At 44.8% G+C, this 71,612-nt stretch overlaps 2 protein-coding genes across 4 annotated transcripts; one reads left to right on the top strand and one right to left on the bottom strand.

Moving 5' to 3' along the window:
• Positions 1 to 18,115: 18,115 nt before the first annotated feature.
• FABP1 (fatty acid binding protein 1) lies at positions 18,116 to 23,379 on the top strand. The gene is made up of 4 exons (XM_063079027.1): positions 18,116 to 18,182; positions 19,646 to 19,818; positions 21,146 to 21,238; positions 23,329 to 23,379. The coding sequence occupies exons 1-4, from the start codon at positions 18,116 to 18,118 to the stop codon at positions 23,377 to 23,379; spliced, it is 384 nt and encodes a 127-aa protein (XP_062935097.1).
• A 9,024-nt stretch (positions 23,380 to 32,403) lies between these two features.
• Positions 32,404 to 70,334, bottom strand: SMYD1 (SET and MYND domain containing 1). Of its 3 annotated transcripts, none has more exons than XM_063078448.1 (10): positions 70,147 to 70,334; positions 55,224 to 55,400; positions 52,499 to 52,712; positions 50,756 to 50,886; positions 48,718 to 48,756; positions 46,100 to 46,289; positions 39,016 to 39,108; positions 36,743 to 36,906; positions 35,561 to 35,729; positions 32,404 to 35,233 (listed from the first exon to the last, which is right to left on the bottom strand). In XM_063078448.1, exons 1-10 carry the CDS (start codon positions 70,218 to 70,220, stop codon positions 35,075 to 35,077), a joined length of 1,410 nt encoding a protein of 469 aa, XP_062934518.1. In that variant the 5' UTR covers positions 70,221 to 70,334; the 3' UTR covers positions 32,404 to 35,074. The 3 variants fall into 3 exon arrangements, with proteins under 3 accessions (XP_062934518.1, XP_062934516.1, XP_062934517.1); XM_063078446.1 differs by lacking the exon at positions 70,147 to 70,334 and adding an exon at positions 69,852 to 70,129; XM_063078447.1 differs by lacking the exons at positions 48,718 to 48,756; positions 70,147 to 70,334 and adding an exon at positions 69,852 to 70,129.
• Positions 70,335 to 71,612: the final 1,278 nt, after the last annotated feature.

Raw genomic sequence — 71,612 nt, 5'->3', positions numbered from 1 at the left:
TTCAGGAGTAACCACCGCGGCACCTGCATACCTGACTCCGTCAACCATGTAGCTGTTGCCATCTGTGAAAAGAGTTAGCTCTGCCTCCTTGAGAAGAGTATCTTGCAACCTTGGTCGGGTGCCCTGGAAGGCAGCTAAGATTTCAAGGCAATCGTGTGCAACTTTGCAGCGGTCAGGGTCACTGTCAGGGAGCAAGGTGGCTGGATTTAGGGCAACTGGGTTGGAGAATGTAATATGTTCAGGTCCAAGCAGTTGGGTCTGGTAATGAGTTAACCTTGCATCTGAAATCTATTTTCCTGGTGGGGTTTTTAGTATAGTCTCTTCTTTTACTAGGAGTGCAGTTGCAGCTGTAGCTCATAAGCATGTGGGCCAGCCAGTGGCCACTGGGTCCAGCTTGTGTGACAGGTAAGCCACTGGTCATTTCCATGGCCCTAGATCTTGGGTTAGCACCCCCTTTGCAATGCCCTTGTTTTCGGCCACAAATAAGGTAAAAGACTTTTCTAAATTGGGCAGTGCCAGGGCTGGGGCCTGCGTAAGAGCAGCCTTTATGTTGCTGAATGCCAATTGGAGTCTCTCAGTCCAAGTAATTTGATCCCCTGGTCCCTTTGTAGCCTCATAGAGGGGCTGGGCCATTTCAGCAAAGTTGAGAATCCATAAGCGATAGTATCCTGCGGCTCCTAGGAATTCTTGAATTTGCCTTTTAGTCTTTGGCTCTGGTATATTTAGGATGGCTGTTATGCAGTCAGGGGACAATTTCCTTTCCCCTGCGCTTAAGATATATCCCAAATATGTCACCATCAGGGAGCAAAGTTGGGCCTTTTTAGTGGATACCCGGTATCCTAGGTATTGTAAGGTCTTTAATAAATCCCCTGTGGCTTGTTTACAAATCTCCAGGGTGGGTGCAGCCAATAGCAAGTCATCGACATATTATAACAGTGTTATATTTGATCCCCACTTTACCTTGAAATCTTGGGGGTCTCGGCTCAGCGCTTCATCAAACAGCATAGGTGAGTTTTTAAACCCTTGGGGCAGTCTAGTCCACGTTAGTTGACCAGAGTAGCTTCCATCTGGAGCTTCCCATTCGAAGGAAAACAGAGGCCGGCTGATTTTGGCTAGGGGCAGACTGAAGAAGGCATCCTTTAAATCCAACACTGTATAAACCTGATGGAGGGGATTAACCAGGCTCAACAACATATAGGGATTTGGTACAGTTGCATGGATAGTTTCCACACTCTTATTGACTTCCCGGAGGTCCTGGACAGGCCTGCAGTCATTTGTCCCTGGCTTTTGGACCAGTAACAGGGGAGTATTCCAGCTAGACTTGCAAGGCACTAGTATCCCTTATTGTTTTAATTTATTGATGTGAGGTTCTATCCCTTGTCGTGCCTTTAATGGAAGAGAGTATTGTTTCACTCTGATGGAGGTGGCAGTTGCCATGAGCTGGACCACTATTGGAGGTTGGTGCCTTGCTAGCCCAGGGGGATTAGACTCAGCCCACACCTGGGGCACAAGTTTCATGTAATAAGCTAGCAATTCTTGGTGGTTGGAGGTTTTATCCTCCCGCAATTGTTCTGGCAAGAGCTTATATTCCTCGGACAAAGGCAGTGTTACCAAAAGGGTGGCAGGTTGCTCCAAGCTTAGTGGAGTAGCCTGTGACTTAAAAGTGATAGTTGCTCCCAGTTTGTGGAGTAAATCTCTGCCCAATAAAGGCACTGGGCAGCCAGGCATTAAAATGAACAAATGAGTAACTGTGTTCTTGCCTAAGTCGGTGAGTCACCCTTCTGTCCATGAACAAAATTTAGTTTTCCCTGTGGCCCCTTGAATGGCAATGGGGGGCTTATTACTAGGCAATTCTGGTTTTTTGTTTTTTGTTTTTCTCAGTACAGAGTAGGTAGCCTCCGTGTCCACCAGAAATGATACTGGTTTGTCCCCTACTTGAAGAGTTAGCCTGGGTTCCTGGGGGTTAAGGGGCATGGAACCCTGACCCCATCAGTCTTCTATGTCTTCACCCAGATGAAGCACAGTATTAGTCTTTTCAGGCTTTTCCTGTAACCGGGGGCAAGCCTTTTTTCAATGATTACAGTAGGCACATTGGTCTTTATCCAATGGTGGGCGTTTTTTCGCCCCAGTGTTGATTGCTCCTTTAGGGGCCTGAGGTTTCTTGGGTTGGTTCTTGTGGCCAGCAGAACCTTAGTTAGTCTTTTAAGCTTCTTATCTTCAGGTGGGTCACAATTTGTGGAAACCTTTTGGGCTATTTCTACCAACTCTGAAAGAACCTTGCCCTCAAATCCCTCTAATCTCTGCAACTTCTGTTTTATATCGGGTGCAGACTGAGTTACAAAGGCCAAATTAATTGCCCTTTGATTTTCAGGTGCTTCCAGGTCTACAGGTGTATAGATCCGGTACACCTCTAGGAGGCGCTCTAAGAATGCACCTGGAGATTGGGCGGGCTGTTGGGTTACTTCACTAACCTAGATAGGTTTGTGGGTTTTCGGGCTGCAGCTCGAACCCCTCGTAACAGGACCTGGCGAAAATGATCGAGAGCCTCCTTACCTCTATTACTATTTGGGTCCCAATCGGGGCAGCGGGTGGGGAAAACAGCAGCCAATCGCTCAGGGTCATCCGTGGGGAGACCATTGGGGCCCAGGACAGCCCATTGGGCCTCTCGGCAGATTCGTTCACATTCCTCAGAAGTGAACAGAGTCTGTAACAATTGTTGGCGATCATCCCAGGTGGGCTGGTGAGTATAAAAGACAGACTCAAGCAGAGAAATGAAACCGTGTGGATCAGCGGAAAAGGAAGGGTTCTGGTTTTTCCAGTTGTAAAGATCACTGGTGGTAAAGGGAACATATACCATAAAAGGGCCATTTGCCCCTGTGGCCTCACGCAAGGGGAAAAGTCCAGGAGGGGGACCAGTTGAGGAAGGTGAAGAAGGGGAAGCAGAAGAAGGAGGGGACACTGGTGGGGCGGGACTCTGGAAACAATAAGAGGCCCCAGAGCGGGTGTGGGGGAGAGATAAGCGGGTTAGACACTTGGGTGGGGTCCTCTGCATAAGCTGGAGGGCAGCAGGTCAGGTCCTGCTCCTCTGGAGCGGTTGATAAAACTTGCTTAGGGATAGAATCAGGGTGCGGCCTCGTCAGGAGAATGGCGGCAGTCTCTCGGTGGCGAACATTTTTCTTTTAACCCTGGAACACATCTTTTTTTTTTTGTCGTTTTCGTGACCGGCACTCAGCCAGTGAGTGCACCAGTCATTCCCATATAGGATCCGAACCCGCGGCGGGAGCGTCGTCGCGCTCCCAGCGCCGCACTCTACCGAATGCGCCACAGGCTCGGCCCTGGAACACATCTTTTTAACCAAGGAGGAGGGTAAGAGAGAATTTCAATCCAAATGAGAATATAAGGTATCTGATCGGGGTGTCCGGGCTTTCCGAAGATGACCCGTCTGACAGCCTGAGCTAAGGGGAGGCTGAGAGGGCCTTCAATGTCGGCTGGCCAATCAATTTCACAAAGGAATTGCAAGACTTCGGGTCCCCGAGGCCCCAAAGTCTGCAGCCTTCTCTCGGAAGGTGTTAAAATTCATAAGAAAACATTGGAGGACAGTTGGTCTGGAGGATCCTTGTCCCACAATGTCCTGTGGAGCGGAAATGGCCAAGCTACACTTATAACAGACAACACAAAATGACACTTATAACAGACAACACAAAACGAAACTAGACAAACAAAAGGACTTAAACACAGACCAAAACTAACAAACAATATGCATATAATAAAAAATTTTAAAATTAAAATGAAAGTCCCAACGACCTAAAAAAGGTCCCAACAGATCAGAACGACGTCTCGTTTGATCCAGGGAAAGAGGAGTCTCTGGCTGCGTCCAGCCGAGCCTTTTTCCCAACCAAGGAGTCAACTCACCAAATTCGATGGCACCTGCCATGGGTTTGTCTCTCTGGGGCTGAAGAACGTCTTTTCAGGAATTCCCCCCTAGAGATCCAAAAAGTCCCAGGGCCAAAAGGACGGTTCTCGAGAGGCTTAAGGGATCCCGGACGAGCCCCCAAATGTTATGGCCAACGTCTGACAGGTAAAAGAAATTTGCCCACGAGAACCGGGTGATAGGAAAAGGAGAAGAGTTTATTTCTGGCAGCCAGGGCTGCGCAGGCCAATCGAGAAGCGCAGCCTCTAGTTGAACCTCTCGCAGCTTTTATTTTTAGCTAGGCGGGAATTTTTCGCACCTGACACAATCTAGCCAATGCAAGCAAGCCAGCGGTACATAAGCTAATTTTGCGGTTAGCCCTGTAACCCCTCCCCATTTATTTTAGCGAGCGATTTGTACAGAAGCAGAATGCATATGTTAAGGTCAGTAGGGGTTGGGGTGTCCCTTAACAGTAGTTTGACCACAGGGCACACATCAGAGCACTCACCTGTTCAAGGTATTTATTACTTTCATCGGTCTTCTGTTCTCTTCTCATTCCCAGCCTGAAAATCCCACTGTTACATCGTAACATATCAGAATAAGGTTGCCAACTGTTCTCTTAGATTATGCCTTTCCTGCTTTTTTGTTGTTGTTGTTGTTATTTATAGTATGATGTGATCATCAATGGTAGTTGTTATTATTATTATTATATTTTAATATTTTTGCAACCCAAATTCTTTTGAAGATGTTGCTGGTTTATGAAACCCAATACCTGGGGACACCGGGCTATAAAGCAGGATTGCTAAGACACTCCTTTTACTGTGCCCTGCTCAGGTCTTTTTATTTCACTAGGCCTCTTTTATCACTTCATTTGGTTGACACTGAAAACAATGAAACAATGAGGATAGACAACATATACAGGGAGTGATAAGCCCCAGATCTAGATAGAGGTGATTCACAGATCTACTTCTACTCAACTCAGAAAGGAGATGCCCTCCAGGAGGAAAGTGAAAGGGTGGCCTAAAGCTGCCATGACCCAACCTCACTTCGCACCACTCCCATCCTTTCATCAGGCACTCTCTGCTCCAGTCACACTGGCTATTTGCTTTCACACTTCTCTGCTTTGCATGTGCTCTTCCTTCTGCCTACAGTGCCATTCCCTTTTGGTCAGACTCATCCTTCAAGATTAGGCCTAAGTATCACCACCTCTGTGAAGTCCTCCTGGACTTCTCACACCCCCATTCCTTCAGGCGAGTCACATGCCATTTATCTCTGTGCCTATAGCACCCTGGATATATCTCTCATTTAGCACATAACACACTGCATCTGGAAGAGCTGACTTGTTTTTCTGCCTTATCTATGACAACAAAGTTTGGACCACTTGCTCTCTGTGATATATTTAGCCCCTCATTTTACCACTGAAGTAACAGGCTTCCGGAAGGTTGAGTGAGTTGCCCACCCCTCAGCCTCCCTGTTCCTCCTACACCTTCAACTTCTACACAGCAACCCAAGCAAGGAGGCCCCTGCAGCCCCCTGGATCCTCAGTCTTTGTCCTTTAGAAAGATATCCTTGTGGTTGATCTCCATTAATCCTCTCAGCAACGCCAAAGGACAGGCAGAGTTGACTTCTGGGAGGATCTGGGTCTGCAACCCCTTAAGGACAATGGCTGCAACTTAATATCTGGGCCCGAGGTGAGCTGATAGGAAGGGCCAGGTCGTGCTGCTGCAGCCTGGGGCTTCTGAGGCAGTTTGAAAACCTCCTTCATTCATTCATTCGATAAATATTTATTTAGCACCTACAATGTGCCAGACTCTGGTTTTTCTGGCTCTCTGGTCTAGTAGCCAAACTTGCTAGTGATGAACTAAACCAGAAATTTCCAAATCCTGAGTATTTATGCTTCATTAAAATACAAACCTTGCCTCGCATTTAGGATGAAGATGTGAAAGGAAGGTGTCTCTGGCGTAGAGGAGACAGTTATAGGACTGCTCTCAGAAGGCCTGCCTTCTCTGTGGTTTCTGCTGTGTGGCCTCAGTCAAGACACTTTTCCTCTCTGAGCCTCAGTTTGCTTTTTGGTAAAATGGCAATCATCGTACTGGCCGTATTCACCATGTCTGCCTAATGGCTGGTTGGAAATCAGCAAGTCCTGGTGAGCTGTGCTTTGCAGGATAAGGCTTATCATTTCATTCTAGCATTTGGGAATTTGGAGTCTCTCTGAATCAGTCTCTCCAAACGGCAATGAAAAATATGAACTGAAACCGGGGTCAAGAGTTTTTGCACTTTGATCTGTTTGGAAAACGAGTCAGCGAATTGTTTAATACCCCTGACTCACCCCATTTGGACCCACACATCTTTGTAAAGAAAGGTTCAGATCCCTCTTATCACAGCTAATCCTGCCCATTCTCATGACACCAGTGTTTTACTTTGCCCTAATTTTGGTAGACAACTCCCATCAGAGCTACTTTCAGCAAAGACAGCCAAAGAAGGCTGACAGCCTCCAGTCTTCTAAGTTATAAGGGAGTAGTTTAGTCAAATAACATTTAGTTGAAATTTAACAGAATTGTCAAAAGCTTCGGTCAAAGAGGAATTTGGGCCAGAGCTGGACATGTGATTAAAAACATCCCACAAACACACACCTATCGGCAGATGGGGTGATCTGTCTCACTTCTACTCTCAATGGGCAATGAACGTTTTGTGAGGTCTGTCTGCGTTATGGGATTTTGTACTTCACAGGCTATTTCCGTGGGGCCACTTTCCACCAAGGGCAATGGGCTTCAGACTTTCTATGAAATGCTTATGAGGATATTACTAAACAGACTCCAGATCCTTTCCCGCAGATCTCCAATTACTCTCTCATCTTCACTCTGTGCAAGGAAGGCATTTGTTTCCATGAGTAATCAAAGATTCCGCCAGAAGGCACTTGAAGGAGAAATTTGTGGCATTTGTTTTATTCTTAGCCCTTCACTCAGCCATTCAACACGCATGTCCTGAGTCGCTCTACTCTCAGCAACTTTGCTAAGCTCCAGAGATACAAGCACAAACAGTCCCTGCCCTCAAGAAACTTACAAGTAATAAACAAAAGAAAACTTACCAGTTTAAACCCCAAACCTCCATGTTCAATTTTATCATTGTACCCTTGACCTTGACTTCATATTATGATTATTTCCTAAAAGTTGAAATCCTCCCAATTGTAGATCTATAGACTTAAAGTAAGCAGTAGAAATTTTACTTTTGGTGTTTTGTGAGAACTTTACTTCTTAATCAAATCTCCCAATATTTTGAAATTTAATAGCTCAACTGGAGTTTGAGGCACAAAGGGAGAGATAATCAGAGACCCCCAAAATTTTCCTGTGAGCCTCAGAGCGAAGGGAGTCTTTGGTGTCTCTGTCAGCTGTGCTGCGGAAGGGCTCAGAGTTACATTATGAAACCTACCAATCTCTGAGACCTTGGCAGGTTCAAAAACTATAGAGCATTTGGTGAGGTATAATTTATTGTGAGTCAGTCCCAAATGTTTGGAGACCTTGCACATTTATAGGAAGCATCCTGATGAAAGATTTACAGTGGTTCCTCCTAAGTGGAGTCACTCCTAGATCCAGTATTATTAAAGAGAAGATCAGAGTAGTTTTGACATTCATGGCTCCATCTGCCCCAGTTTCCATACAAATTCTTATGAATTTGCTGAGTGTGGATTCCCATGGATCATGACCCACCTGGGAAATCCTGGTGGAGTATGACTTCTCATCGTGCAACAGTGTGACTGGTAAGGATGGGCCTGGGCTCTGGAGCAGGACTCCATGGGTTTGAATTCTGGCTCCTCTGCTTCTCACCTGGGAAACCCCGGGTAAGTTCCCTTACTTCTCTGTGCTCATCTCTAAAATGTGTTATAATGTATGGTAAATGGAATAATTCATACAAGTGTGAGAATTCAGTAAGTATTAGCTGTGTGTGTAGCTGGGACAGCCAAACGCCTGCTGGAGGAACGCGGTGATTCTCCAGCAGTGCAGCTGCGAGTCCTAGTGAGACAACTGGCCTAGATCTGGGAGAACACTGGGCAGCAGATATTCTCATCTCTACAGGTGGGAGCTGGCACACCTCCTTCTCGGGAAGAGGAAACTGGGCTGAATATTTCTCACATGGCAATGACAGCCTCATTGAAAAAATGTAATCATACAAGAAATACATGAATACATGGTGAAAAATCAAATAAATCAAGTAAAAGGTACCTTTCCATTACCCTACCCTTTCCCCTGCTCCCTCTTCAGAGGCAGCCACTATGAACAGTCCAGGATGTGCCCTTCCAGACCGTCTCTGTGGATGTATGTGGATGCATGTGCATGTATAATTTTTGTTGTTGGGCTTTTAAACTCAAATTAAATCATTCCATATATATTTTTTGTAACTACCTTTTATTACCTTAACAGTACATTTTTGGAAATATTTCCAAGTCAGTACAAATAGACTCATTTATTCTCATTAACAGCTACACAGTAATTCAAATCATGGATGGGCCATAATCTATGTAATCAATTTGTGACCAAAATTGATGGATATTTTGGTTATTCTCCACCCCACACCACCCCCACCACCTTTTCTGGTATATTAAACATTACAAAGAGGCTATCGGTGTGGAAGCCATTCCTTCATGAAGCCAAACAAATTCAAACTTCTGGATTAAGGATATTTATTTCAGCCTGCAGACTCTTAAAATGGTTGATTAAATTACAAGGTGCTACATTTTGAAGCAGAACGAGATTCACTCTAGTTTAATAAATATTTATTGAGCCCATACCATATATATATATGTTGTCCTGAGTTTCAGAACTCAGGGAATCCCACCAGGTAAGGGGAGACTGGCACCAGGATTGGCAGCCTGGATGAATTCTGCTTCTATAGAGCTAGGGGATTTTTGGCAGCTGCCCGGCACAGGGATCAGAATCCTTGCCCTTGGTGTTATCAGCACTATGCTCTAATCAACTGAGCTAACCAGCTAGTCCTTCCTTCAGGGTTTTAATGATACCAGGGACATCTGACAATGGACAACCTGCTAGAACTGGAGAGGGGAAGGGAGGAGGGGAGGAGGCAGGGCATGCAAATACCCAAACACTATTACAACCATTGCTGCATTCACCAAATATTTATTGGGCCTGTCTCTGTGCCAGAGACTATGAAAGTCAGGTAGGGGTGACAAAATGAATCTTTGTACCCTGCTACTGAGCACCTCACCATCCAGAGGGAACAGAGGACATGAACCTAGGGGAGGCTGGAAGACAGAGTTGGCCACATAATAAGAGGGGCATAGCTCTAGATCAGGAGAGTTCAGAGTGAGAAAATATTTCCAGCCAGGAGAAGGGAGAAAGAGAAGGGACAAGGGTGACTCTCTCCCCCCTGCCTAGCCCGCTTCAGCAGATGGCATCAGCATCCCCCTGGTAACCCAAGCTGGGCTTCTAGGGGCATCTTCCTTCATGCCCCCCTCTAATGGGTCCCTAAATCCATTCTGTTACAATTACAGAATATCTGTCCAATTCATGCCCTCCTGCCTGCTCCCAAATTCAGGTCTGCACCCTCTCTTGCCAGAATTTCACAAGTTTCCTGACCCATGTCTCTACCTCCAGGTCCCCCCACCCCCTCCATCCCATCTTTCCTGCTTCCTTGAGAGTAATCTTCCAAAATCACAAATCTGATCACGTCACTCCTCTGTTTAGGAACTTTTCCTGACTTTACATCACCTAGAATAGCAAATCTCAAATTGTCACGAGCATATCAGCTTTGCTGCTTTATTTTTTGTCACATCTTCATATGACTTTGTGCCGGTTATTTGCCTGTGTCTCAGCCCATTACCCTCATTTCACCATTCTGCTCTGTATTTCGGGAGCTTGGAGTCTACAAACTATGTTTTCTGACTCTTTTGCCAGCTGTCTTTCTGTTAGGATGTAGAGCATGCCCGTCACGCAACCAGTGGGAATTGGGAGTCAGGAGTCAGAGACGGTCTTCCTTCTACAGCTTTGCTGGAAGTTCCCCGTGTGTGCTGTTGTGGCTGCAGCAGGGCAGTGGTTCTAGCCTCCAGCAGCCTGGATGGAGGTGGCACCTTTTCAGTAATTCAGGCCCTGGTCAAGGTGGCACCATTTTATTGGATCCAGAACAGAAGTCATCAGCAACCTCCAGCACTGGAGAAGCAGGTGTAGACCCCTGGCTTCCAGCCCGGGCATTAACAGCTTCGAATCTCTTCTCTCTTTTGCTCTTCCAGCTCTTTCAACACCTTGGTAACCAATCCCGTGTATTAAATGCCCTCATTTGAAATGCCTAGGTTAATATCTGTTTCCCATTCCAGACTCATGATAGTACTATGTGATGTACTACTTTCCTCTAAGTTACTCCTTGAAAAAATACTTGACCTTATCTTAAGCAATAATATCCATGAGATCATAAGGTGGTATATATCTTTTTAATACACATTAGACTAAATGCATAGTTATTAACATTAAAAATGTTCATACGTGCACCATCTAAAATCATCTCTTGTACTGATACACACCACGCTGGGCAAGTGTGGTCTGGGGAATACAGTCCCCATCTGGAGGCGGCTCCCCTCTCCATCCCCTACTCAGACTCTTCCATCCTCCTCTCTATTCTTCTGCCCCTAACCACGTGCCTTCCTTGTGCAGCAGCCTGTTTTTTCAAGCTTTAGCATGCCTTGTTCTCACTCCACAAAAGTATCTAGACTCCTTCCCTGACCAGAAAATTCCCTCTTACTTTTAATTCAAACATTCCCAGCATTGAAGTTTTATTCAAACTTCATTCTACTCAAAGGGCAGTTTTAACTCCCTTCATGTTTCCTACTAGACAGAGAGTTCCTTTGTAGATTCAAAATGTAACCCCAGCTCAAATTCCACATAATAGGTCAGAATATGCTTGTGGAGTGAATAATCAAGTGGTGGGTCAATCATCTGATGCCTTGTGACTTCTGTGGGATCTGCGGTTGAAGAAGGTAACAGGAGGAGGGAACAGAATGATGCTCGTGATAATGTTGGAGCACAGATGTGTGTTTACCGTGAGACCTAGATGGTATATTCCAGTAAACCCAGCATTGGAAGAATTGCAAACCCTTGCTTTTAAGAATTAGAATTCAGTAAAGCATGCTTTACACTGCACCTCTATTAAACATGAGAAACCCCAGCAGCCACCTCAGGATCTTTAATTCCTTGAGATCTCTCTTTCTGCATGCAGATTGTCAGGTTACTTGGTCTAGAGTAATAGGACATTTGTGAACCAACAGTAGCCCATTAATGAATGACTAACAAGGCCAGTCGCATCTGGACTATTGTCCTATCAACATTTTCTAGACACGTACTCAGTGGAAAGTGTAGTGTTAAGCTCTGATTTAAAAGAATTTTCAGGAGAGTAGTCAACCTATACTTTTAAAAATTATAATAAGGAAATAATAAAAGTCAAAAACATGAACTTTGGAGTCCAACAGGCTGGGTCATGTTCCTATTCGGCAATTTCCCATTTGGGTAACTGGAGGCAGTTACTAACTTCTTCATAGCTTAACTTTCTCATCTAAAAAATGGGGATTCAATGCCTACCTAATTATAGTATTATTTTGAGAAGTCAATCAGATAGTACAGAGAAGCACTTAGTGTTCATTAATGGATTCTGTTATTTTATCACTGTTAATACATTAGAATAGAATAGAAATTGCTGTTGGGATGTTGGCCTAGGGATGCAGAGAGGCAGACTTCAGCAGGGCTTCATGGAGAAGGACCATGGGGCTGAGCCTTGGAAGATGCCAGTGGAGTGGCCACCATGGCTCTGAAGGGTCAATGACTCCCCACTCCAAAGCAGAGAGAACAAAGGATTGCTGGGTGGGGTGGCAAGTTGGGTCAGGATTGCTTGGAAGAGATTTCTCTTTGAAATGTCAGGCTGACTTTGAAGCCCCCTGGACTAGCTTTCAGTCCTCAGGGGGTAAGGGACACAGGGACACGGGGCAAATAAACAGTATTAGCCTTTATTGCCAAAATCGGGCCTTACAAACTAGGCTTGCAGATAAGTACTGAGTTCTTCCTTGATTACTGCAGACTGCACATTACCTCCATTGCCTGCCATGTCATCCACAGGTTTTTCCTCTCTACTGTGTAAAGGAGAACTCAGTGGGGACCCTTAAGTAAATCACAGGAAGGTCTCACTTTATACAACAAGAACAATCCTAAAAAGTTATTTTTTAGTTACATTTTTATTATTTAGGACAATGCTAAAAAGCTATTGTGTAAAGGGGGGTTTTGTTCATTGAGTACGCTTTTGTGTGGTCTGTTCAGTATGATTTCTTTTACAACGTAAACTGCCACCCCAATTAGCATTTAGTATATTTTTACTTTTGCCACTCTCCCCACCCCACCCCATGCTGGTAGGTTTCTAAAAATGCCAAGGATAATGAATGGCTCATTCAGGCAGGTCCCATTCTAGGTACTGTATAATTGTTATGGAGAATTCTTTGAGGAACCTACCATGATTGAAGAGAAAAAAAAAGGCATATGTAAAACAAGGCTTAAAAATATCTTCAAACATTTTTCATTGAAGTACATACATCCTGAAGTCTTACTGAAAGGATTTAAAACAGTGCATAGCAAAAACACAAGACTTCCAGGCTATACAACATGGAAGACTGAGCTGATGCAAACTTGTCCCACAGCATGGGTAAAGTGTGCAGGTTGAAGCACAGAGTTTTTCAGGTACAAAGCTGAGGTCACAAGAAAAAAAAATCCCCAGGTGCCAAGAACACAGAGTGAACTGAAAGAGTAGTAAGCGGTGAGCTGATGCTGGGGCACCTGAAGGGGTTGCCATAGCTGGAAATAGACGTGGATGCCAGGAGCTCAGGTTTTCATGGCCCTCAGGAGCAGGAGATGAGGCCTCATGACTGAAAAACACACGGCTGCACCAGCAGCAAACTGGGGACTGGAGACACTGCCCACTGACCCAGGGAGACAGGAAGAAAGCTTGTCCCCAGGCCAGAAGATAAACATAAAAATTGATACTGAGTCAGTGATACCTCTAGGACACCTGGCAGATGCAAATGCAAAGTGCTCTGATTCCCTGTGATGTGAACTTCGCATTCCTGAAGGACATGACAGTTTACACAGTTCTTTCACAAGGCAAAAAGGTCACGATAAGGAGTGGAGGAAGAGCAAGGCTGCAGATTGCACATGGGGCAGAAAGAGGAGCAGGCCCCAACCCACATCCTTTCCCTCTGCAGCCCTGCAGAAGTGGCCCTTTGGGGCACCTCCTGCATCCCAAACACCCAGGAAATGGGCAAGCTGGCACTGCAGGCATTCTGGGGTCAGACAGAAGTGCAGAGGTGCCTGTCCCAGAATGACTGCCTGTCATGTCCTGGCTGCAAACAGGCGCCTCCCCTCCCCTCCCACACCTCCGCACTGCCCATCTGAGTAGGAAGCTTGAGAAGAGGCGATGGCTAGCAGGAATGGGAGAGGGATTGGGGTCTTTGGGTTGACAGAAATCCAAAGCCAAGCGTGTGGAGTAAGAGTCTTTTTTTTTTTTTTCTTGAAAGCCACTTGAACTTTGTCATTGTAATTAAGCTTATCTCTTCTTGTGTTTGCTGATCTAGTGCACAAAAGATGTCATTAACCTCTCCTGACTTTATTTAATTTTTGAAATGGCTACTAATCTCTGCAACCTCAAGATTCACACACACACACACACACACACACACACACACACACACACACACACACACGCAAAAAGCAACTGGATGAAAGGGGGCAATTGGGAGTTGCCTAAGAATGGCCATGTCTAGGATCTGGGGAAGAGACGGAATCCTCACCTCATGTCCCTCTGAAAGAGTAATGGTTACTCTGTTGATTTGTTGCCTAGATGATCTGTCCAGTGCTGAAAGGTGTGTTCAGGTCCCCCAATATTATCATAGAGCAGATGCTTCTTCTGTCACTCTGGAATGGGCTTTGTGGAAAGAGATATCCAATTCTTTTCTTTGGTCTCTATTGGTGACTCTCCTTTTGTCAATGCACTCCAGTGGCTGGTGGACCATCTGTATGGTGGCTGTGACGTCTAGCAGCTTTCGCAGCAGCCATGGTTACAGTGGTGGCTGGGGTGAGCCACCCACACGGAGGTGATGTTTTTGGCATGAGTTATCAGTGATGGGAGGTGGGAGGGACAGGAGGGTGGGGAGAGATTGGACAAGGGGCATAAAGAATAAGTACAATTTGCAACAATATACCTACTAATAATATTGGAAAAAAAAAAAGAAATTCAGCCCTTCATCATTTTCCACTTGCGCGTATCTTGATTCATGTATTATATGTTACTGAAGCTTTTGAAGTAGCTGGGGAGGGAATTGAAGAAAAATGGATGGAGATTCACTTGGCACTGAGCAAACAGCCTTCCTAAAATCCTTCTTGCCTCACAGCCACTGGGGGTATCTCAGTGACCCATCACCTCACACCCTCTCACTGGCCCCCTCATCTCTGCCTGCTGCATTCCCCTCTCTTCTGCCCCCAGGCTGGGGGAGGGAAGTCACACCAGGCCCCTCCTGATCTCCTGCACAATGGAGCAGCCCTTAAGCTCTTCTTGTTGACACCCAGGTCAGGGATCTCATGCACCCTCTCTCCCAAGCAGCTTATCCAGTCCTTTTACACACACATACATGCGCACGCACACACACACTTTCCTCTCCGAGAGGAATTCTCATGCCAATTTTTAAGATAATGAATTTTTCATTTCCTTACAAAAATATAAGAATCAGTGTCCCACCTGGAGGTCAGGTGGGCCCCTTAAGTACAATGAGACATATTAAGATACACATGATCAAGGCCCAGAACAAGACAAGAGGGGGCCGTGGATGTGCCCATCTGAGCCACTGTGCCCGTTCCTATCCTGGAGCTCGGGCAGTCATGACTATAAATGGCATGAGTTCTGAGCATACAAGCCTGCTCAGATTCCTCCAGGGACAGCCCCGACTCATGGCCAGGAAGCACATTGTGTCCTGACACTGTCAGAGGAGGTTGCAAGATGGCCTCTGCAGCTCCAGCCCTCACATCTTCTATCTCCTAGGAAGGCAAAAGGCATGAGGGGTCCTCACAGCTGAGACATCCTCCCTGGAAGGATTTCAGGATTTTTCCTGGAGATTCAACCCAAGAACTTTTGCCTACAGCATATTGTCTGTAATGCAGTTACGGGGCCAACCTCTCTTTGCAAGAGGTTAGGAAATGGAATTTAGCTGAATGCATTGCCAGCTTGAGCTCCCAAATTAGGGGGCTCTCTAAGAAAAGAAAAGAGGAAAGTAGGTTCTCTTCAGGCAACGCATATCTCCGCTGCAGCAGGCTTGACTCTCAGCTGCACAGCATGTCATGGGTCTGCCCAAACCAGAGGTTACTTGAGGGTGTGGGTGGAGCTGTTGCAAACTGGGTGCGGAGGGCGCTAGAGGCTGGGCAGAGAAGAGCGCCCCTCTGTGCTGGGGGGAGGGTTTGCTGGTGCCAGAAGAATCTGCATGACAACACATTCAACCAGTGCTCTCTGCCCACACCACTCCGAGAGAGAGTGATCTCCCTGTGGGGGCACGCTAACACCACCTGCCAGGGATGCCAGAGAAGGGCCCGGGCACTGGGCATGAGGGTGGATGAGAGGACGCTCAAGCGCTTTGCTGGACTGGCATAACTACATCTGGAGATCGTGGAGGGTGCGCCTGTGGGGCTGGAGGTAACAGCCACACCTCTGCTGTAGGCCAGTATGCCTGAGTTAGTCCTGCACCCCTCGCGCTTGCTTTCCTGCAGCGTCTGTAACCCTGGCATGAGCTCCCATAACTCACACGCCCTGCCTCCTCCCAGCCAGAATCTGAGGGTGGCCAGGCTTCCAGAGCAGACAGCCCACCAGCCCAGCCAGGTTCCCACACAGAGCAGGGGGACCACCAGTTGGGCAGATAAGCAGGATGAGCACTTAGTCATCCTGGTGAGTGTGCTGGACGTGGGGACAGACGGGATCCCAGGCAGGGGAGAGAACTGTCCAGGAACACAGAAAGCTCTGTGGGGAATCTCTCACAGGCTGGAATGACAGAGAGGGGTTGCAGAGGAAGGAAAAGGAAGGTGTAGGGAGAGAAGAGAGGAGCGGCCTCTTGGGTCTGGGGCTGCACGTCACCAGCCCTGTTCACATGGGCTCCCACTGGACTCTCTCTCAGCCAAGCCTCAGCCGCATGAGATAGATACACACGCACACACACAATCATACTCAAACACTCATACACACAGGCTCAAGCATGCATATTCAAACACACACACACACAACTACATACAAAGATACACATACAATCTCTTTCTCACACGCACACCCCAATCTCCTCTCTCCCCACCTTGTGATTCAGTGACATGGGGTTGTGTGCCCACCCGACCGTTCCATGTCTCTGTTTTCCCTTAACCAGAAGAGCCATGGTTTTATTATCTTTTGACAGTTTTTATCTGCTGCCCCATCACTGATAAAGCTCCCACTACGTGCCAGGTATTCAGAACACCAAGGAGGAGGCACAGTGAAAAAGAATGCACAGAGAAGTCATACCAGGAGGAGTTAGACTAAAGGTATTTGCAAAGTGCTCCACGAGCCCACAGGATTCACAGGGGAGGCGAGCAGGTGAAGAAGGGACAGAAGGGCTACGAAAGAGGTGTGGACACAGACACGGAGGCACAGACACCCCTGACGTGTTCAGCTGGCCCTGTGACTGGAACCATGACCTGCAGAGAAGGAAAAGGTGAGGGTGGAATGGTAGAGCTGGGTTTCAAAGGGCTGGCAGCCCTGACAGAAGATTAGGCAATTGGAATCATTTTCCAAGCCAAAAATTAGAGCTCACAATAGAAAGTACAAGTGTTGTTGGGGGTGGTCATTATGACCCGGACATATGACACCAGGGCTTTCCAGACTATACAGGACCTGTTGTCTTCATACCAATGGGCACCTCCGGACACTTGTACCTGGAGGAGTGACAGAACTCAGGCTATGCTTTAGGATGACCTGTCCAACCGGAGAGTAGAGGAGGCCTAGAGGACAAAAGGCTGGAGGCTGCAAGTTAAGAGTACAGACAGAGAAGGGAAAGGGTGGGGCGAGGGCGTGCTTGTCGAGATCTGCCTCAGAGGCAGGAAGTGGAGGGACGCACATCCATTGAGTACCGCGCCTCCTTGTGCTTCATGGCGAACAAGAGCATCCCAAGGTCTCCTCACGGCCACTGCCAGTCAGGGGGCTCCCCAAGGCCAAGTTCCCCACATGTAACCCCAAATCCCTTTTTCCTGCCTTCTAGGCAGGGATGGGGCTAGTCAACACGTGCTACTTTCTTTCTTTCCCCTACCTTGTCTCTGCTAGTAAAATGCATCTCAGTTTCCACACACCTGGGTTAAATGGTTTACAGAGCACCTGCCCATTAGTATGTACTGCTTTCGTGATTCAAAAAGGAAACTGATTTGGACCATGGAGGAAGCCATACTTATGAAGGAAAAAATTCCCAGAATACAAAACACCATGAGGGGCTGATGACGACTGTAAAAATTAAGTTTGTGTAATGATATGGATGGGAAAAGATCATAAGATTAGGGAAATAAAGTGAGGTTTTGAGTTCAAAGGAATTCTTTGGTATTTTTCTGTGTATCTATATATACACACACATATATACATGAATATACACACATATACATATATATGTATACACACATGTATGTGTGCGTTTGACTATATGGGTATACACATGTGTATGTACATATACACACATGAACATATGCATGCTCTGTACCTGCATGCATATACACAAGAATTTATGCACATAATGCATGTACTCATATACGTGTACATGTATACACAGCACATATGCACACACATATATGTATATATGTGCATACATACACACACACACACACATTTCATGGGGACTGGGGAGTGACCTTTAAGGCTGCAGGGCCATCGGGCTTTGTACTTGATGACACTTGTTAATGTTTGCTGAATTAGGGCAAACCTCTGCTGTGCCCATCCTGTTTTTTATGACTGACCATTGCTCTCAGGAGTTAATGTTTGAACCTGGCCATAAAGGAATCGACAGTGGATGACCTCTGGCTAATACTCAAAGGGAAGGAGCCCCCTATAAAACAGCCCACACTGGACAGCCCAGCCAGCACAGCTTTGGTTAAGCCGTGAAGAGGAAACCTCATTGCCACCATGAACTTCTCTGGCAAGTACCAACTGCAGAGCCAGGAAAACTTTGAGGCCTTCATGAAGGCAACTGGTAAGTGCTGGACTGGACACCAAGGCGTTGGGTCACAACAATGAGGGTCTGGCCCTGCCAGTGGTGGCTGCTCAGGGTCTGGATGTTGACATGGGAAGAAAGATTCAGGCTATTCACAAACTAGGGGGCATTTTATTGACTTCCGTGGTCACTTGCAGCTTGTGCTATTACTCATTGGACAAGGCAACGCATAGGCAAGCGGAAAGAGCACTGAACTAGGCTGTGCTCTGGACTGAAGTCCATGTCTGCTCGTACTTCATTGTGTGACCCTGTTCATTCATTCATTCATTCATTCATCCATTCATTCATTCTTCTAGCAAACATGGATTCAAGGACAACCACACACTGAGCACTGTGCTGAATAGATAACAGGGAGACAGATGGCCTAGGAAGGCCTAGAGGCCTAGGAAGGTTAAGTAATCATGATCAAGGTCACGCAGGTAGGAAGTAATTGACTTGGGACTGGAAGCAGGTACTGGTTTTCAGAGACCCCGCTTTAACCCACTTTGCCTCCCAGGGTCATGTATAGGAGGGGATGGTGCTCATGGAGGGCATGAAGGGAAAGTTCCATAGTGATGAAGGGGAGTCTTGGGCTGAGCCTTGGAAGATGATGAATAGGTGTCCACTAGGGGGGAGGGGAGCATGTCTCAGGTAGAGGGAGCCCTGTGAGTAGAGGGTGCAGTGGGACAATATAGGATTCCGAGAGCGAGAAGGGTGCAGAGATAGCAAGGGCAGGGATGGAAGGAACTTCGGGGTCATCCAAGAACTCAGGTCTTCTGCAGACAAGTCACACCACCTCTGTGCAGCAGGACCCTTAACTGTGCAACAAGACCCTCCACTCCTACCATCAACGCACATGATTTTTGTGAACCTCAATCCATATAACAGCATAGAAGGGCTCTGAGATTTGAAAAGCCCTATCCCAGGCTAAGAGATTCCTGGTCTGTCTTCCTTCAGAACCTTGAATGCAGAGGTTGAGGCATGGATAGGCGGGCACAGGTTTGCCTAGCATAGCCCCACTTTGTGTGTGTTGTCCTGGCATAATTATTAATAGCTCCTCCTGCTCAGGAGCGACCCACTTTAGATGATAAACTCTCAGGTCACACTGGGTATGGAGGATGAAGAGCAAAGTCATGAGCAAAGTCCAAGAGCAAAGTCATGAAAGGAGGAGAGAATGAGGATGGAGAGTCAGCGAGGGGCAGGGAGCTCGCAACAGGAAAAGGTCTCAGGCCAGAGGCATGTCCTTTATATAAACTGACCAGCAAGATAGAAGCAGACCAGGCCAGGCCACTGACCTTCCCTTTCAGAGGCCAAAGCCCCTGCTGCCCACAGGCCTCCAGTAAGTTTCTGGGGGGACCCAGCACCCTCCCCTGCTCCCTGCCACAAAGCTTCTCTTGTCAACCATGGCCAGCCCTGAAACTCCCAACCCTACTCAACCCTAAACCCCAGATGGTTTCCACCAGGTGCACCCGAAGAACTCATCCAGAAGGGGAAGGACGCCAAGGGGGTGGTTGAAGTTGTGCAGAATGGGAAGCAATTCAAGTTCATCATCACCGTTGGGTCCAAAGTGATACAAAACGAGTTCACCGTAGGGGAGGAGTGTGAGCTGGAGACTATGACTGGGGAGAAGATCAAGGTAGGAGGTGCTCCCTCTGGCCACCCTGTGCTTCTGGAATTTTCTTTCCTCCCAATTCCCATCACAGTCCCCATCTCTGAAGCTGCCCCTGGGGGAAGCTCTTGGGGAAGCTGCTCTCGTTTGCCCAGAGACTGCCTAGGGTTGCTCTCACATATGGAGGGTATGGGGGGAACCAGGCACAGAGCAGCTCTCTTGTCTCTCAAAGTTTTCTAAGCAGGGCCCAGCAGTGGGCAAGTGGGGTCAGTGATAACCCTTAACTGAGTCCAGAGTAAATTGGCCTTTGCTGAGCCTAGAGCTGGGGGTCATGGGGAGAGACTTCGTGAAGGAGGTACTGGCAACACCAGAATACCAAGGACCAGGGAGGTGCTCCAAGTCTTCAGGGGTGCTCCCTGGTCCCTGGCCTCAGTGCCTCATCTGTATAATGGGCACAGTCAGCCTTTCTAGACTGAAGGCGGTGGGCAGAACAGCATCACTTCTGCTGGGCTGTGGCTCCAGGTGTGCAGTGAGGGCGGAGGTGGGGGCTAAGTGAGTAGCCAGCAGGCAAGGGCAGGGGGATCCAGGCACTGGGGTGCCCGTCAGCGGGGCCTCTCATCCTCCCTCAGAGACGCTGCACAGCCCAGCATAGCCAGCACCACTGAGCAGGCCTCTTCTCTCCTCTCCCCAAGACAGCTTTGTGCAGTGGGCTTGACATGTGTGTCTTTTTACCTCTTCTGGTTGCTCTTGATTTCTGCCTCTCCAAATATAACATTACAGGTTAGGATAAAGTTTAGGAGGGAAATTCTCTTGAAATGCTCACGTAGGGGGCAGGCTATTCCTTTTGAAGACAAATTTTTAACCTTAGCCCGTGTCTACTGCTCTGCCTGCTTTCTATGTTACCTCTTCTGGGATGTACAAGACTACTGTAGGAAAGATTAACATTCTGGATAAAATAATACATAACAAAGCAAAATATGTGCTCTCTTAACTGGCCAAGTTTTAAAATTTTGCCACAAAATTTTACCTACTCCTTCCCCCGGCCCCATTAGCTTGGAGAATTGAGATTTTACTTTAGCATTGGTATTCGGGACCACTTAGGCGTCCTGTGCTCATTTCTGGACCATATTCCATCAATGAAGACTTTTAGAAAAGAAGTCCTGAGGTTTTTTGTAGTTCTTCGATGCACCTCACTTCTGTTTAGAGTCAGAGAGCTGGGGGATCGGGAGTATAGAAACAGGAGCATTTTGGTTGCTGTAAGCTGAGATGTGTGTGGGGAACAGTTTCATTAGCAAGGGTCTTGATCCCCGCCCCCCAGATCCTTGCTCACAACCCATCTCTCTGTCTCCTGCAGTCAGTGGTTCGCATGGAAGGGGACAATAAACTGGTGACAAGTTTCAAAAACGTCAAGTCCGTGACCGAATTCAATGGCGACACACTCATCCATGTAAGTTGGTGCTCTGAGCCTGTGGCTCCCGGTGCTTGAGGGCGGGGAGGAGAAATAAAGGGTGGGGAGCAGCTCCCTCCCCCCAGCCCTTCTCCCTCCGCCCCTTCAAGCCCCAACCCTCTGCTTTTCCTGTTGTCAATATCTGCTACCACTTGCTGTGGGTCCATTATGTACCGGGCAGTTTACACACATTATCTCTAAACTTCCCAACCGCTTGAGTTTTCTATATGGGGGAACCCAGGCGGCAAACAGCTAGGAAACGACAGAGCCAGGGTTCCCCTGACCTGAATGTGTTCACAGAGCCGCCGTCCTCCGTTGTTCACTACACTAGCACTAGGGGGAGCCACTCACGTCGCAGACGCATAGACTCGCATACTTAGCATGTTGACGCCGTCTTGTCCTAGCAAAACCAGTGCAGTATATTCGGACAGTCTTGCAACAGGTAGAAGTAAAGTAGCTCACAGAAGGGGTGCCCTTTCCTAATTCTCCAGACGCACCACATCTGCTGGCGGGGCCCTACCTGGTGCTGGCCCACCTCTCGTCAATCCTTCAGGCAGTCCTTCCACAACCACTTTCCTGATGAGAGGCAACACTCCTATGTTCCCCCTTTCTTCTCTCCTCATTGCCCGCTCCCCAACTCCTCTCCCCTTTCTTCTCCAACACCCAGATGGGATGGGAGAAGAGAGGTTCTAGGTAGGAGGAGGCACAGGGACACGCGAGGCCACCAGCACAGCTCACCTTTTCCAATCTCCGCTGATTCGCTCCAAGGCTGGAGGGCAGAAACCCACTCAATCTGCAGACATCCACTAGCCCTCCTGCGGGCCTCAGTGATTCGTGGAGCAACCCTTCCCATTGAGGCAGCGCCCACAAGCTAGGAAGGCTTTGTTGGCCAAAAGTTAGGCTCTTTCACTGCTTTTTCTATTTTACAGCATCACAGTGGTTAACAGCCATCACCATTCCCTTCTGCCTCAGCACTAAAGCCACAGAGGCCTCCGTCTGCCCCACAAGCCCTTTGCCCATTTGGCATTGATAAGGAGATTCACATTCATGGTAATTTTATGGCAGCTTAGGAGTCTGGCATGCTCCAGTTGTGGTCATTCTTGGTGCCCGGCTGCCAGCCACATCCTGTCTCCAATTTGGGGATGAATAGTGTAGTTATGTCCTCCTGGCTCATCTTTGCCACCAGAATGGGCTTTAGGGAGGCACAGAAGGCAGAACAGTGCCCAAGAGGGCTGTCATCACCCTGTTCAAGTGGAAACATCCTTTGACTAGGGAGAGTGTGAACGTCAACCAGGAGATGTGCAATTCCTATCCCCACCCCCAGCACACTCACAGCAGAGCAGGGCAGTGGGAGTTGAGCTGTCCTGGACTGAATCTTGGCCACTGTCCTTTGATATGCTCCATCTCACCTAATCCTCCCATCTTCTGTGAGGGAGGGAAGATGAGGGATTTAATAGACAGGTTGACCTGTCCAAGGTCATCCAGCTAATAAGCAGCAGAATCAGGGCTCAAACCAATTAAGCAGCGCCCATTCCACTGATGCTGAAGATTAAGGTCTCCTTCACTCTGATGACGACATGTTAGGTCATTATAGCAGTCTTGTTCAAGAGAATTGCGAGGGATGGTGGCAATGTCCCTCAACTCAAAAGCTCATGTACCCTGTGTTTGTACAGGCTTCCCAGCTTTAGGAAGAAAATCATGCAGCACCCACCATGTTCCAGCTAAGCACCTGCCGGTTTCCATGTACATGTGTCCTTGGTGCTCAACATGTGTTGGGTATATCGTGGGTGTTCAGTGAAACTTCGGGGAATAGGATTGGATTGGGCAGTTTGGATTGTCTTGTTATAACAGCCATGGATGTAGAAAGGAATTCAGTAACAGGCAGGACAACTATCCATATAAGGAAGCAAAGTGACAAAAAATTGGCATCGGATTTTAGAAAAATGTCAACCTTTCCTCCAGTCCTATAGATAACAGAGGAAGCTTTGAGTTGTTTCATGTACGCATATTTGAGCTATTTTGGTCTGAATTTTTTTTTATAATTCGACATCAGATGAACATTTTATGATTTTTTTTTTTCTGGCTTTCAGACTATGACACTGGACAACATTGTCTTCAAGAGAATCAGCAAGAAAATTTAGACAAGTCTGTATTTCATATTCTTTTACTGTATAAAATTAATGTAATAAAGTGAACTTTGTTTTAAAAAAAAAAAGCCTTTCATTTTCATGGCTTCTCATTGATAGTGCTATTTATTGGTAGCAGTGAGCACTGATCACCCATGTTTTTGCAAACCTTGATAATCCACATGTTCTACCCTATCAGGTCCATTCTGAAGGGTGATCCTCATGTGTCCCTGCTAGGAACACCAGGTGTGGCTGAATCTTTGGGGTGACTCTGGACTGCCTTTTCCAGCTCCATGAGCAAAGAGAAGGAATTGGAGCAAGAGGGTGTGCAGTGGGCTGGCATTGAAGATGGCTCCCTGTGGGACAGGGTGCAGGAACGCTGGGTAGGCAAAGGAGAGCTATCCCCACAATCACAGCCACAGCGGCCCACCCACCAGCAGACAGGCACTGACCCACCAGATGGACAGCCTTTCCTCCTATGGGAAGGCTGAGAGAGGGGATTAGTGAAAGGTGCAGAATTGGACAGAGGCAGCTCAGGTGGAAATTTCCTCCACGCCATGGGCAGAATGTAAGAGAAGGAAAGGATTCCCCTGAATACTACTTTGTGCCAGACTGTTAAGTACTTGTTATGGATTGAGTTGCATCCCCTCAAATTTCATAAATTGAAGTCCTAACCCCTAGTAGCTTAGAACGTGACCCCATTTGGAAATATGATCATTGCAGATGTAATTAGTTAAGTTAAAATGAGGTCATACTAGAGTAGGGTGGGCTCTGATCCAGTATGGCTAATGTCCTCATAAAAAGGAGAAATTTGGACACAGAGACATACATAAGGGGAGTGTCCACGTGAAGACTGGAGTTATGCTGCCACAAAGCAAGGAACTATTCAAAGGTAGGAGAGAGGGCTGGCCAGGTGGCTCAGTTGGTTAGAACGTAGTTATAACACCAAGGTCAAGGGTTTGGATCCCCACGCTGACCAGCTGCCAAAAAAAAAAAAAGGGCGGGGGCTAGGAGAGAGGCCTAGAACAGGCCTTCCCTAACACCTTCAGCGGGAGCTTGGCCCTGCTGTCACCTTGATCTCAGACTTCCAGCCTCCAGAACTGTGAGATAAATTTCTGTTGTTTAAGCCACCCAATCTGTGGTATAATGGCAGCCCTAGCAAACATACAGTGCTCATACCCCTCATCCAAAAGGCTGCCAAGCTCTGGCATTTCTACCTTCACAATATCTTTCAGTGCCCAGAACTATGCCCAGCCCATAATAAGCCTTGATAAATGACTGGATCTTTCACATTTCCCCTCTTATCTCTTCCCATGTCTAAAGCTAAAATTCCATTACTTGTTACTTGGATTATTTCACAGACCACCTATGGCAGCTCCCTGCCCCTCTCTCTCTTATCTGCCAACCTCCACCCAGCAGCAGTTATCATCCTTAAATACAATACCGATTGCACTGCTTACTAGTTCACTGTCTAGCACATAAGAGTCAAACTCCTAAGCCTGGAATCCAAGTCTCTCTATCAGGAGTCAGCAAATTTTTTCTGTAAACATCCAGGGAGTAAATATTCTCAGCTTTGTGGGCCATTTGGTCTCTGTCACATGTACTTAATTCTGCCATTGTAGTGCAAAAGCAACCATAGACAATGCACAAACCAATGGGTATGGCTGTGTTTCAATAAAACTTTATTTATGGGCACTGAAATTTAAATTTCCTGTAATTTTCATAGGTCATAAAATATTACTCTTTAGATTTTTTCCAACCATATAAACATGTGAAAACCATTCTTAGCTCCCACACTATACAGAAACAGGTGGCATCCAGATTTGGCCCATGAACTGTAGATGCCAACCCCTGCAATCGTAGACTGTCCAGCCTTATTTAGCTTCATGCTCTTTTCTATAATATACATTCTAATCCAACTAAACCACCTGCAGTGGATTGAATTGTGTCCCCCCAGTCTCACTGAAGCTGAATTCCCACTGTAACTGTTGAGGGTGGGACTCTTTTTATCGTAATTGAAAGGTGGGGCCTTGAAGAGGTGATTGGATTGTGAGGACTGTGTCTAGTGAATGGATTTATCCTAGTGAATGGTGGTCATGATTGTGGTTCTGATGGCTTTAAATGGAGCCACCTGAGAAAGTTAGCTCTCTCTCTGCTTCTGCCATCTTACAATGTGATACCCTGTGTCACTGAAGCCATCATCAAGAAAGACCCTCACCAGATGCGTTCCCTGGACTTCGGACTTCCCAGCTTCAGAAACCATAAAGAATAAATTTTGTTTTCTTACAAATCACCAGTTGTTTATTTCTTTTATAAAGAACAGAAACGGACTAATATGTGAAGTACATTTGCTTTATGAATATAATGTACTTTGCACTAATACTCAGCCCTCACAATTTAAGTGCCACCTCCTTCAAGAAGTCTTCCCTAATTGCTCAGCTGAAAGTACTCTTTCCCTTTCTATAGCATTTTTTCTACACCAGTCTTTTGGAATGAAGTTTATCCTGTTTGCATTATAGTTCTCTACATAGGTTTGCTCTCCTCACCTGGAGTGGAGTCTTGGGAGAAAAAGACACCCATTATTTGGGGAACTAAGGCAGATTGAAGAAAGAGTCTCAGTACTTCAGGAAGATCTCAGAGTCATGAGTTTCATGGAAAAAGAAAACAGCAACACATTGTAATCTACCATTCACAAAAAATAAATTCCAGATGAACTAGAGCCAAATAAACAGATTTGAAATGTTAGAAATAGATGAGACAGTAGAAAAATAACTTCAAATATAGAAGACTTTCTCATACAAGGTGCAAAAACCATGAAGGAGAAGATTAATAAAGTTGACTACCTAAAAATTTTAAAGTTCATATGAAAAAAAAAAGATACTTGTAGACACAGTTTCCAAAAAAAACGACAATGTAGAAGAACATACTTGTGGCTTATATAATAAAGGTTAATAGACAGAATATAAAAATCTCCAAATCAATAGGACCAACAAGTCAATGGAAAGGTGGGTTGAGAACATTAATATGCAACTCACAATATGAAATATGTTCAGTCTCATAGTAATTGGGGAGGAGGGATGTAAGAGGAGGTATCATTTTAAAAATCAAACTAGTAGGAAGTAAAAAGATTGATAAGACCCAGGGTTTGTAATGGCTGTACCTTCAGTGGTAGAAATGTAAACTGGTGTAGCCCATGTGGGACACTACTTGACAACATCCATTAACACGTTCAGTCTGAAGTCCCTAACCCCCAGCAACGTCACTGAGTATATCTCTGTAGAGTAGTGTTTATACACACGCACAAAGAAGCATGTAAAGGATTCAACAGCCAAGAACTGGAAACAAAAGCTCATCAGTAAAAAAGAGTTAGACAAACTGTGGCACAGCCATCCTCTGCAATAATTTACAATACATTAAATGAATAAAGTAGGTCTATAGGTACTGGTATAGAAATACCTCTAAGACAAAGCGCTTTTCTAAAAAAGCAAGTTTCAGAACAATTTTAACGGTATAGCATTCATGTAAATTTTTTAAAAACATGAAACAAAATTATCTATTTATACACATATATGTATGTAAACATATAGAAAAAAGGTCTAGATGGTTGGAATACCAGATAATAGCCATTACCTCTGGGGAGGGAACAGAATTGGGCAGGAGGTCGAGCGAGGCTTTTTGCATTATTTATATTGTTTGAATCTTTTGCAAGGAACTCATTTTGTGGAACTATTTTTTTAATGAGCGAGGAATTTTTTATAAAGCAGATGACTTAAAGTAAAAATATTGGGCTTGAAGACATGGTTCTAGTTAACTAATCCGTGATTTTGGACCTCAGTTTTCTCACCTGTAAAATGGGCAAGACAACACCTTCTCTGGTGGTTTTTGTGAGGAGCCCACAAAATGATGTGAGCCAAGTACCATCCAAATAAAACACGTCTTTATTGCCATTCTCAGACTCCTCAGGGCACATCATTTGGGTTTAATATGTGGACCATTAGCAGAAACTCTGTCATGTCCAGAGAAATTAACCTCTGAGAGCAGATGCAGAGGCACTGAGAGGAAAAGAGGATTGCTTTGGACCACTGAGCTGATAAATGGTGGAACTGAGATTCTTTGACTCTAGAACCACAGGAAGAGAAAGTAGTACCGACAAGGTCTTCTCAGCAGAGCCACCAGGGATCTGACAAAATTCCCAAAGTCTCCTCCTAAAGGGGCTCTACCCCTGGGAACAACTCTTGAGTTTTGGAGGAGATTGTTTGTATGTTTTTGCCTGAAAAGGAGAATTAATTTTAGATGCTGAATTTAGATTTTTGTAAAGGTGTCCAGAGAACTTTGGGCCTGAAGCCTCTTTAAATAAATCCAATAAACAGCTGTTGATGGTATCAGCTATTTTTACCTTGACCTCTCTCCCCATCGACTCCTTCCCTTGCTCTCTGCCTGTCTTGTGGGCAACTTACCAACAGAGAGCGTTCTTTCCCTGTGAAAGCCAATCGATTATATATAAACAGCTTTAGTGTCGATATCTACACATAAGTAGCCATTTCCTCCCCCCACTGCCTCCCACATTCCCAGCTGACCAGTATGGGGATCCGAACCCTTGACCTTGGTATTATCAGCAACAGCTCTAACCAAGTGAGCTAACCCACCAGCTTTTTCTTTTTTTTTTAACTGACTGCCATTAGGGTAAAGCAAGTGATTTGGGCGGGGTGGGTCTTAACTTAGTCTACTCAATCTTCAGAGCTCTTTTTCTGTACCTGCTAGAGGCATGTTGACCATCCCACAATTTTCTAGTACTCTATTCATATTTCTAACAAGAAAAACATGAAGACTTGGAATTAAATGTATCTTCTCCACATAGCCTAGACTCATTTAGCCAAAGTAGGGCTGGGTAATGTTAAGTCCTGAGGAGACTCGCTATGAGGGGGGAGGTCAACCCTTAATTAATTCATAACCATAGGAGGGTTATCAGCGCCATGATGCAGGTATGTACATGCTCCAGACCCTGCTGCAGAAGGGCTGGGGTGAAGCTCAGGAGCACATCTCAGATGAGGACTGAACGCGTCCAAATGTATTTCTCGGCAGGGGGGTGTGGTATACATGGGGCTTGGCAAGACAGGGGTCAGAGAAGGGACAGTCTCTACCATGAATATTCTTTTAGTCTAGTAAGGAGTTTGGACTTGATCCTGAAGACAGTGGGGAATCATTGAGGGGTTTTTAGTTCTAAGAGTAACACGATACTAAATGCATTTTGGAAAAATCATTCTGGCCATAGTTTCGAGAACCAATGAGAAGGGCCAAAGCTGAACACAGAGGGACAATGAAGAGGCTGTGGCAATGGCCCAGGCAAGACGTGTTGAGGGCCTGAAACAAGGCAGTGCCTGTGAGGGGGGGACATAGCAGAAAGGTTCAAGAGCATTTAGGAATTAGGATCAGTGGGCTCTAGTGGCAATGTGGGATGCACACTAACAAGAGGTATCAGTCAGAGTGTACCAGCAGGAAAGACAAACCCTAAAGGGTTCTCCTGATGAGAATTTAATGAAAGGACTAGTTAGAAATATGGTCAGAGTAAAGGCAGCCAATAAGGGAGCTGAGGCACCCTGCTAGCAACCGCAAGAAACCACTACCACCCGTAGACCTTAAGGGTCAATGTGGGGGACAGCGTCACAGGAGCCCCATAAGAGCAGAGCCGTAGGAGGGCCACCCAACAAGAGCTGAGCCCTGGCCAGGCAGGGAGGGGCTTCCTCTGTGTTCCAATCTCCTGCTTCTCATTGGCTGAACCAGAAAGCAGAGGTCAGCCTTTCTGGGCACAGAGAAGAGTGGAGAAGGGATGTGGGAGCAATGGCAAAGAACTAGCACAAATGGGAACTCCTTCAGTTGCCAGCGAAACAAACCCACCCAAATGGCTTAGGCCAGAAATACAAATGCGGTAGGGAGGGTGTGTTCATTAGATCATATAACTGGAAAGAGCAGGTGGATCCAAAACTTTACAACAATGTTATCAATATCTCTCTCTCCTTATCAATTCCTTTCTTCTCCCTCGATGCCAGCTATGTTCTCCCAGGCCTCTCCATCACAGCAGAGAGTATGACTGCCAACACCCCTGGGGTCACAAACTAAGAGTTTGCATTCCCAAAGAAGAGCAGGGACTCCTCCTTTTCCAATTCGGAATGGCAAGCATCTCCCACAAGTGTCTGATTGCCTGGCTTGGGTCACATGCAATATGTGCTGGAGCCAGCCAGTCCTACAACTAGCTCCCAACTCGGCATGCAGCTTGGTACTCGACATTGGCCATGGTGGCAGTGTTCACACCATGGAAATCAGCAAATGCTACAAATCAGGGCTCTTGTGACCATAGTTGTTAAACATTTACCAGCACACCACTGACTCATGGGCCATCGCTGTTGTCAGGGAATGCTGTACCCTGAGAGGATCAAGTGTCCTGAGCAGCCCTTCAGAACTTCAAGGTGCAGAACAGTGTCTTTCGAGAAGGGGCTGAACTGTTAGCAGAAGTGGAGAAGAGATGCTGGGCAGAAAAGACAAGCCACAGAAGCCCACGACAGGGGGTGAAGGAGAGGGACACTCCTGAGGAAAAGCCCCAGGTCTTGGGCAATTGGGCAGATGGTTAGGATGGGGTGGGGAGCACAGAGCTGGAGGGAAATGGTGAGGTCACTTACAAACAGGCTGAGTGTGCCCGGACTCCCTATCGTGAATAAGGCCAAATTCTTTCTCTCAAGAAACATGTACTCCCATGGGTCCGGTGACAAATAAAGTGCAGGTAAGTGTCCTGCAAGGCCAAATGTAAGTTCCGTCAAAGGACACAAACCACATATCTGGAATTCTATCTGCTGCTTCAAACCGTAGTTGCCTGTACTGTCCCTGCTCTTGGCTATGCCTAGGAAGGTGCAGTGTTTGCAAAGGGGTTCTGCAGACACCACACCTGCCCGGGTGTGCAGCAGGAAGCTGTGAGAAAGGGCTGTGATCTACAAAGCGAGAACTTAAAAACACTGTGTCATAAACAAGGAAGAGAAAGAAGGCAATTTGACTTGGCCATCAACGAGATGAATGGGAAGGAAGATTCTTTCTCCTGGAGCCTAGATGGTAGGATTCGAGTCCCTGTCTTCTGCTCAGAAGCTTGCAATTGTGGATGCATGACTGGTCAAGGGCTTGATAGCGAGATGCTGTGGTAGGCAGGGTGAGGGCCCCAAAGATGTCCAAGTGCCAGCTCCCAGACCTGTTTGTGTGAGACCTTACATGGCAAAAGGGATTTTGTAGATGTGATTAAGGTAAGGACCTTGAATGAGATTATTCTGGATTATCCCAGTAGGTCCAGTGTAATGACAAGGGTCCTCCTCAGTGAAAGAAGGAGACAGGAAGGTCAGAGAAGGAAATTTGACAACAGAAGCAGAGGGTAGAGTGATGTGATCGCCAGCTGAGGGCCACAAACCAGGGCATGTGGCATTCTACAAGAAGACAGACTCTCTCCTAGAGCCTCCAGAAGGAGCCCAGCCCTGCAGAACCTTGAGTTTAGCCCTGGGATGCCTACTTTGGACTTCTCACCTCTCGGACTGTAAGTCAGTAAATCTGTGTTGTTTTAAGTCACTGAATTTGTGGCCATTTGTTATAGCAGCAGTAGAAAACAAAGACAACTCCTAAAGACATCTGGGAAACTATAGCACTGTGCTTGGACCATATTGTTCTCAGACCAAGCCGTGTGAGCTGGGGAGGCCAGGGCTGTCACGTGAGGGCGAGGTCACAGAACCATACAGTGGCTTATGGTTGGGCTGCGTATTGTTCTTCTCTGAGATGGATGAGGTGCTCCTGGCCCAGCTGAGACTGGGTGATGTGTGTGTAATGTGGGGCCGGGAGGGGGCAGGGAAGTTTCCAGAAGGACTGCTTACTTTCTTGCACCAGATGCTATCCACAACTGTGCACCCTTGGTCCAGAAGCTTGCACCTCCAGCTGCCCTCAGAAGTGTTGCTATTTCTGTTGTGTGCCTCAACTATATTTCTCGTCTTCTGTGTTCTTTAGTGAAATAAACCCTGAATGACTCGCCCAAGCAATGGCTATGTCTGGCCTTTCGTACACATATTTGTCAATACATTGGTGGTGCAGTGGACAGGTGGCTTAGTCTGAAGGGCGGTGATCAGAGGTCTTAGACTTGTTTGGTATGGCCCTGAGGGGCAGAGGTTTCACAATGCAGATTTCATTAGTTTAAGTAAACAACTTCTTTAACGTTCTTTCTAACCATCCATTCTGTTAATCCTATGTAGCAAACCCTTTCATAGATTAATAACACTACAAATTAATGTGCTCTAAAGTTAAGTCAATTACCATAATATAAATATTGCCACCATGGCCAATTTCAAGTTATCAAATGTGATGATGAGCACAGAGTTGGGAAGAGATGTGCACAGTGTGCTCTCATGAGCTGGTATGAGCTGGTTCCTGCGCACCACTGCTTGCCTGTACCCTTCACCTTCACTTTCTGATTCGGAGAAGGGACACCCCAGCATCACGTGGTTGGAAGGCTCAAAGTGTAATAATAGCTAACATTCATTGAGCACTTATGATGGGTCAGGCATTGTTCTAAGGGAAATTTAAGAGATTTAGTTTAAAAGATTTAAAAGTTTTAAGAAATTTAGTCCTCACAACAACCCTATGAGGTAGGTAGGAATGAGTAAATTGAGGCACGGGTGAAATAACAAGTCCAAGGTCACACAGCTAGTGTTAGGAGAAGTGGGATAAAACCAATCTTACATGGTTTTTCTCAGTGTCCATGCTCTTTATAACAAGGTATAGTGTAAACTTGCACAATCTAATATAGCAGCCACGAGCCACATTGGCTATTTAAATAAAAGTTAATTGAAATTAAATAAAAATAAAAATTCAGTTTTTCAGTTATACTCAAGTGCGCATTTATGTGTTGATAGTGGCTACTGTATTGGACAGCACAGATACAGTACATCTCCATTATTCCAGAAAGTTCTATTAGAAAGTGCTGCTCTAAAAAGTTTGGCAGAAAGAAGGAAGCCACACCTATTTTCTTGGAAACACAGAAGATTTAATGGGCTTTGTTAACCACTCCAACATAAAAACTCAGATTATACAGTTTCATGTCTCTTTTGCTCTGAGATAAGCAAGTTCATTTGTTTATTCATTTGTTTATTTGTTCATTTGTTTTTTCATTCATTCATTCATTCAACACACATTTACTGTGCACCTACCATGTTCCAGGACCTGTGCTAGGTGTGGGGATAGAAAGATGAATTAAGAGACACAGCCTCTGCCTTCCAGGAGCTCACAATCTGATAGAGGAGGTGATGTTCTTGGGTGGTGTTCTGAGAAGGAACAGATGTGTGGGGAAGGGAGAAAGGAAAGAGAAAGTTTCATTTTGGATATGCTGAGTTTGACGTGCTTGCACAACATTCGAGAGAGTGTATGGGGCTAGAGCTCAAGGGCAAAGTCAGGGAATAGAGATTTGAGAATCGCCAGCCTCAGGTGGTCATTAAACGAGGGGCCTTCCAAACCTCCTACAGGGAATGTGTGCAGAAAGAGGAGAATGAACTAAGGACAAAACCAACTCCAGGAAATGCTAACATATCAGGTACAGGCAGAGAAACAGGGCCAGTGAAGGAGCCTGAGAAACCAAGAGGATCATCACAGGGAAGTGGGGTCACAGAAGTCAGGGCTGGGATTGTCAAAGGGTACAGAGAGGCCAAATAATGTAAGGACTTAGAAGTACCCACTACAGTTGATCTCGGTAAGAGCCATTTTAGTGGCAGAACAGAGTGGAAGCCAGTCTTCAGTAGGTTCAGGAAGAAATGGAAAGTGAAGAAAGACAGATAATCACTACACAACTAAAAAAAAAAAAAAAAAAAAAAAACTCAGCTATGGAGATTATGATCCAAGAGTCTTCAGCATGTTTATTGACTGCATTAAAGACCAGTGGGTGGAGAAATGTCTAGGATCCAGAATGAAGAAGGAATAATAGGCGGAGCAAGGTCGTGAGAACGTAGGAGGGGAAAGGGGTCCAGAGCTCAGGTGGAGAGTTCAGCTTTGGAAGGGTCGACTCTCATTCCACTGGGCTGGGAGGGAAGGAGGGAGGAGGGGCATAGACACAGACCGAGATGCAGCCTTCCTGTAAAACCTTCTAGAGAAGAGAATGTCCTCAAAGAAGAGCCAAATGTCAGGTACAAGTACTCTGCAAAAAGGTGGTCCATTTGCAGAGTTTTCAGCCCCTGGACAGGGTTCAGAGGAGGCACTGGGTCATTCTGGGGAATGAAAGGGTGGGGATACAGGAACTAGCATTTTAGGCAGAGATAACAAATATGGGGCCTGGTAGGATCACTTGACTTCAAGATTTTAGGTGGAGCTCTGGGGTCAACCATAGCCCCTGGTTGTGTAGAAATTTAGATGACACCCCCCCATCTGAAGGGCTTTGTTCCAGGATCCCCCAAAACATTGATGATAAATCTGAGTCTCAGAAGATAACAGGATAATAGGCCAATCTTGAGATTGGTTGATTCCCAAGACCCTCACTTCTCACATGAAAATCACAGCAGCCTCCCAGGAGATGAGGATAAATTGGTCACACCTCTGAAGAGATCCTAACCCAGATATATACAAGAGTCCAGATTGAAGTGTTCTTCCTAGTGGGAAGAGCACAAGTCCCCAGGGCATGGACAGCAGAGAAATTAAGCAAAGGAAGTAATAACTATTCAGTACTAAGAATGGAGCATCATTGATTATGAATAATGAAGTCTAAGCTGGTAAAGACCACCCAGACACATGTGACCAAGTAAAACTCCCAAAGGCCAATTCTGCTGGACATCAGGTGTGTGTGTTTCCAAATTTCTCTCTCAGCTGAAAAGACATCTTCAATCCTACTGGGCCAAGGGCCAGAAAAACCTCATATATTGTCCAAGTAGCACCCCCATCATAGGGAGCCACAAGGCTTGGCAATGACAGTGGAGAAGGGAGACATTCCTTCTCTGTGTGTTCTAGAAATACTTCTAGAATTACACTTGGAACCCAAATTTTAAATTGAGGCCTCAGGTGATTTGGGCCTCACTTCTTTGAGCATAGGCACCATTCTGAAGAAGTTTCAGTTCTCTGAGTAGAACTAAATGGTCCAAACACAGCCCCTTCTTCATAACTCCACACAAACCTGAGGAAACTAGACATCACCTGTCCTAGTCAGTCAAATTCTGAATATTCCATACCACAGGTGAGATCAGCAGCCCCATAGACACCTGCAAAGATGGGTGAGTCCAGGCAGCTGCCACCCTCAGCCCAGGTGTTATCCTGTCCACGACACCATCACTGCACACACAAACACGCGTACACAAACCCTCCTCTGCACCCCCACTTCCATAGAGTTTACCATTGCATTTATTATTATAATGTGCTTTAATTGTTCGTTTACATTTTGCCTCCTCAAGTACATTTGGAGCTTCTATATCTCTAGGGTCTAGCACCCAATAAGTATTTGTAGGATGTGTTCAGCTGGGCTGGGATAAAGTTGAATTGAATTGAAATGAGTTGAATTGAATCAAAATGACACAGGGGAACACAGGGCAGTACATTCCCACAGCGACAAGGTTGAGCATTACTCCGACTTCCTCATCAAGGAATGATTGGACGACCCACTGCCTCCAGAATCTCTCCCCAGTTCCCCAGCCACGCTGCCCCTACCCCACCTGGCAGGTCCTCATTGCTTCTTATGGAACAGAGCCGGGGCTGGCTCACTGCTGGGCTCAGCCATGACCTTCATGGGCTGGTTGTTCAGGGCCGCCTCACGCATCTTGTGGTACATGAACTCGTTCTGGCGGAACATGCGCAGCTCCATCTCTGTCTGCACCCGCATGGCCTGTGGGATGCAAGTGCACCATAAGCAGACATGACAAGCCCCCAGGTGATGCTGGACAGCTCCCAGTCACCAAGATTCAACTCCACCCCTCAGAAGACACACACACACTTATCCGTTGGGGGCCTAATGTCCTGGCAGTGGGCCCAGATTTTTAGAGAGAAGGAGTCAGACCCTTGAGAGAACAGCTGGGGGGACAGTGCTCAGCTGAGAGTGATTGTTCTCAGGAACAGTCAAGCGGGGACCTGACTTTTCTAAAGCAGAGTCCACCTGAACTCTGACTCTCATGCTCAGACAGGCATGACCACCCAACTCCAAGATGCTACTTGCCTCTAAGTCCTTGGTGATGGGGTGGGAGGCCCCATGTGTCACCAGGAGTATGGCGTAGGCTTTGCAGATCATCCCGTGCCCCACCTCAATGTTACCCGCATGCCAGTTGGTCAGTCCTGCCCGCATCACAGCCATGCCCAGTTGGGCATTGTTGGGGTGGTAGAGCTTCCTATGGGGACATAGCAGATAATCATAACACATCACCCCAACCATCCCTATATCGCACATCATTTGACAGCTTATAAAGTACCCTCATTGATTAAGTTCATTTGCTCCTCCCACCAGCACTGTGAGGCTTTTGTGGTTTGCCAAGAGCGGGGCCGAGGCACAGAGACATGGGGTGAGTTGCCAAACATCCTACACAGTGAGGCTATGAGAGCTGTGACTCTGACCTGGGCCACCCAGCCAAGGCCTCATGGGGAAGAGAAGCCAGGATTGAACTCAGAACTTGAGCACAGGAAGCTGGGAGTTCTCAGAAGCACCTCAGCCCTCTCCCTGGGAAGTGATGGTAAGGGCAAGGGAAAAAAATAAATATCCTTCTCAGGACAGTATTATATTTTCGCCTTCTTGGCACCCTCTTGGTAGGGCTTTCTTTTAGCATATTATGCAATTTACCTGCATTTTTCTTATAACTAACATCCTCTCAAAGAAACAAGCCTTCTTATGCCAACTTACTCATTTGGTCAGAAATACAAATTCACACAACAATGTGCACACAGAAGGCCAGGGAGGATATTGGCAGAGGGCAGGCAAGGGAGCTGCATTTTACAATTTATAAGCAAACATGACTGATGCCTTTTTTTTTTTTAATGAAACAAAGCTCACAGGATCGCCTGTGTTGATTGTTAAGGGAAAAACCTTTCCAAGTGCTTAAAATCAAGCTGGACTTAGCCTTAACAAAATCAAAAGCAGAAGATGCCACCCAAGTAATAGATGAGCTGGAGGATTTGGGAAAGGGCAGGGATGACAAATAGGTTTCATCTCAAATACTAACTCTGATTGTTTGGTCATTACTGCTCACAGCACCATGATAAAAAGGCTCAGTCATGAAGAGAACCGTGATCAATTACTGATGCCTGCTGTGGGTGCAGGAGTGAGAGGTAGCAACACCTGTGCTATTTGCCATCCCCTGGAAGAGACACACTTCCAGGAGACTATCTAAGCCCCAGGATTGTCACCTACATATAGCCATCCACCATCCTCCTGGCATAGTACGAGGCCTCCTCAAAGGCTTGAAGGTAGGAGAGGACCTCTGAAACAATGCTCAGCATCCGCAGCATGTAGAGGTTGGTGTCGGCAAACACTGGCTCCTGCTTCTGCAGGCACTCCCGGCATAATTTCACAACCTAGAGTGAGACATAGGCCCGTCCATTACCATTACACCAGAACACATGTGTAATTCACATATAGGAGCTCCATAATGACATTGGACACTCATTCTTTTAAGGATGGGAAAATATCTGACAAAGGAGGGAAAGCACAGGTTTGTGATTTGATTAGCAAGATGGTCCCATTTGGCTAAGGCATAGGGATGGGAAGGGTAATGGTTGGAGATAACGGCTGACACAGCAGAGTGAGTTTTCAAAGCCAGTAGGTAACAGGGAACTATGCAAGCTATGTATATATTACACATGCATACATACATGTGCATACATGTATACATATGCATACTTATATATACATACATCCATTATTTATTTGTTTCACAACAATGCAATGAGGTAGGTGCTACTAATATTCCCATTTTACCAGATGAGGAAACTGAGGCACAGAGAGAATAAGTACTTTGCCAAAGTCACAGCGGTAGTGAACAGCAGGTCAAGGATTCAAACCAATCAGTCATTCTCCATCTTGACAACCATTCCCATGATTCTCCACCCTGGCTGTGCTTTAGAATCAGCTGGAAAACTTTTTAAAAACACTGATATCCGAGCCCTGCTCCAGACCAGCTGAAACCGAATATCTGGAAAAGAGATGCTACCTGTGTGGTTTGAATTATTCACAGAGAGCTTGGATAATCTTGCCCTACGTGAAGTGTACAAGATGGATGAATGGAGAAGGAGGCTCCCAGGAAGCTGGGAGACCCACCCGGAGGACACTGCCTTGCCCCTGGTGAGAAATAAGATGGGTCTGTCATCTTTTCCGACTGATTCGCGTGCAGACATAGGCTTAGGCTGCACCCTACAAAGTCAAATGGTCTCCAGATTTTAGTTGTTCATTGTTTTCTTCCCTTGCTGCTGTTATGGGAGAAATGCCATATAATTCTTTCTATTTCAACTAAGTGAAAACTAATTTTGCTCTGAGACTTCCCCAGAGCCCGTGGGGCAACTGGGCGGGGGTGCGGCAAAACGAGGGCTGGCAAGCAATTCACCTCGAGCCCATTGGCTAGTGTCCAGCCCAACACCCTGCCATGCCATGTTTGAAGGGAGAAGAGGAGGGGAGAAGCCGGGGAATGAAACCAGTGGAGCTCCTGCTTGCTTCAGCTCCTAACTCGTGCCTCTGACATAGATTTTCCATACTGTACAATAACGTTTTGTTCACGTGACAGTCTCTCCACCTGACAGCAGCATGGCTTATGTTGCTCACCCCAGAAAGGGCTCAGAAATGTGCAACGAATGACTGAGTGAAGGAGGAAGAAGAAGAGAGAGAAAGGCACATAGAAATGAACAGAAATGAATCTTGCACATTGCCATGTCCTAGTGACACTCAAACCTGGCTGCACACCTGAGATGCTTAACAAGCTTGGAAAAAAATACTGATTCATGGTCCCTGTGTTCTGTTGCAAATGGGATGAATTGTATTGTAGGGGTTAAGACACAGGAATCGGTATTTCCAACACGCTTCCCAGCTTAGTTCAATGCAAACTCTCTGCAGGCCAGTATTTGGCAGTGGGTCTCAACTTTGGCTTCATGTTGAAATCACTTGAGAGCTTTAAAAACCTTGTGTCCCATCCCCTATAGATTCTAGTGAAATTGTCCTGGGTAGGAGTCTGGGCATCAGGATTTTTCAAAGGTGATGCTAGTGTACAGGCAGATGAGAATCTCTGGTGCTTTGACAGCCACGGTTGAATGCTCCATTGGTAGAGACTGGAAACCACAGCAGCACATGGTTCAATTAGGGGAAAGCAAACAACCCATGCCCAGCATGTCCCACCGCCATCTCCATTCCTCCATCTCTGGTGCCAGTCTCAGATTTCATAGATGCCCCAGGGCCATTTTCAGGCTGCGTTTGCTCTCCTCAGACCCAGTTTCAGTGGGTTTAACAGTCGCTGAGAACACATTCCTCAGAGGTGCTCAAGGTTTAAGGTCAAGAAGAGTAATGGCTTCAACCAAGGGACATCTTCCAGAAAAACAACCTGCTTGGTGCCTCCCCATCCTCACCCCACTTCCCTCCCTTACTTGACAGCCTTTCCACCCTTTTCCTCACCCCCATCCCCTATAAAAGGGAGTTCTTACCTCATGATACAGACCCTCAGAGCGAGCCTTGTCTATTTTTTCCAGTGTATCCTTGGAGAACTGTATCACCTCCTTCACCACTTCCTTGGAGGGCTGGGAAAAGAAGAGAGACTGAGCTGGAGACCCTTCACGAGGCAACCCATTCTGTCTCTGAAGAGCTGTCATCTTTGACATTCAATGTGGTGCAAGATTGATGGCTCCTCATTCTGCATGCCTCATTTCTGCAATGCTGTTTATGATCCTTATAGCTTTTTGGTTCCCTCATTACACTTCTGACACATATTGTGTTTTCTGTTCACCAACTCCCAGAGACTTTCTGGCAGCCAATTGACCCCAGTCTGCTCATTCCTGGGCCTTTGGATTCCAGAGCAGAACCTGACATTGATCCCTCTTGTGTTTTTGCTGTCATTTTGGATACTGATTCTATCACCTGAAATATTTGCCACTCTTCTTCTTTGCTTCAAGTCAACCACATATCCCACAGGTCTGCCCTGGCATCTTTGCCTTCATTCAAGTCAATGACTTAAATACTAACCAGCACAGGGCTGAAGATTAGAGCCCAAGGATTTGACCCAAAAATCATACTCCAGTTTGCCACTGGATTTCATGAGGGCCCTTGTGATTGTAGTTCTTCAAACCCTACCAAGTGTCTTAGCCTCCAGTCCATATTTCCTTATCTTGACCAAAATCACATCATGAGAGCATTTGTGATCTGTCTCTGTGAAATCTAGACTCATTAGGCTTACTGCATTCGCCTAAGCAGTCTAGTGACCTCGTGCCCCCAGAAATGAGGTTTTGATACTTGAGGTAAGGAAATACCATAACAAGCCAGTTCCCATGAGAACACCATAATTTTGAAGAAAAAGTGCCAAATTTCTCAATGTCCAAAGGAAAAGTTTACTTGCTATGCTTATTCATATCAGAGGCTCTCTTCTGAGACTTTTTATTTTTGCTTAAGCAAATCTTATATAACTTTTTTCTAAAATGAAAATAAATTTATTATCTATTCTGACTGTAAAATTGACATATGCAAGCTGTGAAAAATTAAAACAATATGAAAAACTATGGAGAAAAAAGTAAAAATGCCCAAGACCCACCCAAAGATGGTCAGAGTTAGCAACTGGGGGAATATTTTCTTATGCATACTGTATTAATCTGTTTTTGGTGTTTATAACAAAATATCTGAAACTGGGTGATTTATAAAGAAAACAAAATTTATTGCTTAAGTTTCTGAAGTTGGGAAGTCCAAAGTCCATCTGGTGGTGGCGACAGTGAGCCAGGAGTCTCACGTTGCAAGATGGTGGAAGTAGAGAGAGCAGAGAGAGAGAGAGAGACAGACTCTCCTCTTCTTTTAAAGCCCTCAGAACCACACCCCTGACCACCATTTTTAATCTGTTCACTACTGCATGGTCCTACAATCCAATCACCTCTTCAAGGCTCTACCTTTCAGTTACCATAATAGGATTTCCCACTCTCTAATACATAAAACTGGGGGGGACACAATTCAAGCTTCAATGAGTTTTGGGGGGACATAATTCGATCCACTACATATACATACAAGAATAACATTTAAAATATTTAACAACTTGTACAGGAAAGGCACTAACGAATCAGAACACAGACATTGACAATCAACAACAAGTATGTCTATGATAGCCTTACCATGTGAGTACCGGCTGAATCTCAGTCCTATGTGTGTATACACATGCATGTGTATGTACATGACAATAGGATCAAATTTTTTTTCTCATTGGAATGATACCATATTTCTGTCCATAGCATGTTTTTCCCTCCTTTTATTATAGACATTCTTCCATATCAATAGAAAATATCTATGTCATCATTTTTAATAGAGTTTTCCACTGTATGAAGCTAGAATAATTTATTTTCCATTTCTCTGCTTGTACAATTTTTGTACTGTAAAGAATTGGGCTGAACAGCTCTCTTCAGACACATTGCTTTGTGAGGTCCCCTCAATAAACTACCAAAAAGTAACAAGAGGATAGACTTTGTCTCAGTGCCAATATAGCCCCCTCTGTGGATGAAGATCATCTTCCCTCAGTCTCCCAGCTGTCCTGGGCCACTTCTGCAGTGGATGTCCATCCATCTTGCATATGAGAGGCCCTTGGCTGGGACCGTTTGCCCAAGATCGATCTTCTAAGGAAAGGGGCATTTGTTCTTCTACCCACCTCACCTGCTTTGGCTTCTACAGAGTTCTTGACTGTACCTACACTTTTGGCTCCCTTCGTTTCCATATTCTTCTGTATCTGGGCCTCCCTGGAATTCCGTGTGTCTACCTGTACTTGTCCTATGGCCTGACCCACACAGGTGATGCACTCATCGATGCTCTGACTTCTGCATGCAGATCTACCTCCTGGCTTAACTTTTGCCTTGACCTTTGATTTAGGTGAGATTTCTGGCTTCTGGATGCCTTCCTGCCCGCTACCTAGCCTCAGAGCATTCTTCAGCCTTCTGTGAACTCAAATCCTGTCTGTTCCAGACAAGTCATTTCAGTATGTGTCTGCTTTGCTAAGCCCACCTGAATCAAGAACATTAACAAGAGGGGGTCCATGTCTTGCTTCGTTGTACAGAGTTCTGTGACTGGTGGCCCAGAGGTGAACCACCAACCTGTCAAACTTACGTTTTTAGTTTCATCTATAGCTTGTTGCCCAAGCAGCAACTCATAAAATCAACGTCCAGTTTATCACCACTTGTCTCTTATCTACTGTAAGTTCCATGATCTTTAAAACTCAAAATTCTTAGTGACTCTTCTGGAGTAATCAATAATCAGCTTGTAGGGTAGATTTGGGGAATATCAAGTGGTTATGTGTTAATAAAAGTCTTGCTCAATTTGATGATATGAAGAAGAGCATCACTTTAAGCTCTGGAAGTGAACAAATTTTTCTAAAGGAGGCAACTTCCAAGATTCCCCAAACAACCTTGCAGGAAGGTTGTTAATTAGTAAATGCAACATGTGATCAATCTATTCTGAGAAAGAAACAAGCAGGCTCTGCTTTCCACATTAAAGCCAGGAACCATCTGACTCACAGGCAGGATTTAGGGAACCTCTGCAGTGAAAGCCTGACCTCTCTGGGAGCATCAAAATAAATAGAAAACAAGGAGGAACAGGAAGGGAGGAGGCAGAGGAGGAGGGGGTAAGGGGAGTATTGGTTCCCCACACTTGAAAAATTGGCACATTCTGTGTGAAAGCCATGGGTGGAGGCTAAAGATAGAAAAAGAAAACCTAAGCAGTCTAAACAACGAGAGTCCAGAAGTACGACTGAGGGAAATGTTATAAATGTTGATGTTACCTTCTCACTTTTAAAAATATTTGGTTTGGGGGGAAGAAGACATAACAACTACAGTTCTTGGAGTTGATACGACAAGCAAACAGAAAGGACATTGTTGAGTGGGAGGGAGGAGAGGGAGAAGGGAGGGAGGTTTCGGTAATGGGCCACAATAATCAACCACATTGTGTATCGACAAAATAAAATTTAAAAAAAATAAAAATCTAAAAAAAATAAAAATATTTGGTTTTTATTTCCATTTAGATTCATATATACCTAAATTAAGGAGCTAGGAAAGATATTGATGCCAATGGAAGGTTTGAGGCTGCTGTACTGAAGAGAGACTTATCGGGTTGGGATAGAACATTATGAGTAAAAAAAAGAAAAACAACTGTGATGACATTGTGGATAGTCCCACTTGAAGGAACCATTAGTAAGTTAGTCTAACTTCCCATTTTACAGATGAGGAAACAGGCCCAAAAGGAAAAAGAAAGCTCAGACATGGAGGCCTAAAGAAAGAACTAGAACACAAGCCTCCTACTTCTTTTTCCAGTATTCTTTCTACTACATTATAGTGGCTTTTTTATGCCTTAGGATGCACTTGCTTTTAAAAAGATATATTCAATCTTTTTCTCCACAACTTTTTAGGATGAGTTGTTTTTATTTTGAGTTATTTATTTATAAGTAACTATTTATAAACTGATTTAGAGAAAACCAATTTGATTTAAAAACCAACAGGAAGCTTTTGCTTTGATACTGGGTAGGTTCAAGCACAAACCATAGATCTTTTATATCAAGAGAGATGCCAACTCTGCAATTTAGGCTGGAAGACAGGAGCATATTGAGAAGACATAGGAACTGAAGGCCACATATCACCTACGGAACTATTGAAAACTGTCAGGTAAACATCAAAAGATTTAGAAAAATTACTACATGATTGTTTAATTTTAGAAGGGAGAAAAGAGCGTCTGGACTATTAACAAAATAATTAATTGGTGTTGGGAGCAAGTTATGAAACAAAAACACTCAGGGCCAGGCTCCAGGAGGGAAGGCTGCTGGCTCGCAGAGAAGACATGTTATCCCACAGGTTCTGAAGGTCAGGGGTGGGGGGACACAGTGATGACTCTTCTCTGTAGCACCTATGACACTGCGCTCCTGCCTCATGCGTACATGCCAGTATAGATTGTCTGGAATACAGGAACTTTGATTCTGTGAAAAGGATGTTGTTCCTATAAAGAACGTGTTAACCCTTGTGTCCCAACTGCTTTGTCTCCTGTCTGGGAGGGCTGTCTGTCAATTTCTCCACCTCAGGCATTGTCGACCTGTTGGTCACAGCCTCCTCTCCTACTTCTGTCTGTATGGAGATGGACTATGATTGCCCATGCCTGGGTGAGCATGGGTCTGTGTTTGTGTGAGTGTGTACATCCCTTTTAATTTTCATAAATGGTAGTGCACACAGTGTTCTGGGTTGAATTGTATCCCCCCAAAATTCACATGTTGAACTCCTATCCCCCACAGTACCTCAGAATGTGACCTTATTTAGAAATAGGATCATTGCAGATGTAAGTAGTTAAAATGAGATCATATTGGAGTAGGGTGGGCCCCTAATCTGATATGACTGGGGTCCTTTAAAAAAGAACGCCATGCAGAGAGAAAAAGACAAGCCTAGAGGGAAGACATCTTGAAGAGATGCAGGCAGAAGACACACCAACCACAAGCCCAGGAGAGAGATCGGAACAGATCCTTCCTTCACAGCCCTCAGGACTGACCCTGCCCACACCTCGATTGTGGACTTCCAGCTTCCAGGACTATGAGACAAATTTCTGTTGTTTAAGCCACCCAGTTTATGGTACATTGTTATAGTAGCCCAAGCAAACTAATACCCATGGCATTGTTTAGCCCCTTAATTCTTTTCCCTTAAGAAATAGAGCTCATTCCAAGTCTGTATGTAAAGATTTACCTCATTCATTTTAATAATTGCAGGGTATTTCCTTCATTTAAATATTTCTCTACTGTGGTTGTTTAGGTTTTATTCAATATTTTGTTGTTCACAATAATGCTGCAATGTCTGTCTTTACATACAAGGTAACCTCAATAAATTCATAGAAAAATAGAATTGAAAGATAAGAGAAGTCTTTCCATGAAATTTTTGATGTTCCTTGTATATCTTTGTGCACGTGTGCCAGTATGTCTGCAGGGTAAATTCTTAGAAGAACTTGGTCAGCAGGTAAAAAATATTATATATTGAGAATTAAAATAAGTTGGTGGCAAAAAAAAAAAAAAATGTCTAGAATAGCCAGGGGATGAAAGGGAGAGATGAGTTAGGGATGGAGGGACAGTGTTATCTGAATATTATTAGCACTAACACCTTCGAGTAATGAAAGTCCCTGAGGGGGCCACACCATCCATACCAAGGAGTCAGTTTTGCTTGTAGCCTTTGCTCTAATCAGAGGCAAATTTCTGCCCTCATATAGGATGTGGAAGTTAGTTTAAAAGTACATTTAAGTATTTGTATATTAAATACACTAGTAGACTGTCAGTTTTATAGAAATGCTCAGTTAACCTCCCCTGAAAGTCTGGCTCCTGATTAAAAACCTATGTGTGATTTCTCAGGCCCTGGCACAGGCAATGACAAAGGCTTTACCTGGCAGGCCTCAGCGGAAAGCTGCCCTCACCCACCAGACCTGGTGCACAGCCAGTGCATGGCTGTCTGGGAGGGTGGCGGGGAGGGAGACAGTGCACGATGAAGTCAAGAAATTAGGCTTCCCTGTGTGGTCATGCTCCTCACATAGTTGCATTCCTGGCCTGGGCACCTTCATTCCTGGGTCTCTTTATCTGACACCTTGGGCCAAGGTCCTCCTCAGCACCTCTGCTGAGGCCTCCTTATGGAAGGAAGAGGGGGAAGGCTTGAAGACACTTCTCCCCACTCTGACTTGGTACCCAGTACTTTTCCATCCCTAGCACTTCACCCTCTACTTCCCTCCAACCCTAGGTCTGTAAAACTGCTGGAGGCTTTTGTTGGGGCTCCCTCAACAGTGAGATGCCCCCATACCTGTGTTGATCCACCTGACCCTCACTGGTGCACTGCTCCATGGGAGGAAATGGACCAGGGGAGGCGACGCTTTCTCCGGTTTTAGCTTCTTGCTTACACTATTGTAGTGATTACAGACTCCACTCTCCTTTTCGGCTTGCTGCTTTAATCAGCTACTCTGATACCTGGTGGCTCAGCTTTCCCTCCCAGCTCAGCTGAGCTCCTACGTCCCCTCCGCAAGCCTTCCTCTGGTGCTCTGCTGCTCAGAGGACTCAACGGCAACAGCTGCTAGGGAGTAAAGGACATCAACCAAGCTAAACATTGCCCAATCTCCATAGGAGAATCTTTATAATGACCAGACAGCAAACCCCTTTGCCTGTCTCATCTCGATATCTGAAATTCTCAGCATTCCTTAACCTGTAAAGGGGCAGGAGGAGGAACCAAAATTTGCAGAGCGCCGACTCTATATGCTGGTCCCTTTACATACATCATCTTGTTTAATCCTTGTAACAACCCCTTGTAGTGGGACCATTATTCCTATCTTACCAAAGAGAAAACTCAGTGACTTCCCCAAATGCAAGCACCTGGCAAGTGGTGGTGCCAGGACACTAGTACTGCTCTAGCCACCACACCATGCCACCTCCCCAATGGTTAGAGGCTGGTCCTCTGGGAAGGTATTAGGCAGAAACATATTGATTAGCTGTGGAATCCCCCCTTGACTGGCTCCTTGATGGCCACGAACACCCCACAGCAGGGCTGCATGTACCTTGGGGTCGTCTTTCACCCCCAGGAAGAGGTCATCCTTCAGCCCTTTTTGGCAGTGCTCGCACATGCAGTCAAAGTAGTACTGTTTCTTCAGCTGCTTCTTGCGGTCCTCACTGACGTTGAGGAAGTCGATATAGGACACGGTCAGCTCCTCACCTTCTGAGATCTTGCCCAGGGCCCGGAGCTCAATTCTGGAGCAGAGCAAAAGGAAAAGAGTAAATCAAATCCACACCCATCAGAATGAGATTCATGCTCTCCAAGGCTTCAAGGAGTCTCAAAGACAGCAACTTCCCTAGCAATCTGAGAAAACTCCTACTCCTCCCAAAAAGCGGAGATGTGACCTCAGGCACAGTGTTCTGGACAATTCCACTCTGTTCATTGCAACAGTCGAATATGCTCCATTCAGTTAATCTTATTGGCTTATTGGTTGAAGGTAGTTAGCAACAGCAGACCACCTTTCAATTCCTTTCCAGCCTGGACCCAGCCTTCCAATTACCTAAAGCATTATCTACCTTACCATGTAATAGATACAGAAGTGTTGAAGATAAAAGCCCACTGCAGAACTTACATCTAAATCTAACAAGTGGAGGCCAGCTCAAGGCCTCTCAGCCATGCCCCCCTCCACCACAGGCCAGACGGCTACAGAAAACAAGTGGTGAGCCCTGCAAGCTGGGTCCTAAGCCAAGCTCCTGTACTCATATCTCCCTGGGATCTGAGGCCTCACTTCCTAGTGGGAAGCCATCACCCAGACAGCGAGTGGCAGGATGCACAGGGCTGGGGAGAGCATCTGTATAGGGATCTGTGGTCATTTCTTGTGCCTCCCAGAAAAGCTGTTAGACACCATGTAAAAGGCGGGGCAAGACTCCAGCACCCCAGAAGGTTCCTAGTCAAAGGCAGCCCCTTCCATGTACCCTGAAATGACAACCAAGGGAGTGACAGCTGAATGGCAGTGACATGCATGCCCAGGCATCAGATGTGACCACTTAAGGTTTAAAACCCACCCCCAGGTAAGAGCTGCAAGGGACCCTCATTTCACAAACGAGAACACTAACACAAGGTCCCACAGCACTTTGGTGACAGAGCTAAGATTAGAACCCAAGTGCATTCACGCTTCACCACATCATACCAGCCTCAGCTGGCTGTTTTCAGGCTGTGTCCTGGGTCTGCAATGCACAGGAATGAGATGCACCAAAGCCCTTGCTCTTTAGAATTCCACAAATGTCCTGAACAGTTCTGTGAGCAGCTCCTGGCCAGTGTGGAGTGCGGAGCTCTGGTGTTTGACCCTGGGGGGATAAGTAAGCAATTCTGTCCCCACTAGTCCCATAGTGACATATCCTAACTTAACAGTAACTCAGTGGCCAATCAGGTTGGAATTTCTAATACCTTTGCTTCCAAGAATTGATAAGCCAATTCTTGCAAGGTCTCAGTGTGTCTCAGATTATTTCAATGATGTTAAAGAATGTGCAAAACCAAATTAACTTAATGTTATTTTGAATATTTAAAAAATGCATATATGTTCAACCCATTTTACCTTACTTGGAACAGGGAAAGGAGGGGCAAGTGGGGACCAACACAGAATAAGCACTGCAGAAAGAGTCAAGAGAGGAGGGTTCTAGCCCTGGCCCTCCCTCCAACCAGGTTTCATGGACAAGTCACTTCCCTACCCTGGACTCCAGATGCCTTTCATCTCCAACACTCTGTAACCCTGTAGTTCAGCTAATTAAGCCACAAGTAGGCAACTTATTTAAGTATTTTTTGTAGAGACTAGGAACAGAGCCCAGAGCCAAAAAGATGTAGAACTAGAGGTCCCTAGGGATTCTCTTATCTTGACCTTTGCTCTACAGATAAGGAATCCAAGCCTAGCAGATGATGTGAATCATTCAAAATCATGTGCAATGCCACCGCACCAACACAGACTCAGATGTACCAGTATCCCTACCCCTGCATTCCAGAGCCCAAACTCCCATGCAGAATTGTGTTCTTAATTCAAAGACCATTTCCAGAGCTTTCATGGCCGGCCTGAAATAAAGACCTGTCTGGGGCCATTTGGTTGTCATTAAGAAAAGACAAAAGTAAAATGTAAGCTAAACCAATAATTCATAGTTGGTCAGAGAGGTAAAGAGAATACTATGAGTAAATATTTATCAAAAATGTCATAGATATTTTGAATTTGTTATTCAAAATTAGGGGTGCTATTTTCAGAACCCAATCTGGGTGAGAAGTTGGGGATTAAAAACAAACACGCAATCCTTTAGTGGGTCAGTAATATCAACAGTCCTCATTCATGGTAGTCAAGGTTTTGGGGGACGATGTGGGCTTTTATGGAGATAATGTGAACTAGAAGGTGCATGCTTCAAGGTTGGAGAGCGGAAAAGTAAGGAGTGAAAGGGGGAGAAAAGAAGCAGAATAAAGCAAAGGCAGGTGGTGGGTAGGTGAGGAACAAATGATTCATTTAAATGCATTAAAAATACAACATTCAACAAAGATAAGACACTGGGAGCAGGAGGACATTATGGACTGACGGCAGCCAAGGAGTCTTGGGAAGGGGTCGTCCCAGCAAACCAGGCAAGTGAGGGAGATGGGTCAGAGGAAGAGGGATGCTTCAAAAGACTGACCCACCTCATCTGGGTGTGAAACATGGATTTCACTGCCTCATGACTGAAAGAAAAAACAGACACCCGAATGGAAATCATTACCATTGGCTGATCCGGCACGGCTTGCAAGGGTGCACAGCTTTCTGGGTTACACATTCAAAGCTTTGTCCATCACAGCCTTTACCCCAGCCCCTTCTAGCTTGGCTTACTGGATGAGATGCATCCTGGTTTAGTGGAGCATGCACTAGATTCGGAAGAGATGTTCTGGGCTCAAAGGTATTTAGCCCTGAACAAGTTACTATTCTTCCCTAGGTCTCAATGTCTCACCTGTAATGTGGTAATAAGACCATTGTGAGACAATGCATTTAAAAGTATAGTGCTGCAAAATGTATGTGCTGTTGTTATTATTATCCCACTAACAAGCATCCTGGACATCTATCTTGGGGAGAGTCTGGACTGTGTGCAGAGACTGATTAGGTCACACGGGTAGTATGTAAAAATTGTTGCGGTGAAAATTGGCTCCTGACACTGTGTCCATGGCTCTTTCCACTATGGCAGGCAGCTTGGTAGAGACTGCAAAGTCATCTTTTTTTGCACAAAAGCCAAGAAGCCCAGGTAAAACACAGCTGCTTAAAATTAGTAAAGGCAAGGAAGCCAGAGCAGACACCAGAGATGACCTGAAGAAAGGATTCCAGCTTCCTTGATTGTTACACATAGTGACGAGAGGAGCCCTGGATCACCACCACTTAGGGAAAGGTCCTCTAGAAAGTCCAGCCCTGTACATGGCTGAATTTGATCCTCTCTGCCAACCAGGCTAAGCCCAGATGATAGTCCCTCCAGGGAAGATTCCATGAGGTCCAGGCCAGAGACCCCAAGAGGCTTAGGAAGGGAAATACAAATTCTAGAAAAAGATTATCATCTGGGTCCAAAATAAACTTTCCTGTCTTCAGTGACTTTCTCAATTGTTTAAGAGCCTGGTTTTAGACATAGGAGGAAAAATGGAAATCAGAATCCTTCCTGTATTGGGCCTTAGGCTTGCTTCACAGCTGAGAACCAAAAACCATTCTCTTTGGTTTCTAGAAAGTTTGGGGGGAAAACCTGTTCATTGCTGATGGTTCAGAGTTGACTTACATCTGTCATGAAAGTGCATGTCTCAGAGCAAAAGCAATTAATATTACCCAGACTTAATTCCCCCAGATCTCCCCAGCCTGATCCTTGGACAACCAGGGTCTCAATCTGTTTGATGATTCTTCTCCATTTGTGCCCCAACCCCAAGATCCACTCTTTACCCTTATGTCCCTAATTTGTGCCTTCTTGGGGCCAGAGAGCTGACCTCTGAGGGCTATGTACCCCAGGTTCCTTTGCTCTATGGCTTCTGGTTGGGTTCAGCCAACAGGAGGAGAAAGAGATTGGGGTATTCAGTCCACTGGCTTCCTCTCTGCTGCACCATGGTTCTGGCAGTGGCTGGTTTCTCTACAAGCACAGCTGTAAGCCACAGCCAAGTATTGGGTGTTGGGGGTCAAGGGGGACCTCCAGCATGGCTCCAGTTCTCACTGGATGCCAGAACAGTGCTTTCTTCAGAGGTGGTTATGGTTTCATGTTGCTAGACCCTGGGTACCTCACTATTCCTTGTTAGTTTCTTAAACTCTGACTACACTTCTGTAAATTGTCCCTTCATTGAATTCTCTTTGGGTAAACGCCTTTGAGTATGCTTTCTGATTCCCGCTGCGACCTTCTCAGTTGATGTCGTCCTGCAATGACCTCTAGATAGATACTCCCAGGCTTCAAGTTTGAAAATAGTAGCGAGAGGTTTATCTAACACGTCTAAGTAGCCTCAAGAAATATGGGAAGACTCCGAAATGACCCATGTGGAATTCTTTGATATCCTCCTCATTACCTTTCTTCCATCCACAATTATTCTAGAATGAGATTTCTATTCGCCGCACGTTTGAAATCCATGCTAGTTCAGGAAGAACAGGTTGACTTTGGTTTGAGTCAAGTGGAGAAAACACCATAATGTCTCCCCAATCCCAACGTATACCCCCAGTTAATGACATACTCACTTGCCATTGTTAAATATGACTGTGCAGTTGGGCCAACAGTCATGGTTCACCAGGCCTAGGTTGGGGAAGATGCCCACGCCCACTGCCTGCAGGCCTCTCTGATCACTGAGAGTGAAACCGTTGCAGTTAATCTACCCAGAGGAAAAGACAAAATAGTCAGTCAGCAGACATGGACTAACGACAGAGTATCACCTAGCTGCTGAGAGAAGTTTAAAAAAATGGAAGACCCGGTCTCACCCTGGAGATCCTCAGAGAGTCTAGAAACAAAACAGTCTCCTGTTCTCTATGTGACTCCAAGTGGTCCACAAGATTAACAGCATGGGAGAGTACTGTTTGAAAAGTGCATCACTACCTCGAAAGTCTTGGGTGCCTATATTCTAAAAAGGCCAAAGAGAGATGGTTCTGAGAAGTCTCTCCCCTTTTGTGGAGAGACAATGAATCTTCCTCATTACCTGTCCTGGTTTTTCTCTCCATGCCCTGCTTTGCCCATGTGTGTGTGTCTCCTTGTCTCTCCCCTGCGTCCTGTGCCTACCCACCCTCAACTCCTGTGGCTGCTCATAAAATAAAATTGACATCTCTTTTAGATTATTTTGTGTCTGTGGATAGTTTTATATTCTCTTTTCACAATTTTAAAATCTGATGACTGCCATATTTAACACTTATCTCTGAGATGCAATGCAAATCAAGTCGGTTATTACCGATATGGCATTCAATTGACTTTCTCTTCCTTAAAAATAAGTTGTTCTTTATAGAAACAGATTCCAAACATCTGCTCTCGGGGTATGAAAAATGCATAAAAATAAATATAATCTCTCTCTCTCTCTCTCTCTCTCTCTCTCTCTCTCTCTCTCTCTCTCTCTCTCCATGCTGAGGACTGAAGAGATGTTGAATGTGATCATGCTGTTGCTGTTATTACAATAACCTCCCTCCTCAGCCGGCTCACCACCCTCACCCAAGGGGCCTGACCTGCCAAATGGAAGACATCTACCTCCTTAGCCCATAGCCTGAGCCTCCTGATCCCCCAGGCTCCTGTTGATCCTGCCCAGCAGACCTGGGGAAAGGAACAATCTTATTTCCAAAGTGACTGATGGACAGGAAAGGATGGTGATCAGGTCTTTGTTTTCAATGAGGAGAGGAGAAAATTTAGGAAGTGCAAATAATCAAGAAGATTAATTACCATCCAAATCTACCATTCAGAGATAGTAAATAAATAAAGTTTATATGTGGGATGCCAACTTCAGATGGGGCAGGAATGACCCCGTAGTAAGTATGCAAAGCCAGAAAACAGTACAGGATGAGAGGTCTTCATTAAAGCTTCCAACTCCCTTCAGTCCTTCTATTGGCCTCACCTCCCAATTCTGGCCTGGCAGCTTCTGGGAATGTCTTAGTTGGACAATCCCAGCTGTCACGATGGTCCCTCCTTTCTGAAGAACCATACTCTAGAATCTTTTTAAGTTAGGTCACTTAGGGGCCTGTCCTTGGGCTCAGAAATGGAAGGGGCAGTAGGTGTTCCTCTACATCTGGTAAATAGCTGGCAGACTTCACCAGAGTCCCTGGTTGCCTGAGCTGGATGTGATCTTTATGGAAATAGAAGTCACTGCCCTGGGCAGATGGGGCTTCCTCCTCAGAGCTGTTCACCTCTGAGAAGCCCCACCCTCCCAAAGGGGAAGAGGGAAGAAAGGAGGAGGAAGACAGAAAGGCTGAGAGGAGGGGGCATTGGGGGGGGTACTCTGGGGGCCATACCACTCCAAAGATGTGCGAGATATACTGCATGCTGAACTGCTGGCTCTGGGGAGGCCAGTACTGCAAGAACGTGTCCACGTCCACCCGCAGCTCCTTCCGCTCCTCCTCCCCAAAGTGCTCCACGTGGTTCTGCAAGTCGTCCACAGAGACCAGGCAGCCCTCTGTGAGCCCGGTGCCCTCTCTCTCTACCCGCCACATGATGCGTGCCGCCAGCCTGTGAAGAGAGACAGTGTTAGGGAGGCCACCGCTGCACTCATTCATTCATTCATTCATTCATTCCACAAACACTCATAGGGTGCTTAATGCATGGCAGGCACAGTGTGTGGCCCAAGATACAGTTTTGAACTAGAAATATGAAATTTCTTCTATAATGAAGCTCCTCGCAGCAGGGGAGAAGTAAGGAAACAAGACCATTTTAAGTAGTGGTCAGTTCTGTGCAGAAAATAAAATAGGGTGACATGATGGAGAGTGGCTGGGGGAAGGAAGCAGAGGTACTGGGGAGGTGTCACGGACAAGGCACATTTGAGCTGGGATGGGGCTGGACAGAAGAAGCTGGCTCAGTGAGGCTGGGGAAAGCAGGCTTTGGAAGGGAAGAGCAGCGAACACAAAGGCCCTGAAGCAGGAGTGAGCTTGGCACGACGGCGGAACAGCAAGATGCCAAAGTGACTGGAGCACAGGGAGCCAGCTGTGGAGAGCTTGGCAGCAGCCAGGTCACATGGGTCTGGGGACACAAAGACAGGTGGCAGTTGAGTCTCTCTTGACCGTATGGCTCACTAGGATGAGCACTGGGTAAGGAGTCTAATGAGCTGGGTGTGACCACTTCCACTTCATACTGTGTGAGCCTGGGCAAGTCATTTGACCTCCCTGAGCCTATCCAGTGGCCAGTAAAATAGGGATAAGTTTCCCTGCTGTGCTAACCTCCCGGGGTATTCGGATGACAAAGTGAGGTCATGATGCTCACATCGTGTGTGAGCTTATTCAAATTCTTAATGGTTGGGGAGAGAGAAAGTGAAGAAGGCAATCTAGGTGGTGAAACAGTGTAAGCAGAGGCCCAAGGGCCACCATGGGCACGGCACACACAGGGAGCGGGGAGGGACCTGGCCTGGCTGGCACTGAGGGCTGTGGGGGAGGAGGGGCCCCAGAGCACAGGGCTTTGTGTGTGAGACAGGGGACGTACTTCACCTGGAGGGCCTCCTTGTTAACCTTTAGGCAGCCTGTCCCAACAAAATGAAATCTGTGACCCAGGGACACTTTGGTATCTCTCTGCCACCCTCTGACTTCATGCTGTCCAGGTGCCTGGGAGAGGCTGGTGACACAGAGCAGACTCTGCCCCTTAGGAGAGACCCCCTTGGCAAAGCACAGACCCTTTTCTCCTCTCATTCGAGTCACAGAGTTATTTCTAGACAGATGCCCTGCTGGAGACCCTGGGTGCCTGGGAACTGAAGTGTCCCCACGTGGAACCCAGGACAGCACTGGGGAAAATGAGAGTCAGGATGTGGTCTGAGGTAGAGCTGCTGCCTTCAAATATTGGGAAAATGGTCATGAAGCTCAGAGAATAGAGGACAATGAGTGAGAGATTTCAACTCAGTATCAGAAAAAAACTGCTAACTGGAACTGTGCAGATGGAGGAACTAAGCTCCCATCCCAGGAGGTGACATTTACTTTGGGTCTTGAAGAATATGTAGGATTTCAGCTAAGGAGGATGGGGAAGCTGACTGAGCCATTTCACCCTGCAGCTGCCTAAAAATTATCAGGATATGATCATTTCATTCTATGTTTTACCTTCACACGCTGCAGGGAGAGTGTGAATGCTCCGGATCACCAGCCGCGTCTCCTTTGCCCTCCACTGCCGGCTGCCTAAGCACCGCCCTGCAGCCCAGGTCAGGCCTAGCCCAGAGGGACCTCCAGGACTTGGAAGCTCTTGAGCTGGGGCTCCCCAGGTATTGGCCTGAGATTTCTGGCAATGGCCATCAGGAAAGGCCATTAGCTGTAAACTCAAATGCCCTTTCGGGTGTAATGTGTATGACCACAGGGAGTAGTTGGGCTGCAGTGACTTGGAAAGGTCTGGGGGGGTTTGGTGGTTGCTTTGTTTTGTTGGTGGCTGGCTAGTGCGGGGATCCAAACCTGTGACCTTGGTCCTCTGTATTTTTTAAAGGAGACAGATGCTATTGAACTCCAGCCTATTTTGCCAGATCTTCAGCTTTTATTTTTTGTTTTGTTATTTCAAGAGAAGCCAGAAATCCTAATTTTTTGAAATGTGAAATTTCCAAATTTTTAAACACTGACAGATCAATTTTTTTTTTTTAAGATGACCAGTAAGAGGATCTTAACCCTTGACTTGGTGTTGTCAGCACCACGCTCTCCCAAGTGTGCTAACCGGCCGTCCCTATATAGGGATCTGAACCCTTGGCCTTGGTGTTACCAGCACCACACTCTCCCAAGTGAGCCACGGGCTGGACCGAGATCAATTTTTACAAAACTAAACACTGGGGTGGTCATGCAGAAGGAGTCTGCCGGCCAGCTCCCACAGTGGCTGCAGTCTGGAATCGGGTGTAACACCCACTTCTCCCTCTTAGACCTGAAGGGAGGGAACAGAAGCCTCTTTGAGGCTCTTTCCTGATTTGAACTTAGTCTGGCTTCCTTAGACCTAGGAATGCTGTCGCTGCCACCATATCCAGCGCGACACTTGGGAATCCCAAGTCCCCCCCTGGGACCCAGCTCTGACCTGATGTTCTCGTTGGGCACCTTCCCATATCTCTTGATGGCTGAACACTCGTTCTTGTGGTTCAGCCAAGCATCCTTCTGGCAGGTGCGGTCACAGTAATGGGCAAACTTGCATTGCCCACAGCGGTGGAGCTTCTCCTGCCTCTTGAAGCAGGTGTGGCACACAAAGTTCACGAGGCTGGAAATGGAGGGAGATGACACATGACTGGGGACACAGTGGGAAGGACACTGCACCTGCTGTTGGGAGGTCTGAGAGCTGGTACTGGCTCCGGGGGCCAATCCTTGTCTTTCTAAGCTTCAGATACCACTTGTCAAAATGAGGGGCTTCGGTTTCTAAAGGTCCCTCCCTGTTATAACTAGTCCTTTAGCAGATATTTTTAAGTGACCCTGATGTGGGAGAAACTATTGCCCTGAGCACAAATGTCCTTCAATTCAACAGGTGTAAATCCATGCCCTGTGTGTGTTAGGCACTGGGAATACCACAGGTTACCAGAGAAACTTGCAGTCACCATGCAGCATCATGAGTGCTATGATGGGAGCACAGGGGATCCCTCTAACACATTGAAGTCGACACTTGAAGTCTTCTATGCCAAAGAAATGGGTCAAAATTCCTCATGGTCCCCATGCCAAAAGCCACAGGTCATTGGCACTATGTCATGGGAGAGGGCATTTGTGTGACGTGTCCTTCTTGTTGTTGACATGTAATGTCCCCTTCCCAAAAGAATAACAAACTATAACTAATCTGCAATATGACAGGACAAGGAATATGATAGTATTGTACACAAAATCAGGTCCACGTATTGATATGTCACAGTTCTGTGTGTTTTGCAACAGTGAGAATTACAAGGTTAGTGATGTCACAGATCTCATCTCATGTATTCTCCCAGCTCAGAGAGAGGGTGGAAGTGATGAGAAGGAATAATGCATGCTCATTCAATGGGTGACAGAGAGAGATGCAGGAAGATGAGGCTCCTTACCCTGTGCTTCCAACCACCCAGTGTTCCCGTTAGAGACCTTTGTGTCCCCCATGTTAAACCCATCATTCAAACAGAAAAGAGCAAAGGCTATACAGGAAACATATTTCAAGACGTAGCTGGACACCCAGGGTGAGGGAAATCTGTGTGATGCACAGTATCTCGGGGGCCAACTGCATGCTCCTGCAATGTGGGGAAGAGAAATCCCAGCCACAGAAGCAAAGAAATGAGGAAAACGAGTTCAGTGATGTGCAGGGAAGCGCTGAGCTCCCTGAGAGGAAGTGGTTATGTAAACTCAGGTTGGAGTTGACAGTCTGAACAGGGATCTCAAAAGTATAAGAAAATAGGTGCTTTTACAATTGCAGAATTCTAGAGCCTGGAGGAAGAAACTTTAATAGTACATTCAAGTATAGAAATCCCATGCGTCCATCCCTGACCATGAATTTCCTAATTCCCATGGTGAAAAGGAGTTCATTGTTTCTAAGAACAGTCTGCAGTTGGCCTGTCAATTGCTGCAAACTTCTTCCTTGTGTTGAGCTTGAATTTGCGCCCCCATGAAACATATTCCTGTACCCCAGTTTGGCCCCCTGGATCCTTGCCCAGTGGAGCAGTCCTGGTCGGGTCAGTTCTTCAAGAACTTGAAGACCACTGCTGTGTTTCCCTTTCATTTCCCTTCTCTAAGTTAAACCCTCACAGCTTCTTCAGCAGCAACTTGTACAGCACGGCTTCTGGGATTCTCACAACATTCTGGTGGCCTCCGACATGCCCACAACAGGTCCCTGCAGCCAAAGGCATGTGGGTGTAGCAGGCAATCAAGCAAGGTCCAGCGGCCAGTGTTAGGGGTCAGGCTCAAGGGCCAGCCCAAAGATCAGGCCTATTGGTCCCAGTGTGGCATCAAGATGGGGAAAGACAGGTGCAGAGCCAGCTGAGGGCACTGCGTGGACTACTGCTCTAAGCTAGGTCCTGGGCTTCCCAGAGTCCAGACAGTTTTCAGCCTCTGGCTGGCTGACAACACACTACTATGTCCCCATTCCCCGAAAGGTGGTAATAATTGGTTAATAATTGTAAAGTCCTCAAGGGCATGAAAGGTCAATGCTTATTTTATGTTAAGCAGATTCAAGGTTATGCCCGAGATAATGTCTTCCTTACTCTTACACCCTTGTGTTCCCTTAAGCTTTCCTGGTGAAAGAGGAGGAGTAGAATTACACCAGCATACTTAGAATTGCACAGAATCCACAGCCCATGATAACCATGCCACTGAGGCAGTGCTCTGCCTAAGAAGGTCATTTGTCATGAGTGCCCCAGAAGAACAGAGCACATGGGGCTCACGTGGGACCCTGACCATTTAGTAAAATCTCCAAACCCCTGTAGATGAGAGCTATGAATTTCTTGCATGTGTCTCAAGTCAGAATTGCATTCTCTGCAGGAATTTGAAGTTCATCAGCAAGGACTGGATTGCTAAAGAACTCAAGTAAATTGGATCCCAAGAAGCCTCCAAATCTAATCTCTTGGCCACTCAAATGTGATACCCTGGGTGGCAAATCTTTACAATGATGGTGCCCAGACAGAGTTTAGTATCCAGATGGGGTGCTATTTACACTTGCTGAATCTCAACATTGTGCTGCAATTAGTCTCTTTAGCGAAAAACTCTTATTAGTTTAAGGTAAAATTACAAATATAGTCACTAAGAGTCTCCCAAGCTTTCTCAAAGTTACTGCAGCCAAGTCAGTTTCCTTCTGTTTGTCCATATGGCATTGAATTTTCCAAACAGCTTTACAGAGGCATAACTGACATACAATAAACTGCACATGTTTAAAATGTACTCTTTGATAGATTCTGACATGTGCACCAACACACAAAACAATCATCACAATCAAGACAGTGAACACATCCTTCACCTCCGAAAATTCCCTCATGACACTAAACTGTTTAACTTGAAGTAGAGTCCTCATGTTACTCTACCCCTGTCTGTTCCAGGGGTGCCTATCAGAGAACCACCCCACACTGGGATTGCTTTAATATTTTACACCCAAATTGATATTCCGAGAATATTCTAGTATAATATCCTCATATTTTTATTCATATGTATGTATTCACATATTCATATTTCATGGATACTCTGAAGTTTTCACCTACCAGACAAAAACTACTTCGCAGTTCTCACTGTTTCACTGTTTCAAATTTTAAATACAAATAAAAACTCCAGGAGATCACCTAGAATAACAGAAGTTCTGTTTCTTCATCTTTACAAGTGCTATACAAATGGAAGAATAGTCCATCTCCCATGAACTGCAGCTATGTTACACTCCTCAGAATAAATTCCAGTGAAATGGTCCTCTTGCCTTCAAAGTCACTAATAACCACTCTGACCAGGACAAGGCTGGAGACAGAGCCTGAGGTGCTGCAATATTGATGTCACCAGGCTGGGTGACAGGGAGACCTTTACGATCACTTACACAATCACTTATCAGGTCTTGAATCAATTCAACTATTGGCTCAGCAATATCTCACCATCATATTATCTCATAAGGTTCTTTGCAATCGCTTTGCTGTAATAAACTTTTAATTTCTTTTCATAAAAAGAACATGTGATCAATTTGGATTGATTTTTTTTTCTTAAAGTGAACTCAATGGCTTCCAAATGTGAACCACCAAACAGTTTCTCCAGGTTTACAAATGTGTTTAATATTCCATTCTACAATTTTGTTAGGGCCTAGAGACAAGTTTTAAAAAGCTGGTGCAACTCAGGAAGCATTATGAGTTATCTCCTAATTTAGGTCTCTTCTCACCATCACGTCACCTGCCATGAAGGCTTAGCCGTGAAGCTGGAGCTGGGGAGAAGGAGGATGCGGAGTAAGGCTTCCTGAACTGCAGCATGCACATACATCACCAGAGCTCTTGTTAAAACTCAAGTTCTACTTCAGTAGGTCTGGGTGGGGCCTGGGATTCTGCATTCTAACAAGCTCCCAGGTGATGCTGATGCTTCAACTTCCAGAATGTAGAGATGAGAGAACACCTGAATCTTGCTCCTTCTGGTGGGGCCTGCTGAGAAGTGTCAGGTAGACAGAAAGAGGAAGTTAAAAGAAAAAAAGCCTGTGTGGTTCAATGGGTGTTATGAAAGATGAGATCTGGAGTCAGTGAGAGCTGAGTTGAACTCCTGACCCCACTATCTACTGGCTGTGTGACCTTGAGCAAGTCCCCTAACCTCTCTGAGCCTTTTTTCCATATGTGAAAATGGGAAGAACAACACCTAGATCTTGACATCTTTTAGACTAGTGACTATTACTTTTGAATGAAATAAACTTACTATTAAAAAATTCAAGCAAGAAGAAAATTACAAAGAAGTTCCAAAATCCCACCACTCTTGGTGTGATTTTGAGGATTAATGAAACAACATGTGTACAGTAGCCAGCACAGAGCCTGGCCCTAAATGAGGGCTCAGTAGAGGTCAGCCTGGTCCACCCATTCCGTCTGTCACATAGGGAGATTGGGACAGGTGATTGCTGAGCTCCTGCTCTCCGCCCACACCCACTTGGGCAGCTGCCAGAAAGGAAGACAGTCCAGCAAGGGGAATACCTCTGCTTGGGGACAAGGGCACCACCCTGATAAAAATACCCACCCCCTTACTTCCCCTAGTGCAGGGGAATGTCCAAAAGACATGAAGTCCTAAACCACTTCTTGGATTTCAGGAGAAAGAATGCTAGTCCCAGTCAGGCTCAGCTGGGTAACCTTCAGCAAGTACCATTTCTCCTGAGTCTCATGCCTTCTATTCCCACAAGAAGACACTAACTACCATCTATAAAGCACTTTGCAATTTTCTTTTTCTTTCTATTTTTTGGGGGTGGCTGGCTAGGGCATGGATCCGAACCCTTGACTTTGGTGTTATCGACACTGTGCTCCAACCAACTGAGCTGACTGGCCAGCCTTGCTATTTTCAAAGAGGTGTTTTTGGTGATTCTTTTTTTTAAATCTTCACAACCACCCTTTAGAGTAGTGGTGATCTTTATCCTCACAGGGTCCCTGATGCAGGACACTGCTCCCAACACAGAGGGCAGTTGCAGCCCCAAAGCCCCCCTGCTTTGCCTGCAGCCCTGAGTGTGCCCTGCCCTGGACAGTGGTCCCCACTCACTCTTCACTCTGTGGCCCTGCCCTGGGTTCTGTCATCTGTCAGAGTCAGGAGGGCTGGACGGGCAGCTGCTGCTCAGCTCCTTGTATGGAAATAGTTCATTACTGGACTGATAAATGCAAAGACAAAGTGCCTGCACGGTGGACAAACCCTCCAAACACACAGCCAGAGAGTACTGAACCAACCACAGTTCTGTCTTTCCAGGCTGCTCAAAAACTCTCAGCCTGCCAGAAGGTCTCCCTTCAAAGATAAGGGGCAGGAGTCTTAAAATAATCCCATCCCTCAAGCACCTAGATAACTTTACAATGTTCTAAATTCCTTTTCTTATTCCATCTTTCTTTTCTTTCTTCTTTCCCTTCCTCCCTCTTTTCTCTTTCCTTTCCCCATTCCTTTCTTTCACAAGAATTTATTGAGCAGCTATTATGTGTTGTGTATTGTGCTAGGTAATAGAAGGCTTTAAAGTTAAAGAAGACACAGACCTTGCCTTCAAACAGTCCCCAGGCTGGGCTGGAACACGAACACTTATAAACAAGGTGAGGCACACACTGCACGAGTGGTGGTAAATTACTGTAAAGTTCCAGGAAGAGAGAACTTACTTCCCCTGAAATGGGGGAGGTGAGGAATCCACAAAGGCCATCACCTAGGAGATGAGGAGGCATTGTTCTGGCCCTCCAAAGATGGTCTGAGTTTGCACTCAAAGAAGGTCAAGTTCTTCCAGGAAGAGGCAATGACATGAGTCAAAGTCTCCCTTGGGGGCTTGCAGGCACTTACAGGAAACAGGAGAAGCTGTTTGATGAGATCTTACGATGTACCATAATTAGGAAATAAAGTTGTAAAGATGACTAGACTGTGGGGGACCTAGAATGCCATTTTCAGTAGTATGTCCTTATTCTTAAGGCAAAGGGGAGCCATGGAAGGCTTTTGCAGAGAGGAGCAACATGATCAGAGTTGGCAAGCTCATGTTTTTCCCCTACGGATCAACCTAATGTAGTGTTTAAATGGCCCATGTCAACACTTGAGGGGCATCGCTGGATGCATGTTTGCACTGTTATTTACCTTGGTACAAAAAGTTAGGTGGTACTGCTTCCTAGGATAAGGCCTCGAGGTTACTATCTATTTTTAACATCCTTTTTTATTAAAACACCGACTCTCAAGATTTTATCTGCCACATGACAAGGTCCACACACCCCACCCAGACCTGTATGTATATCTGTGCTCTAGCTGTGACCACACCTTTTATCTCATGTTCAAAACACATCCTCAGATGCAAATGAGTGAAAATGACAGGTAACCTGCAATTTGATGTAATCTATGTTTAAAAGATAATTATTTCCAAATTTCTAAATTTAAGGATTATTTAGTAAAATTCAGCAACACAGCTAACAATGTGTCATGTGATCTATCAACATGTCTTGCCTTGGCAGGTAAAGACAATTCTAATTCTGCTGTGGTTATCAACACCAAGTACTAACATTTAAGACTGTAACCTGACTACTTTAACTTACCCATTCATTTTCTAAAGTAATTGTTCAGGAATTTCTCTAATCCCTTTATTAGATTATTTCCATTTATAGCATCATTGGTCCCCCACCACCCACCCACCAGCTGTTATCAGATTAAAGGCCACATTTGTGTTTGTGCATATGCCAGGGCTAAGCCTGGTGTTCTCAGAGGCTCACATAGAATTCCACCAGCTAAAAGCCCAGCTGTCACCACTGGACCAAAAGAAGCTCATAACAAGTTCAATTTTCAAAAACTCCTGACTGACAGTAATTTCTTTAAAAGTACTCAACTTTTTCTCATGCTCCCCTCTTTTTTCTACGCATACATAGAGATAATCTCCTTGATGACCAGAATCATTTAGGAACTGGTCAAGTTTTTATTTAAAGAACTTTTTAAAAAATCCACTAACTATTCTTGCTCTTTCTCAACATAATTTGTAATAAATTGAATTAATCTAGAAAATTGGTATTATTGGTTGTGGTAGGCTGAATAATAGCCCTCCAAAAATGTCAATGTCCTAATCTCCAGAACCTGTGAATACGTTACTTTGCTTGGCAAAAGGGACTTTGCAGATGTAATTAAGATTAAGGACCTTGAAATGGGAACAGTATCCTGAATTATCTAGGCAGGCCTACTGTAATCACAAGGTCCTTATAAGAAGGACAGGAGGTCAGAGGTGGAGAAGATGTTACATTGCTGGCTTTAAAGATGTGGGAGGGCTGGCTGGTTAGCTCAGTTGGTTAGAGTGAGGTGCTGCTAACACCAACGTACAGGGTTGGATCCCTATACCAGCCAGCTGCCAAAAAAAAAAAAAAAAAAGGTACAGGAAAGGGGCCATGAGCCAAGGAATGTGGCAGACTCTAAAATCTAGAGAAGGTAAAGATACACAGAGCTGTGAGCCCATTTCAGACTTCTAACCTTCAGAACTGTAAGATAAATTTGTGTTTTAAGCCACTGAGGTTATAGTAATTTGTTATAGCAGCAATAGGAAACTAATACATTGGTTTATTATTATAAGTACTTTTTTCCCTTTTTAATCATACATATATTCCTGTTTTTAACCTATGAGTTTCTGGATCTAACCATTCTCAGGCCCCAGAACCAGCTTTTGATTCTTCTGAAATTGATGGATGGGTGCCCTTTCTTTTATTAAGACTGAATATTGTTAACTAGACTGAGAAGAACAAATGAAAATTAAGTAGGCAATGCTGTAAAGCCCACTTGTGGGGAGGGGTCAGTGAGAAGTGATGACTGGACAAGATGTGAGAAGACTCAGCTCTGCCCTGTGACACCCCTGTGTGACCTGCGGAAGACCCCTCTACACTTCAGTTTCCCCAACTGTTAGAGAGCATTGAATGAATTCAATGGGTCTCAACCTTCTGTGTTGGGGACCATTTGAAAGTGATGAAAGCTATGGACTTTCTCCCCAGAAATAAAAAGCTTATTTGTGCATCCATACAGACTTTGATTCTCCAGTTATAGGCGTTTCTCTCATTAAGGATCCATGCATCCAGATGAGGAACACCTAGGCTAGATAAATTCTAAATTCAAGACATTTGGGACTATTAAAAAGAGATAATTGAATAATATTTTGTCTCCTAGCACTGCCCACAATAACCTTCCTGTGTCATTTCTTGTATTCAATGCTAAAATAAAATAATAATCAGAATAAGTTCCGTTCTTCTATTAGCCTAGCATTCCTCTCCTGCTACACTCGAGCCCTTTACATGGACTGAAGAAATTATGCAGCCCATAGAATCTCAGGCTGGACGAGATGTTCAGGGTCATATGACTCAATTTTTCTTCCATTGCCTGACTCTCTGTGTGTAGCATCCTTGCCAAGTTTCTACCAGGAAATAGTGGAGAGCCTTGGAACAGCCCTTTCCATCTCCAGACAGCACTGACAGGCCCCTTCTACCCATGTGGCAATAGAAGTTCAGTGCTGAGGGCCCAAAAGTTTCTAGGTATCCCAGGAAAAAGTGTGGGGCCTGACAACACTTTTAATAGTGCTAAAAAAAAAATTTTTTTTTAAACAAAAATGAAAAAAATTAAAATGAAAACCAATAACAATTTCACAAGCAAAACTAGAAAAATCCATCCAGAAGTGATTAGCAGAACTACATCTGACATATTGTGAGGTGGTGCCTTTAAAGCTGGGGGGCGTCCAGGGCCTACATAATTCTTAAATAATCTAAGCTCTGACTTCTGGGGCTTTTCTTCTTTTCCATTTTGACCTGTAATACGACTCTGAGACTTCTGGTCAAGGTGCCTGATTCTACCCCTTCTGTTTTTTTTTTTTTTTTTAATAAAGTTCAGAACCTCTTTTTTCTAAAAGAAAGTTCATTATTTGTAGATGGCAATTAGGAGAAGAGACTCCCCAACATGACTGTATAACATGCTTCAAATTCCTTCACTTGCTCAATCCTGAGCTCATTCCAGTTTGGCCGTATATGTATTAGGTATGGATATTGTTTGAAGGTAACGATGACGGTGGTGGTGATGGAGATTGAAATGATGAAATTATATTCATGTTACAATAAATTGTCCTCTGTGGATTTTACTATGTGGAACAACTGAGTTAACTGATTGATTTTAGAGTTTGGAAAAGATGAAGGTTCCACTTCGGGGGTCTGGAAGAGTCAGTCCTTCCAGGGTCAACCACAGCAAAGATATGGATCTAATCTCCTCGCTGAAGGCATGAGTCACTATTAAGGCTAAAACCATTTATCTTGTCATTCTACTTGACATGAAATGAACTAAGTGAGCTGAAAATGAAAAATGAAGAAGCCAATGACAATAAGGAGCTAGAATAAAAAATAAACTAAAGGAAGAAGAAAGAATCTTAAAGCTTAGATATTTTAAAAAGAACACATAAGAAAATGGATAATTTTTAACATAAAGATATGTAAAATTAAAGAAAGACAAAACTAATTGGCTATAAAACAGTTAAAATTAAAACAAAAATGATACAAAGAATTCAAACAATTTAGGAGAACTGGAAATAAAGAAGTAATAAACAAATGAGCTCTGTATGTTAAAACTGAAGGGCATTTAAAAAAACAGATAAGTCATAAGAGAATAAATGTTAATGACTAATAAACATAAAAAAAACTTTCACTTTTCTAATAATAAAAAATTCAAATTAAGACAATAGCAGAATAAGTTTTTACATAGTAAGCTGGAAAATATAAAGAGTAAAAGACAGCCTTCTGCCTTTCCCAGGGCTGGGGTGGGGAGGCATACCCTGTACTGCTTGTAGAGAGCAGTAGGGTTGTCTCTGGTGAGATGGTTTAGACATCTGTATCAAAAGCCTTAAGAATGGCTTTCGAATACAAGATTTCTACTTTCAGGAGTTTATCTTTAATAACTAACCAGAGATGTATGGAAATATCTGCTAGGAAAAAAAGTAGAAAGCATCCTTGATATGCAAAATATGGCATCTAGTTAAATTAATATATAACAGTCAACAAAAGGAATACTATACAGTCATCAAAATGGTGTAGAAGCTTTAGAAAGTAACTCACAACATATCGTGAAGAAAATAGATTATAGAAGAATCCTGCTTTTTTTGAAAGAAAAAAATATATACAACTTAATTCCATCCAAACTAAAATTATTAAATGCCCAATTTAATAACCTTAAATTGTTAAAATTATTAAATGATTATTAAATGCAGCATTTTTATTTACCACTAAGAAACAAATTCTGCCAATTAAGCCATAATGAGCCATAGATTTTAGGATAATGATGATTCCAGAGATGTTAAAATGAAATATGTATCCTGGATTTGATAGAATACTGTAAGTGTGCCATATTCCTTCTATTCTAAAGTAAAATTATTCCCCCACATTTTACTATCTTGAATTTAGGAATGTGTCTTACAATTAAGGTATACATTTAACAAAGTGTTTCTCCCAGCTCCCCCCTGCCCCACCTACAACTCATCGGATCAACAGAATTTTTTTTTTTTTTTTTTTTTAAAGATGACCGGTAAGGGGATCTTAACCCTTGACTTGGTGTTATCAGCACCACACTCTCCCAAGTGAGCCATAGGCCAGCCCGTCAACAGAATATTTTATAAGCATTATGTTTGCATGAGATGACTGGAAGGATATACACCAGAATGTTAATAGTAGTTTTGTCTGAGTAATAAGATTACAGAGCGGGCCGGCCTGTGGCTCACTCGGTAGAGTGTGGTGCTGATAACACCAAGGCCACGGGTTCGGATCCTATATAGGGATGGCCGGTTTGCTCACTGGCTGAGCGTGGTGCTGACAACACCAAGCCAAGGGTTGAGATCCCCTTACCGGTCATCTTTTAAAAAAAAAAAAAAAAAAAAAAAGATTACAGAGCATTTTTATTTTCTTCCTTTGCCTTTTCCAACATTTACAAATTTTCTAAAATAAGCTTTTATTAAACTTGAACAACAAAAAACAACAGTATCATGAATTCCCAGATTAGCCCCATCTTGTGTAGAAGCCAGCAGGATCACTTGGGCTAACGTACCATGTCTAAGAAAGGCAACTCCTTGGTGAGCGACCTCACCCCACTACTTCACCTTCACTGCCTACCAGCACCCCACCAAAACATCTAAGAGGAATGGCAGATAGACTTATTTCAAATGCCAGTTCTGAAAGATCATTAGTGGCCCCCTGGAGCATCTTGCTATAAAGGATTCTGAGTCCATGTTGGAGTTCAGGAGGACAGTGTGCCCGATTGATTAGCCATGCCTGCCAGGGATCATGGTAACCCAAGTGCTACATATTTGCTAGGCCTGAAAGAATTTTCCCAACTTTATTCTTGCTCTCTTAACTTTAAGTAGACCAACTGCTTTTTCTAACCAGCAAAGTAAAAGAGATCCTAATCAGACTAAGGACTGTATTATAAGGGCCCGAATTGTTTCTGTTAGTGCTAAGCTAAGCCTATTCTAGCAAAGACACAATTCAGACTTTCAAATCAGCATTTCACAGAGTGACATTACATTTTAAAGCTGAATATTACATACATTAATATTTCAGTAATTCCACTCCTAGGATACACACCTCATGTATCTGCTGTCCAAGAGATAGGAACAAATATGTTCATAGCAACCATTCACAGGAGGATAGAAAAATAAATTGTGGTACACACAAATGCACACATAGTTTGCTCATTTCATTAGTTACATAAAAACATATAGATGAATAATAAAATAAAAATTTGACTGAAAGCGGTAAGTGGCATAGAATTACATACTCGTATAATATTGTACCTTTCTTTAAAAAAATCAAAAACAAAACATAAAAACTAAATTATATGTTGCTTAGAAATATGTACCTATTTTAAAAACTATTATTAAAAAGGCAATGGAATAAATAACACAAAACTTAGGTTACTAGTTACCTTTGGGATGGGCATGGGACAGGATAGAGAAAGACAGAGAAGATGAAACATATTGAAATATTCTAGTTAAGTTGGATGGTGGTTTCACAGGTGTTCATTTATTCTGTTAGCATATATAATACATGTTTGAATATATAATATTGATTACATATATTGTTTGAAAGAATTAACTTTCATTTAATGCAGTACTCAACTAAAAAGAAAATCTTTCCTCATGTTTGTTTTGGAAGGGTAGGGCAGAAAGCCTGCCTTTCAATAACCTGGATTAGAACATGCCACTTGTATAGAGCGATTTTTGTGGGTGACTCAGTCCTACCTCCCCAGTCAAGTTTTTCATCTACAGTGGCTGAGACTTACCAGGAACCAAAAATGGGTAAAGCTTTTCTTTGAGGCCTCTCTGAGATACCTCAGGTATATCCAAAGAAAAAACAGCCCCCTCATCTGTGCAGTGACAAGTCTGAGTAAAGCACTTTAAAAAACTGTTATAGATTTCTCCAATCACTTTAAAGATCATTTATCCCAATCATCCTATTTTGTTTTACTACTGTAATAATAATATAACATTTTATGTAGCATTGTATCTACAACATAAACTAAAGTTGTTTTTGTAGTTATTACTTCAAATGAATAACAAATTACTCATAATAGCAAAAACATGGAAACAGCCTAAATGTCCAGTCATCAGCAAGTGCATCCCTTAAATACTATGCAGCCCTTAAATACTATGTCTATGAAGAGTTTATAATAGCATAGAAGATATCTAAATTATTAAATGAGAAAACGTAGTATATGTAGTATAAGCACGTGAAACCTATGTTTTAAAACAAACTGGAGGAAATACCCAATATATTGAGTGGTTATCTTTGTGTGATGATATTTTTTTTCTTCCTAAATTTCCTAAAATAAGAATGTTTTACTTTTACAATAGAAGGAAAAACCATTCAACTCCAAACATTCTTGAAAGGGAAACTGATGGGGTAGATTGGTTTTGGGGAAGTGGAGACACCAAATGGAGGTGTTCTTCACACGGTCAGGTGGCAACTCAGCAGCAGCACCAAGATCAGCATTCACAATCCCTGTGCTTCTGGATTTTTGTATTTTAATTCTCAGCCCAGCTGACTCTCTAACTGCACTCACACAACCCTGACACACATACAGATAAACTAATGAAATCAGACAAGCTCCCCCAAAGAGCTATTACTGTCACCTCGGCCCACTTATATTCTTCAGGTGGTGATAAGCCATGGCCCTAGCTCACTGCCTGTTCCCTGAAGATCTGGTAGACAGGAAGAGAAGAGAATTTGAATGTTAATTATCTCTGAAAAGTAGTGCCTATGCCTAGCATGACTGGCACAGACAGTTGACTACAAAGCCTAGATTATCAGATGCCATCTTGATTCAAACCACATAAATGTCAGGCAGGTCACCCCAAATTTGGGCTCAGGAAATACTGTCATTTTAATGTAATTACCATGTAGGTTTTTTTAAAAAAAATAAATAAAGATTTAGTACTAATTTAAAAGTAGTTTGGTAGTCCAGTGTAAATAGAGTTGTAGGGAACTATGAATATAAATTTAGAAGTCCAATGTGCTATCCATTAAGAGCCACATGCGTGGAAATGTAAATTTAATAGAGCCTCTTTGGATAGCCTATTAAAACTGAAAACACACCCTGTGGCCCAACAATCCCTCTTGAGTCATATACCCTTGAGAACAATCACACATGTGTATAAGTAGACACAGTCAAGAATTTTAATTGCAAAAACTAGCATTTTTACGAAAAATTGGAAGCCACCAAACGTCTCTCAATAGGGAAATGGAAAAATAAAATGTCATATATTTACAGGATGGAATATTTACAGCAGTTAAAATTGGTGATCCATATAGCACATGGACCAACACTGATAGTTCTACCTGTAGTTAAAAGAAGCAGATTTTTGAGGATTTCAAAGATGTATCGAAAGACTCATGTTCAAGAACATGTTGTTTGGGGAAAAGAGCAAACTCTAAAATGATATCTGAAGTATGATACCATTTCTTCAAAAAAATAGACAAACTTCAGCTACCCATTTTGATAAATGCAGATAAATGTCTGTAACAGTACAAGAACATTCTAGAAGAAAATACATTAAAATCATAATCTAAGGAAAGTCAGAGAGAACTGGGATTGGGTAATATTCTAATTTTTTCAAAGGTAAATGGGTTCCTTTTTTACTTTTGTATTTACAATTAATTTTTCAAAGTCTCAGCAATTACTTTATTCTCTAAAATATTTCTTATATCAAAAGAAGCAAAAAACATGGAGTTTTCTTAAGAAAATGTTTCCCACAGTGCCACACCCACCTTTCCACCTCCAGCACACCCTCTCAGCCAAGTTCACTGGTGTTGGGAGAAAGTGCCTCAAAGCCAGTGCTCACCTTTACAACCCTTCTAGGGACCACAGCAAATCACACTGGCAATGATTCCTTGCAGAAAAAGTTATGCCAGAAAGCAATCAGCTGTCAGAGTGCCACTATGTCAAAAAAAAAAAAAAAAATGAATGAATTTTATCCCATCTCCTGATGATTTTTGACAGCAAAGGATTTTGGACTTTGGCACCAGCCGAACCAACAGGAGAGAAAAAAGCCACTCCCCACATTTCATACCTGTCAAAAACCACTGCGGAATAAGCCCGCTCAGCAAAGATGACGTCCGCAGCCCAGAACTCCTTAGTGGACTTCAGACCCCTGCCTTTGCCCTCAGAAGAGAAGACCTCCACGTTCTCCATTCTCCCGATTGTCATTTCAGACTGTGTCAGGCCAGCAAGGCAGATATTTCAAACTGAGCCAAGCTTCTTGTCATTGCTGCTATTTCAGCACCTTCAGCCTCTCAAAGAGCAAGACTATAAATGGACAAGACACCTCCCCTTCCCAACCCGCCTCTTAGCCACTGGGCCCTCACCTCCCACTGTGCCGCTTCTCCTGGAAGTGGAGACTGGGGCAGGCAAGAGGACAGTCGTCTGGGAAGGATCTCATTCATCACCCATCAAAGCTGACACTGCAGAAAATGACCATGGACCAGTGTGTTTCTGGGACTGGGCCTGAAAAGTTTTGAAAAGTTCCTCTGCAAGAAGAAGCTATCAGTATGTGCTAAGTTCTGGACTGCTGTTGCATTCAGCTTTAGTTGGAATGAGGAACACTTGGTCAGTGGGTATTTTTAGTAGCCAGATGCCTCCGTCAATCAAAAGCAGACAGCCAGAATAGTTCAAGAGAAGAGGCAAGATGATATTTGCTGCTCTGGGACTCTTCAGTTGTCAGGCTTGCACGTCCTCAAGTGAGATGGGCCCCTTGACATCCTTCCCACCATCTCCCCCCACCTCCAATGTCTCCCCCATGGGTAAACTGTTTGCAGCATGTACCCAAGCTAAACTGAGCCCTTTGGCATATATGTAACAGAACTATTTAGGCTCTAAGGGCATCCCTCCTCTAGTATCACCTAGAGCTCCACAGCACCTCCACCCAAAGGCATGGAGGTCTGGGAGTTCCCTGTTTTCAGTTTCGCTGATAATACAGGTGTGCTGGGTATACCTGGATACAGAGAAGGCAGCTTTTAAAAATAAAACCCCTATCTCTTTCTATCAAATTTTCCTCAAATATGTATCCGCTGCCAGGATAATACTAGAAGTGAGGACATTGGAGGGATAATTCTAAAATCCCCACTGAATTAAGTGTCATTGTTCATGCCCACCAGGCAGTGCTCACTGAGGTTGAAAAGAAAGACACTTGCAGATCTGGAGCTATGGCTTATCTTCCATATAATATTTTTAGTTTCTGGTCTGCATGTATTTATGGGGAACTCCATGTCCTGGGTCTTTATGAATGTAGTAGTTCACAAGCACTTTTTTCTCAATCGGATAGGTCTGGGTTTGAATTCTGCACCTGCCACTATTACCTTGAGATGGAACCTGTAAAACAAGAGTGATTATTTCTTTTTTTAAAAAAGATGACCAATAAGGGGATCTTAACCCTTGACTTGGTATTGTGAGCACCACGCTCTCCCAAGTGAGCCATGGGCCAGCCCTTAAGAGTGATCATTTCTACCCCACTAAATTTTTATGATGATTAAATGAGATAATATGTGTAAAGAGCACAGCATAGCACTTGGCATTTCATTAAAGGGTAGCTATTTTATTTTATTCATTCTGTTACACTATTCTCCCCAAACTATGAAGATACACCAGAAATTCATGTGTCTTCAACCAAATTGCATCTTCCAAAACTGCTTTGACTCTTAGAAGCAGATCAAAATCCTTTGTCAGACCATATATCCTGGTTTTTAGGTCAGAACACATAGCCACTGGAGCTGAAGAGTATCTCTGTGCCTTCTGATGTAACCCAAAGAGCAAAACAACTTAAGACATTTAAAGT

This window comes from Cynocephalus volans, chromosome 14, assembly GCF_027409185.1.
Source record: "Cynocephalus volans isolate mCynVol1 chromosome 14, mCynVol1.pri, whole genome shotgun sequence".
In the NCBI taxonomy this organism is placed as follows: Eukaryota; Metazoa; Chordata; class Mammalia; order Dermoptera; family Cynocephalidae; genus Cynocephalus; species Cynocephalus volans.
Note: the sequence above shows the minus strand (reverse complement) of the source record. Positions and strands in the feature narration are given on the sequence as shown.

Excerpts from the sequence above, each read along its gene's own strand:
- SMYD1 (XM_063078446.1), bottom strand. The coding sequence starts at position 69,988 with ATGACAATCGGGAGAATGGAGAACGTGGAGGTCTTCTCTTCTGAGGGC. Across the intron at positions 55,401-69,851 it reads TCCGCAGTGGTTTTTGACAG|CCTCGTGAACTTTGTGTGCC; the intron begins GTATGAAATGTG and ends CTCCATTTCCAG. Across the intron at positions 48,757-50,755 it reads GTCATATTTAACAATGGCAA|TCATGAGGCAGTGAAATCCA; the intron begins GTGAGTATGTCA and ends TTTTTCTTTCAG.
- FABP1 (XM_063079027.1), top strand. The coding sequence starts at position 18,116 with ATGAACTTCTCTGGCAAGTACCAACTGCAGAGCCAGGAAAACTTTGAG. Across the intron at positions 18,183-19,645 it reads GGCCTTCATGAAGGCAACTG|GTGCACCCGAAGAACTCATC; the intron begins GTAAGTGCTGGA and ends GGTTTCCACCAG. Across the intron at positions 21,239-23,328 it reads ATGGCGACACACTCATCCAT|ACTATGACACTGGACAACAT; the intron begins GTAAGTTGGTGC and ends TCTGGCTTTCAG.